The 71,834-nt window shown below is 48.5% G+C and overlaps 1 protein-coding gene across 2 annotated transcripts; it reads right to left on the reverse strand.

Annotated features, from left to right (window-relative positions):
* Nucleotides 1-17,220: 17,220 nt before the first annotated feature.
* WNT4 (Wnt family member 4) lies at nucleotides 17,221-45,714 on the reverse strand. Of its 2 annotated transcripts, XM_074975414.1 has the most exons (6): nucleotides 45,568-45,714; nucleotides 25,676-25,911; nucleotides 20,772-20,903; nucleotides 19,550-19,692; nucleotides 18,878-19,263; nucleotides 17,221-18,374 (listed from the first exon to the last, which is right to left on the reverse strand). In XM_074975414.1, the coding sequence occupies exons 1-6, from the start codon at nucleotides 45,642-45,644 to the stop codon at nucleotides 18,155-18,157; spliced, it is 1,194 nt and encodes a 397-aa protein (XP_074831515.1). In that variant the 5' UTR covers nucleotides 45,645-45,714; the 3' UTR covers nucleotides 17,221-18,154. The 2 variants fall into 2 exon arrangements, with proteins under 2 accessions (XP_074831515.1, XP_074831516.1); XM_074975415.1 differs by having other exon boundaries at nucleotides 18,237-19,263; nucleotides 45,568-45,713.
* Between the last annotated feature and the right edge of the window lie 26,120 nt (nucleotides 45,715-71,834).

Here is a 71,834-nt window from a genome sequence, read left to right on the forward strand (position 1 = left end):
GGGCAATTTTTGAGTGATTCATCCCCTCTTGTCCCCCTCATTATTTTTGTTGCCCTTCTCTGTAACATTTCCACTTCTAATATATCTTTTTTGAGATGGGGCTATCAGAACTGTATGCAGAATTCAATGTGTGGGTGTACCATGGATTGAACAGCATTATGATATTTTCTGTCTTATTATCTATCACTTTCCTAATGGTTCCTAACATTCGGTTAGCTTTTTTGACTGCTGCTGAACAATGAATGGATGTTTTCAGAGAACTATCCACAATGACTCCATTAGATCTCTTTCTTGAGTGGTAACAGCTAATTTAGACCCCATCATTTTGTATGTCTATGTAAGTAGAGTCTGAATGAGCTCTCCCCTGACATATAGTGATGAGCTGGGGGAGAAGACTTCAGGAACTGACCTTCTTTACATGGACTCCCCCCACGCTACCTAGGTTCGCAGCATGATGGAGCTGCTTTGCCCAATTGATCACTTTTGGCTGGTGTTGGATCACAAGTCACTTTGTTATTGGAAGCCAGGGATAATAAAGTGTTGTTACCCTTGTTGTGTGAATAAAGGACAGCAGAATTGTTCTTGGCATACCCTGATTGAGGGACTCACCCCCAACTTAACTGCACTCGCTAGGCAGAGGGCAGGGGTGCCAAAGCCCAGTGGGGATGAGAGAGGGTGGGGATAGATGTGTGTATCCAGTGGTGTGGGCTTTGCCTAAGCTTTCTAGATCTCTCCTTTTCCACTGTGTAATGATAGAGCTGCTTAAGACTAAATTGAGAGTCTTGTTGCAGATCAAGAGAGCTGAAGTCACTGATAATCATGCCTAAGCATTAAATCTGCTTTGGGGCAGTGTCTCTGATGCAAGAGATTACCTAGTCTGCACTAGCAACGAGGCTCCCCTGCTAACAGCTGAAATCACAGAGAGCTGTGTTAAGTGGTGGGACTTCAAGATAGCCCAGATACTGCAGTGGAGTGAGCAGCTCGTGGTGCGAGTGAGTAGCTGGTGGAATGAGCAAGGTGCCCTCCCCCCATGAGCAGGACCGGCTCTAGGCACCAGCAAACCAAGCACGTGCTTGGGGAAGCACAATTCCAGGGGAAGCATTCTGGGTTTTTTTTTTTTTTTTTTTTTTTTGCTTGCGGCGGCAAAAAAGCTAGAGCCGGCCCTGCCCATGCGTGGAAGGTGAACTCATGAGAATGCATCTCTGAACTCTGCATCTTTGCTGCCAAGGACAATTAATGTGAGTGGGGTATGGTGAAGGCAGAGGGGCACGTTAACGGAAGTTTTGCTTGTTGGATTTTCTCACTGCAAAGTGAGAACCTGAGGCAGAAGGACACTGCCCAACCTACTCTGGGGTGGGTGTTTTGCTCATGGTCTTATGCTTATGAATTTTGCTTGTGGTGTTTTCTCAAGTTAATTCTGGGTTACTTTCCCCTTTTTATTAAAAGTTTCTTGTCTACCCACAGACTCGGTGCTTGTGAGAGGGGAAGTATTATTGACTTTTAGAAGTATCCAGGTGTTACTGGGCAGGGGATCAAGCCCGTTCTGTGTTGTATTGTTATAAAGGAACCTCATGATATTGCACCAAACCCTTGTTGCTGCCAACTCCACCTGGCAGAAGGGTTACATATAATTGGGATTGTTTTCCAATATGCATTACTTTACATTTATCAGCACTGAATTTCATCTAAATTTTGTCACCCAGTCACCCAGTTTAGCGAGATCCCTTTGTAAGTGTCAGCTTTGAACTTAATTATCTTGAGTAATTTAGTATCATCTGCAAACTTTGTCACTTTACTCTTTATTCCCTTGTTCAGATCATTTATGAATATATCAAACAGCGCAGGCCCAAGTATAGATCCCTGTGGGACCTCACTATTTACCTTTTTCCCTTGTGAAAACTGATCATTTATTCCTACCCCTTGTTTTGGGTCTTTTAACTAGTTACTGATCCATGAGAGGAACTTCCCTCTTATCCCAAGATGGCTTTCTTTGCTTGAGACCCTTTGGTGTGGGAACTTGTCAAAGGCACTACATCAACTGTATCACCCTTGTCCACATGCTTTATTGTCACCCTCAAAGAATTCACATAGATTGGTGAGGCATGATTTCCCTTCACAAAAGCCATGCTGACTCTTCCCCCAACATATCGTGTTCATCTATGTGTCTGATAAGTCTGTTCTTTACAACAGTTTCAACCAAATTGCCTTGTACTGAAGTTAGGTTCACTGGCCTGTAATTGCCAGGATCGCCTCTGGAGCCTTTTTAAAAAATCAGTGTTACACAGCTATTCTCCAGTCATCTGGTGCAGATGGTGATTTAAGTGATAAGTTGCATATCACAGTTCTGCAATTTCACATTTGAGTTCCTTCAGCACTCTTGGGTGAATACCATCTGGTCCTGGTGACTTATTACTGTTTAATTTATCAATTTGTTCTAAACGTCTTCTAATGACACCTCAATCTGGGACAGTTCCTCAGATTTGTCACCTAAAAAGAATGGCTCAGGTGTGGGAATCTCCCTCACATCCTCTGCTGTGACGACCAATGCAAATAACTCATGTAGCCTCTCAACAATGGCCTTGTCTTCCTTGAGTGATCCTTTAGTACCTGGATTGTCCAGTGGCCCCACTGAGTATTTGTCAAGCTTCCTGCTTCTGATGTACTTTTTTTTTTTTTTTTTTTTGCTGTTAGTTGTTGTGACTTTTGCTAGTTACTCTTCAAATTTTTTTTGGCCTGCCCAATTATACTTTTACACTTGACTTGCCAGAGTTTATGCTCCTTTCTGTTTTTCTCAGTAGGATTTGACTTCCAGTTTTTAAAGGATGCCTTTTTGCCCCAACTGCTCTTTTCCCTCTGCTGTTTAGCCATGATGACATTTTTTTGTTTCTCTTCATGTATTTTTATATTTGGAGTATTCATTTACTTTGTGCCTCTATTACAGTGTTTTAAAATAGTTTTTGCAGCTTCCAGGCATTTCACATTTCTGAAACTTCCATTTTCTTCTACCATCCCCCCACTTAATGTTTAGATATCTCAGGTAGGCATGATGGCAGCCAACCCCTCTTTCCCTTCTGAAGTCTTTAGTAGTTCCCAGCTCCTCCCCATCTCCCAAGACACTGGATGGTTCCTCTGCCATTGCAGGATTGCTCCATCTTGTCAAGGGCCAATGTATTCTGTGATTCTATGGCTGCAGCACTGGCCAGGCAATCCACTCCTTGCCATAGGATTGTGTTTCAAAATCCAAGTGTTACTGCTTTAAAAAATAATGTTTCCATCCTTCTTGGCAACTAACAAACACTCAAGTCTTGTTTCTGAAGTTAACTGATGCTTGGCAGGCCTGAGTCTGCAGGCAGCCTGAACCAAGAGTCATCTCAGTGTGACTGTTTTACTGTTTCACTGCTGATCTTTCTAGTAGAAACAATCAACTAAGATGCTTATCCCACAATCTCCAACTGCCAAACCCTGCAGCTTCTCTCCTTTGACAAATTCTACCAAGCAGTTCTGCCCTATCAGTGCAAAAATCTACAGCATGTTCAAAACTGGAAATGTGGGACAGTGTGAAACTGTCACGGAGTCACCGGGTGATGCTCTGGAACTACTCCATATGAAGCCAGTCAGGACTCTGCGGTAGCCTCCTCTCTGCGAGCAGACTGTCTCCAAGGCAAGAAGCTTACACAACTTTGGCCTTCCTGGGGCTGACCTCAGAGCATTCAGCATCCCCTCTTTACACCGTGTGCTTCCCACAGCGAGTCCGCACCGGCGGGGTTCCTGGGGAAGCCAGAGGACCCCAGCTCCACAGTCAAACATGACTCTCAGCCAGCCAGTAAAACAGAAGGTTTATTAGATGACAGTAACATGGTCTAAAACAGAGCTTGTAGGTACAGAGAGCAGGACCCCTCAGTCAGGTCCGTCTTGCGGGGCAGTGAGCCCAGAGCCCTATCTGGGCCTCCCTCCATTTCCCCAGCCAGCTCCAAACTGAAAACTCTCCAGCCCCTCCACTTGCCTTTGTCTCTTTCCCAGGCCAGGAGGCCATCTGATCTCTTTATTCCCCAACACCTTCAGTTGGCACCTTTGCAGACGAGGGGCCCAGGCCATCAGTTGCCAGGAGACAGGGTGTTGGCCATTCTCTGTGCAGACACCATCACACTGGCCGTCTAGGGCTCTGCAACAATCACACTCCCTTATCCCACCACCTAGATACTTAAGAAATGCATAGGGGAAACTGAGGCACCCACCCAGTATTCAGAGAAAACATTAAGAACATGCCCACTTCGTCACAGGCACAAACTGAATTTAATATAAAAAAATAACCCAAGGTGGTGCTGGCTGATTGTAGTTTTCATTTTCATGTTTGGTTCAGACCCCGAAGTCCTGTCACCTCCCATTTTTAATGGAAATCAAACTGTGGAAGAATTTCCAGCCAGTCACAGAAAGCTTGAGGGCCTCCCTACAGAACTGAGTTGCATCATATTGTGGAGTCTTGGCTCCTGCACATTGTACGGAACGAACCAGGCTAGTATTAGATGTCCAGGCAATGTAGTTTCCACCACTTCCACTGTTCTACAGCCAAACACTTCACATTGTCAGGAAACTTTTCCTGATATTCAACCTAAATCTCACCTTTCATAATTGCATTCTATGCTTCCTATTATTATCCCCTTTCGTATGCTAAATAACAATCCCTCTTGGGGTTTTCAACCTTTCAATATTCAGAAGTGGTGGTCATTCTTTCTTCCAGCACTTACACAGTCATTTGGCCAAGCTAGACACACACATTGTAGGTCAAGGCCTTCGAGCCATTCATGTGCTCTTTTTTGAAATCCTCTGTTTGTCAGGATCTTTCTGGTACAAAGTTGCCCAGAGAAGAACACAATATTCTAGGTGTGATGGCCCCATAGAGTCATAGATTCCAAGGCCAGAAGGGACTATTGTATAGAGCTTCCCCCAAATAATTCCTAGAGCAGATCTTTTAGAAACACATCCAATCCTGGTTTGAAAATGGTCAGTGATGGAGAAGCCGCCACAAGCACCCAACCTATCCCTTAACATACTGTGTATGTAAAACGAATGCTTCTGTACAGTCCTTGCTCTTTATTAATCTTCATGGTGGTGGATTGCCTCCCTGCCCAGCCCATTTCATCTCATCAGCCACAAGCTCCAATAGACCACACCCAGGTCTCTCACGCTCTCTGCATTCCACTGAGCCCTCTAGATTTTGGGTCCTTTTCTTCCATCTGCTCTACTCTTCTGTTGGAGTCGAAAAACCTCAGCAGCAATGCAGAACTTTCCTTGGGCACAGAACACAGCCCCGTTGCTGTGCGGGCCCATTCTTTCCTATTTATTCCCCACTTGTCTACGTTACTGCAGAGCTATTCAGATGTGAAAACACAATGTTACTACTTGGAACAGAACTACATGTTCAGCAGCAAGATAAAGTGAGCCAGCTAGCATGTAAGCCCGGCTCATTGTTAATGAAGCAATGTTCCTAGCACATAAGATCACCTGTTTGTGACCTTCCATCAAAAGCATTGTGCTCTGAAAGGAAAATATAAGTAGAGCCTTCCGTCAAACCTTTTATACACCGTCTGGTTGAGCAGGAAGAGTGACTTCCATTGAAATATGATAACTATGTCATTCTCCCTTATCTGAACCAGTGATCCCTCCCCAGTCCGGGGGCGTGAGAGAAGCAGCTCCACCACGAGAAGCACAGAATCAGACACTGGAATGAAATGGCGGCTGCCTGTGGAGACCAGACCAGGATCCTGACCGACAAGCAGGTCACCCACTTCAGGTCCCAGACACTGCCTGCACATGGCGGGGGCCAACCACCTCAGACACCAGGTTTGGGAGGATGAGGCATTACCGAGCCAGAGCCTGATTGACATGCCTGGGTGACCCACTGCAAGGCCTGCATCTGGTTGGGACCTCCCCGGCATTTGTGCTGAGCTTGGCTGTGCTTGTGGAGAGAGCTGGCACCAGGGGTCTGGGTTCCAGCAGCTGGAGGGGAGGCAGCCCTGGAGATGGTCCCTGCAGCAGATGTGGTGGTGCCATTTTGTCTCTCTCAGACTGACCCGGAGCTCCCAGCTCCACAACAAAGAGCCTGAGCCCAAGGGCTCCACTGCACCTGTGAGGACTGACTGCTGGCTGGGCCCAGTAGGACCCCCCTGCACTGAAAGCCAGGGGCCAGCCCGGACTTGTGGATTCCCTGGACCCATTCCCTCACAAAGGGAGAACTGTCAGCTTCCCAGCAAGGGACTCCAGCCCTTCTCACTGAGCTCCACCTCCACCAGCCAGCTACACCTGTGGGCATCCTTGGGGGACGGGGCATTCCCATTCCGTTCACTTGCTGGGCCTTTGACGGTGGTTGTGTTTAATTGTTGCTGTGCAATTGGTTAGCCACTCATTTACATGTTACCATGACTCCCCGGTGTTTTCCTCTGGTCCCTGCTTCCTGACCTTCCCCCTCTATTTACCCCTAACTTTCCTCTTTGTCTGCAGATCCTTGCCTTCCCGTATTTATAAACTGTAATGTCCTGGAGGCCATAGGGACTGTTAGCTCACACACCCAGCCATTAGCTGGAGGAACTCAGCACAAAGAAGAGCCTTTTGGCCTGAATGTGGGTCACCAAGCCCCCGAGGCTGGGGGATTTAGGAGTTATGCCACCCTTCGGGATATGGGGTGCCCAAGACAGTATGGTAAGCAGGTATTATCCCTTTACATTCTTATTAACAAAATCAATGTACACCATGAGGAGACAGGACTGCTCTTCCTTTAGTTCTGTGCCACAGAGGTCTGCAGTCCCTCCATGCAATGAGTGAGTGAGATGCCCATAGCTCAAGCTGGAGCCCAAGGTATCCAAGAACCTTGGTAACAGGGAAAGGTTTCCTATCTCTCAGTTGCCACCTGGGATGTCTCAAGCCCTAGGGCTTTTGGGAGAGGTAATAGCAGAGCAGGTGGAGATCTTTCTGGTCCTGTTGAATGGTCGAACAAGAAGGCAGCCACCCCCCTGAAGAGCTAGAGTGAATAGGGGCAGCCAGTGTGCTCCAAGATGGGAGAAGCAGGTCAGCCGGCCTCTCTGAAGATGCTGGAAGGGGTCTAGGACTTTGCCAGGAGATATCTGAAGACAAATGTTGGGGTCCAGGGCCCACTGGGTAAAAGAAGAGTGTGACAGTCTGTCCCCTTATGACAGGTTTCAGAGTAGCAGCCGTGTTAGTCTGTATCCGCAAAAAGAAAAGGAGCACTTGTGGCTCCTTAGAGACTAACAAATTTATTTGAGCATAAACTTTCGCTTATGGTCACTCTTTTTACAAGACTGTGGTCAATTTTGTATACAGTGTGCCTTGTGAGGTATGATTTGAAAACTCATAATTTGCTGGTCATTATTGTCCTGGTAAAATATGTGTGGCAACACTGCAAGTAAAGTTATAATATTCTACTGTGTGACTTTATTGAGACATGCTCCAAGTGTAGAAAAGCAGCACAAACCAGTTCCTCAGAGATAAAAGGCAAACTGATGCCTCAGTGAGGTGTCAGCAAAATCAAATGGGCCATCACATGGTTAAGCAGCCATTCTTTGGCAGGAAGAAGCGTGTGAGCGAGAAAGTTATATCTTGGCAATGGAACAGCTGGAGGTTCCCAAGTAAACAGACTGGCTATTGCCTGAACCCTAGCTGGAGATAATTCTCAAAGAGGAGAAAAAGATATAAAAATAAGGACCAGAGGCCCCAAATCACCTCTCGCCCCTCATCTCTACTCATGGCATCAACAATGTTTGAAAGACAAAGAAAGCATCACTGAACTGGGGGAGGAGTCCTGGCAGAAAGGCACCCAGCCAGCCAGTAAGACTGCAAAAGAACATGTGGTGTGTATGAGTGAGAGAGAGAGAGACCCTTCTGAGTTGAATTCACTTAGCTTGATAAGTTAGGTATTAGTTTGTATTTTATCTTTTATTTCTTTGTAACCAATTCTGACTTTTATGTGCCATTACTTGTAATCACTTAAAATCTATCTTTTTGTAGTTAATAAACATGTTTTATTGTTTTATCTAAACCAGTGCATGTTTGGACTGAAGAGTTTGGGAAACTTCATTTGAGATAACAAGATGTGTGCCCATCATTTTCTATTAATGACATGATGGACTTTACATGAGCTTGTGTTGTCCAGGAGGGGCTCGGCAGTACAAGATGCACATTTCTGGGGGAAAGTCTGGGACTGGGAATTTGCTGGTGTCACCCTGCAGTGTAATTCAAGGGTGGCAGGCTGGCTGAATCACTCTTGCAGTACAGCTGGGGGTAATTTACATGCTGGCGGCTGTGCGGGAGCAGACCCGGAGTGGTTGCTCTCACAGTGAAGCAGTGTAAAAGGCCCCCCACGTTGGAGAACTAGGGGACCCAGCTGTTCAATAGGCCAGATTGTGACCTGGGAAATGTCACAGAGAGGATGGGGAAAGTCAGCAGTTTTGTATGGTGCTGGAAGTGGAGAGTTTGGTGTGAGCACACAGTGAGCACGTCACCCCACTGCTCCCCACAGCGGGGGAGAAGGGTTCAGTCCTCTCATTGCTTTTCTGGTGCTGAAGTTTTTCCCTTTTTTCATCATCTTCTTCTACTTATTATTCTACAGCACCTAAAAGTCTGCCCGGCCCCTTGCGGTCCAATTTAATCACACAAGGCTCCTGGGATAGTGGCTCTTGGGGGAAGACCAGCCAGTGGACACAGCCGCATGCTGACGTGGTTACTAGGAAGACCCCCACGATTGCAATTTTTGGGGGTGTTTTTAAAAATATATTAAATAAGTGTCATAAAATAAAAGCCCACTGCCTCAGCTGATGCAGTTCCCTTCTCTCCAATGGGCTGCCTGTGTGACTAGGGGCAAGTCACTTCAGCTCAGGTTCACAAAAGTACTTAGGTGCCTAAGTACGAGTTTTAAGCTCTACTTAGATGCACAAAACTCCCACTGAGCCTTGTAGGCCTAAACTCACTTGGCACCTACATTTTTGCAGTAAAATTTCCCTCAGCACGTATGTTTCTGCCTGCGGTCACGCACACGGCTGCCTGCCTCTAGGCGTCTAGATGCCTGCCTAAGCCCCAGAGCAATTTGTGAACCAGGGAAAATAGGTGTTCAGCTGCCTAAGTCACATGCAGGGCCAGATCCAGGCCATGCCCTCTGAGAACCTACCAGCTCAGGCCCCTCAGGCGAGTTCACACAAAACAGCCAGAAGGGGAGGGACCCTGCCACATAATTTTTAGCCCAGTACTCACCTGGGATGTGGGTGACCCCCAGTTCAACTCCCCTCTCTGCCCTAACCACTGAGCTATGGAATATTCTGAAGGCAACCTTCCTCAGTCTTTCCTATTGATTGCACACGGCATAAATAATTAAAGACTCATTGGAGCAGGGGGCCGGACCCTGGGTCCCCTTATCCTGGATGAGTACTCTGACCACCAGGCTATAGCATTACTATCCCATGTGTGCTCTTTCTCTGGCCCAAATGACTCTTTCATTATTTAACCAGTGTAACAGTTTCAACAGAAGAGACTGAGGGGGGCCCACAGCAGACAATCCCAGAGCCCAGTGGTTAGAGCACATTCCTAAGCCATAGGATACACCTGTTCAAATCCTGTCTCCCCCTCAGGTGAAGGGGGACTTTGAACAGGGGCAGGGGTCTCCCACAGCCTAGGTGAGTACCCTAACCACTAGGCTACAAGTTGGGAGGGAGCGCCCCTGCCTTCTCAGCAAAACCTGCCCAGGCGCCTAGCACCGGAGAGTTCCCAGCTGCGACTCACTAGCAGAGACAGATGCACAGACCTCTCAGAGGGGCAGGGCTTAGCAGACACCCCTCTCATCAGCCTCTCTGAGTGGCTAACTTCAATGGCGCCCTACCCACCAGGCTGCCTGGTGGATTGCAGTCCACAGCGCCTCTCTCCTCACTCGTGGGCTAGGGAGCCTGGGAGCCACACTCAGGCTGTGTGAATTGTAGGGATTTTTCAGGGGCCTGACTCTTTCTGTGCAGCCCGGCCTTCGCCTCTCTGGACCTTAGTTCTCCCTCTGTACAAGGAGAAGAGTAGCACTGCCTGGGGGGAGGAGAAATGTAGGGTACTCAGCTACTCTTGTGGCAGGGGTGGGCTTGGTGAACCAGCTCACCAGAGAGCATTATTAGTATTATGCAAATGCCCAATCTTAACACAGGGTGCTGAACGCTGGCCATTTTCTGAGTACGTTCCCAGCTCGTGCACCTCTTCCCCTCACCATGGACCGACAGGGTTAGAATCCAGCCTCCGCTAACACAGGGGGCTTGGTTTATTTTCCTACACTTAAAGCAGGAGTTTGGCAGGGCGTTTCCAGAGGCCTTTCTGAGGAGCTCAAGCTGAGCTCCCTGTTGCTGTCAAGAGACCTCATTACTCTCAGAGGCTCTGCTCCAACCAATAGCCCTGCTAAGGGCATTTCTGATGCCCTTGAAACTGCTGCCCTCCTGCGCGATGTGTTGGGACTCCTGGAGAAACTCTGGTGATGAAAAAAGTGCAAGGTGGGATCTTCAGGAATCAATAGTAACACTGAGTCAAATTCAGCTCTGGCGTAGGTCCATTGACTTCAACAGAGTTACAGAAGGGATGAATCTGGTCCATTATTGCCAAATCCGATAACACGGAAGGGCCAGAGAACAAGCTTTTACCAACCATCTTCTGTGTAGGGCCCTGAAGACCTAGGTCAGAGCCAATAAAACCAACACGGTGCCTCTGGAAAAGGTTCCTGGCCTGCACTGACTGCATGAATCCGCCCTTCTTCACACGCCTTCCTTAGCATCCCCACTGCCTGCTGGATCCAATTCCTGATTCCCCTACTACTGAGTGATAAATACGTATGTAGATGCCCCATTAAATTCCAGGTGGCTGAATGCCAATTTGTAGAACATTAATTACATAGGGGAGCAGAGTTCAGTCATTACTCTGTCAAAATGCTGGAGCACAGCACTCATTACCATTAGTCATCCTGTGCCTATAGCACCATGGGTGTACACGGTACTATACGCAGCAAGTAAGGACAGTCTGAGCCCCACAGGCCCTATGTAATTATGTGCTATTGTGGATCCCGCAATATTAGGCTTCTACTGCAATTTTGATTTTAATTAGCTTACTTTGCACAGTCCACAATTTTGCACATATTTTGAGGTTTGTAACACACTTTTCCCTCCACTAGTACAGTAGAACCCCATCTATCGGAGCTGACAGCGACTGCGGCTTGGGCTGTCAGCCCTATGCATTAATGACTGTAATATTGTTGCAGCAAAATGTCTGATTATCAAAAAAATTAGGAGACATAACATACTTGAGTGTTTATATTGGTCCAGCAAATTTTTCTTAAACAAATTGGTCTTCTTTGGCTTTTCCCAATTACTGCACTTAATAAAGGTCCATGGAAATTCCGTGATTTTCCATGTCTTGTCCGTAACTCAGCCACAATTATTTGACAATTATCCCGCGATTCACATAGGGCCTTACTTATAATCGAATTGGTTACAACAAGGGAGCAAGGAACATGCACAAGTCATGGAGCTGCTTATGTGGCACAATCAGAGCTTGCTCTTTCCAAGTACCTAAGGGGATTTGCTTTATTTTGTTTAGATTGGAAGACAGGATTTGAGTAGTAATTAAATGTATAATCAATAAAACAATCAAAAATACCATTTATTTAATTATTAGAAGCTTATTTAGTTTCTCCAAAAAAGGAGAATGGTGGCCAGCCGTGAGGAGAATTGTGCATGGCATTCACAAGGAGGGTGAGCCACTTGGAAGTCATGTGGAAGGGACGTGGCCAGGAAGAGTGAGGCTTGGCCATGACAAGAGCAGCCTCAGTGGGCGACCAATGGCCTGCAAAGCAAGAAGGAGGAGGAAGATGGAGTGTGGTGGTGGTTGCCTGGATCTCAAGAGACCTATTCTGCCACTGACTCTCTAGGGGACCTTGGGCAAGGCCCTAGGGCCAGATTTTTAAAGGTATTTTAAAGTGCCTTGGTGCCTAAGTGCTTTTGAAAATCCCTCTAGGTGCCTATCAGCATCTTCAGATGCCTCACCACCTTTAAAGATCCAGCCCATAGTCTCAATGGGGATAAGAACCTATCTCACGGGCGTGTTAGGAGGATAAATAAAATAAAGATGGGGAGGTGCTCAGGCATTCTGGTAATAGGGGCCATATAAGTGGCACAGCTAGATAGGAGTCAAGGGAAGATTTCAGGCAGTTGGCAGTGGCATGTTTGAAGGCTGATAGAAAGGAAGCAAATGAGGAAGAGAAAGTAGGAATGAGGAGAATCAGGGAAGGCACGCAGGAAGTGGGCAAGGACAGAGTCCAGTGGGACAGACTGAGGGGTTATAGGAGAAGAGAGAAGTCAGCCAGTCTCCAGGAGGAGAAATAACGCTGCATGGAACAATGTGAAGGAGGAGGGGACTCAGGCCATTTCCTGCAGAATCTGCATTTGTTAGATGTTCTATTTCTGCAACAATGGTCATGCTTAAAAAAACCAAACCACACACAGATGCCAGAATGCAAGAAGTAATAATTTTTATAGTGAATGCCACCAAAATGTGAGTCAAACTATGTGATGGAAACATTACAGCCAATTATATAGTATAAAAATAGGACACTAAAATTCAAAAATAATAGTCAGAGTACCACACAGTTTGGGATAGCAGCATCCAATATCCTACAGCAACCCAGCTTCCGCGCCAGATGGCAAGGGCATGGGGGAACACACACGGGAAGTGGTTTCTAGCTACATTTCCATGACACACAGAGACCTGGGGCAGCATGGGTTGACACCTTTCCAGGGTTATGTATGTATTTGACAGTGTCAATCAGAGATGCTGAGCATGGGGACAGCCAGAATCTGAGCCCTGACAGGCTGCTCCGCATGTGTGTGGAGATAACAGAGCTGGTTGTTCCCAGATGCCTGAGGCTCAAGAAATGCCATGGTTTTGGGAGGATTCATCTGTGCTGTTGCCCAGGCATTTGTATGAAAAGAAGTAGAACAAGAACATGGCTCCGAGGCTAGTTCTTTATGTGTCAGGATCCCACGTAATGATGGCTTCTGACTGCCCTAGGGCTCGGCCTCAGGGTTGGTTCCATGCCTTGGTAAATAGCCAAGGATTTCGTGCCAAATGTCTCCTGAACAGAGGCCCAAAGGTACTCATGCAAGGGAAGGAGTTAAGTGGCCTGGTGCCTGCAGGGAGCAGTAACTCCTTGGGCCGGTTCTCTGGTTTATGGGAACATGCCTCCTCAAATCCCCCTGAGCACAGGAATTGCCAAATCTCAGGATTTGGGGGAGCTGGGAAGATTGTTACCCTGGGAGATGTCAGACGCCAGGGGCCCACAGAAGGAAGGCATTTTCAAGCCCTCAGCACCCAATGCGCCTTTAAAAATCTGGACCCCATTGCAAGTACTGAGCCCTTTTGAAAATTCTGGCCTTAGTGCTCACTTCAAACCCAGGGGTTCCAACTCATGGCCCATGGGACAACTGTGCTAAAGAGATTATATGCATTTGATTCTGAACTGACAGTAAAGCCCTGAGCCACTTGGGAATCAGCCCTGTTGATGCAGGAAGAAACTGGGGGTGCCACCTACAGAACAACACCCCTGCAGCCCAGGAGTGCGCAGAACAGCTCCTGCCCCTTCCCTGCTACAACTGCTCAGCACTGCCCCCGACCACCATCTGCATCGCAGGGAGGGAGGAGCACAGCTCTGGCTGCTCCTTTCCTGCTTCACTGCCAGGCCCTAGGAGCTTCAGGGAGAGCCGGATCAGAGCTTGGCCAGCTCTGGTGAGTGTAGGGAAGCCACTAGCACAGGATGGCTTCCCTCCCCAACAGCCCTCCAGGGCACCCCAGGGGAAGAGAAAAGGAGAAGTCAAGAATGAGCAACTAGCTCTGGCCCCTGGATCTCTGCCCCGGCCCAAACAAGAGCAGCCAGAGACTGCATCAGGTGGAGACGGCTAGAGCACTGCACACTCCAGCCACCTCCACCCCACCTCCATACCCCAAGATGATGTCAGAGCTAAATACACTGTCTCTGTCCTCCCAGCTGGGGACTCTTCCACACCCAGGGAATCCCTTTTCTGGTTCCCTTGCCAGCCTGTGTAGCACAAAGGCTGGGGAGTAGGGCAGAGAATCTGCAAAGCATCAGCTCTGACCCCTGTCTGCAGGCTGAGGATGTTGGACTGTTTTAAACTGATCGTTATCCCCACACTCTTGACAACATGACGGTGCAGAGTTACCCAGATTTAAGCTACGTACCCCTCTTGAGCAGGCAGCCTGTCTAGTGGTTAACACAGGAGATTAACAGTCAGGATAACTGGGTTCTGTTCCCATGTGCAGCAGTGACTCTCTGGGTAAGTCACTGTCTCCCTGTGCCTCAGTTTCTCCCCCTGTAAAGCAGGGATAATACCCACCTGCCTTTGTAAAGCACTTGTGTGTGGGGGTGCCTCTGGCAACAGGAAGGATGTGAATGCACTTGGGATCGCAGTAACCAAGTTAGCACTGATGAGAGACCCAGACCGAACATTTGCGATGAGAGTACCAAGAGGAGACCGCCATTGCCTGAAAATCAGGATCCTCCCAGACCTCCAGAATATGAATGTGGTAAGACGCAGGTACGGCCTCCCAGGTGATGCTCATCAAGTGACAGCTGAAGGCCCCTCCTCCCACACATTTCAAGGAGATAGGCACCGAGACCTCACTCACACCAGTTCTTCCCCTTCTAAATGCAGGAGTCCTAGCATATCAGAACAGCAAGGAAGGGCTGTTTGCAGAGAGCACTGGTTTTCCATTACTAGGGGGGAAAACACCCTATGCTAATTTAGCACAAAATCATAATTTAATAGACAAAGTAAATCAGAAAAATCAGAAAAAGGGAACTTTGCTGTGCTGGTGATGAAACGTACAATTGTGAGAAGCGCCAGAGAGCTGCGGAGCCAGGGGACATCGGGGGTGACATTTCCAGGGATCAGCTTTCATCGCAGTTTGAAAAAAACCCTGTGCAGAGAGATTATCTCCACACTGATCTGGATTGACTCGTTCAGCTTTGGCCCTCGGCCTAGCTGGACAACGAGCAGAAAACTTGGCCAACGTCCTGAGGTCAGCGGCCCCCACTGCATTAGCTGGGAAATAGTATAAAGAATCTTCAAGGCACTTGAGAGCTCACAGTCTTAACACACTGGAGCCCAGAGAATTGAGGCAGCAGCTTGACATGGGAGTTAAAACCCAGATACCTGCAAAGGGTGATTTAATATCATAACATATGTAAACCAAAGTGGTGCAGAACAGAAATCACTCCCACAGTGCAGGACAGAGCAGGTTTGCTCCTGTTTAGATCAGAGTGAATGAACTGGTGCAAGAGGTGTGCATTCCAGGTTAGAAGGGGCTTGAGTCCACCAGGTGAAGTTTCCTCTTTGCCTTTAGGAGGCCTGCACTTACTGGAGAGGGGGTGGCAGTGGAGCTGCAGTCTGCTGCTTAGCCCTTCCGCACAGCACTGAAGCAATTTGCTATTACAAGACATACCAAGAGGTTACAGTGGAGTTGGCTGAAGGGAGAAGTGATCTTCTGCTCCACTGCGCGGCTTCACTCCACAGGATCCTTTCTTGTCCCATTCTGCACAGAAAGCGGAAGTGTAGCGTGCAGAGTGAGCAGGGGCCCATTCTGGGCACACAGTTCAGCCTCTGGAGGAGCATCTGCTGCTGCGCTGAGTCAGTTGTCAGAAAAGTTCCAGCCGGACCGTGTCTGGAGTCCTTCCAACGACCACAGCCGCTCCCCCATCCCATCACTGCCATAGCACAGACGGGATTTCATGTATGTCTGCGTGTCCCTCTAACCTTTCCCCTCTTCTCTTGTTTAAGGCGAAGAAGAGGGGGAAATATAGGCCTAAGGTCTGCATGGATTCAGCTCTTAACCCTCTGTCTCTGTCTTAAAGAGACTGGATCAAGGGCAAGCAGAAGAGTCTGGGCTTTTCTGGATCGGGAACGGCAGTCTGTCTGGCCACACTCCATTGAGATGGAGGGTTGGCACCATCAGCACACAGAGTTTTCCATTCAGCTAGCAGGAGAGGAACTGTTAGCAAGTGTCAGAGTCCTGCTTTGGTCTCTACCAACAGCAGATTTCTCTCTCACCTGGAGGCTGATTTTGGGGATTAATCTGCGTTTTCCAGTCTCCCTCTCACCTAGTGATATGCAGAAGGAAATTGTTTCATGTGCCACCTCCCCTCAGTGCCCCACAGCTTATTAATTCTCCAAATATTTCACACTGTCGAGCAGCAGCAAGGGCTCTGTACTACCCTAGTCTTGGGCGGAAGGAGAGATCACGTAGCTGAACAGTGCATTAGCCAGCGTGGCTGCAAGGTGAAGGCTGGGGGGAGGAGCAGCATTTAGGTCTCTGCCTTAAGAAAAACTGAGCCTCCTGGTGTGTTCAGAGTGTTCATTTCATTGTGTTTATAAAGCAAATGGTTGCCAGTAAGGATAGCCCAGTGCCCCTCATCCCCTCTGCAGAGCCTGTGTTTAGGGCCGGACAACAGCAGTAGGCAAAGGCCCATATACATGTAGTACTCCAGAAATGTTTCCCCCTCCTTGGAACTCACTCCACCCTCCTACGAGCCAAAGGCTGAGAATGGATATGGTTCTGGCCACATTCAGATTCCTCTTTCCACAGAGTCCTCATCAGAGAGGCCAGGGAGAATGGGCCCCTCGGGGAGCAGAGACATGGAAAGTGAAGGAGGAGGGAGGTCTCTGGGACCCTGCACACTGGGACCGGGGCTGATTCAGATGCAGCAACTGGAAAAACTGAAGAAATCAAGTGACTTCCTGTTAAAAGGCTGGGGCAGATTCTGACCCCTATAAGACTCCATTATGCTGCTCTGATGTTGGAAAGGGATAGAAACAGCCCCCAGAGAATAGCCCCAGCATAGCTGGGCCATATCCTTCCCCCAGCATGGCCCTCAGTGTATACTGAGGGTATGAGAGTGTAGCAGCAGCAGCCTGCCTCCAGCTAGGCTGGCAGCAAAGCAGCCCCTGGAGCTGCTCCAGCCTAGCTGGGTCCTGGCTGCTCCTGCAGCACCCAGAACCTGGGAGGCACCAAGGTCGCTTTGCAGACAATTAGTCCGGGCTGCAGTTTCTGTGCTGCAGTGCCTAGTGACCCCAGGAGATACACATGGGCTTCAGGATCAGATGTCGGGGGGGGGGGGGAATCTCAGGGGTGTGGGGGAAACTGTCCTGGAAGGAACAGCAGAGGGGAGGCCAACACTGCTGGGGTCAGGCCAGGGCCCCGTGGCAAAGGTTGGGGGGAGGGGCCAGACCTGATCTCTGTGGGGTAATGGATGGGGGTCGTGCTAGGAGCCCTCTGTGGTTTCAAGGCTGTGGAGGAGGAGCAGAGCCCTGTGTGAAGCAGAGGGCGTGGGGAGGGGTGGATGTGGCTGGGCTCAGGACTGAGCTTTGCTGGGAAGGGGTGTGGAGAGAGGAGCCCAGGGTGGTTAGCAGGCTGGGCAGGAGCCCACAGTGAGGCAGAGGCTGTAAGATGAAAGGGACCATTACTCTAGGCAGCCCCAGGTACATGTGGGGTGGAGGCCGTGGGTTGGCCTGGCAGCCAGAGAAGCTCTTACATCTGAGGTCAGGAGCCCAGGAGGCACCATGGTTGCAGTGGACTGGGTGGGGGAGCGGTGGCAGGAAACATGCAAGGCCTGGACTGAAGCTTGCAATAGTGTTGGAGAGGTCGGGCTCAGGGCTTTGCTGTGGGTGAAGGCTATGGAGAGGGTGGGGGGCCTGGGAAGCACTCATGGACTTACTCATCAGCACGATTATTTTTTCTTTTATTTCTAAGTAAGAGGCTGCTACCACAGCAGGCATCAGCTGGGAATGGGAAGAGAGGACAGGCCGTCAGACTCCCAGGGCGGCTGGAGCTGAACAGCAAGAGTGGATATTGGCACCAGGGGGGCTGTTGGTGAAGCAGATTCCACCGTAGATGAAGTAGTTTCTGTGCAGTTGGGTCTCTGTTCTCCGGACTCCTGCTTCTGTGGTGGACAGCACCCCTCACCCCTTCCAGTGGCTTAGACCCAAAGGCAGAACCCTACCGCAGAACAACAGGAAGAAATACCAACAGGAACCATACCACTAGTTTTGTCCTTCCCCACATTTTAACTTCTGCACAAAGATCTCTGATCTGCAGAATCCGCTGGTCCCAGCAGCTCAGCAGCAGAGTTCCTGGTAATAGCACAACACCCAGGGCAGCTTGGGATGCTCCGCCGGCTCTGTCCTCTCTCTTCTACTGGCATGTGGTCCAGAACAAGCCAATATGAGAACAAAGACTCCAGGAGCCTCAGGCCAGGCCTGCGGTTTGTTTTTAGGCTGAAGTAGCTGTAATATAAAAGACCAATATAAAAGTGCCTAACGCTAAGTTTCGTTTCAGTTTAAAATCTACGCGGACCGAAACGCTCCTTTGGTCAGTCAGTGGGAGTTCGTCTGACGGAGGCAGGTACTTGGGGTCAAGCACCACAAAGGCCCCTTGCCTGGCCCCAGCCCAGCAGCAGCATCGAGCGCATGTGCGACCCTTCCAGCACATGCAGTTCAGGAGGGTTCTGGCTTCGGCAATAAATAAAGCAAGCGAAAATACAACAATCACTTTTGGAACTTTAAATATCTTTCTCTTGCACTCAGTGTCTCTTTACACAACCCTCTCCTTGAGGTGTCTGGATCCCCTCCTCCAGCCCTGGTGCAACCAGCAGGGGAGAGGAAGGGGCAGCTATAGCGGGGACTGATGGGAGCGCCCATCCCGGCATCACCGGCACGTATGCATTTCTACCACTCGGTGGCACTGTTTACATTTGACAAAGCAGCACCAGTGGAACTTGCAACTGCACCTTTCCACCACCTCCACTTCGTCTGTGTGAAATCCCCTCCCGCAGCACATAAGCTCACAGCCATCGATAGCTTTGGAAGTCTTGTTGCATTGCCGGCCACTGGTCCCCAGGACCCCATTCTTTAGGTCATGGTCACAGAAGTCAGGGCTGGAGTCCAGGTAGACCAGGTCCTCATCTGTGTGTGGTTTGAACTGGGAGTTTTTTGGCACCAGGACTTTGGTGGAGCCGATCTTCCTCTGCTCAACTTCTGTGGCCCCATCAAATTTCTCCTTTAACATGTTGCCCACTTTGCGGAAGGGAGGCATTGCTTTCCAACAGGTCTTCACCTCGCATGAGCCTGACACACCATGGCATTTGCACTCTACCCGCATGTTGTTCAGGATAGCCTGAAAGAGCACACAAAGAAGAAAGAGCTATCAGCTGCCTGCAGGAGGCACACTCACCGAGACCCATTAGTACACCCCATGCAGTATGGCAGTAAGACCAGGAAGTGTGATGTAAACGTGACCTAGCGCAACAGTGAATGGAGGTGCCTGCTTGAGGTGAAGAGACATGACAGTGAGCAGTGAAGTGCTGGAGCCATTAGTACTATCAGATGAAGGGGAATGGAGTTTGGGCAGTGGCCACCGGCTCAAGTCTGGCAGCTGCCCTGGTGTTCTGAAGAGCTATTACCTTCCTTCCAGCGTCATTATTATGGAGATTCATGAGCGCCCTGCTGGAGGAGGCGCCTTTGCTTCTCTCCCGGACATCAACGAAAGACTGTGAGAAGGCCACTCCGTAGGCGATGTTATCAGAACAGCCAGACCACTGGAAGCCTAAAGCACAGCAGGGATTGGAAAGAGTGATTTGCAGCAGCAATGAGGGCGAGGCAGAGCTGGAGGACAGGACAATCAGTCGGCTCTTTGGCCTGTCCTCTCCCTCTCCAGTCCCCACAGTCTAGCTACAGAGGAGCTGGCCACTTCCTGTTTCTCCCTCCAAAGGTCTGTTTCCTTTGAGTTCACACTGGACAGCTGCCTCCAGTGTCTAGTGAAAGGACTTCATGTGCCAGAGCTGCTACGGCAAAGAGCAGCTCCAGAACTAGGACTCTGCCACCCAGGACCTTCTAGAGAAGGGAAATAAGCAACACACACCCCAAAATTGCTGGAGCTCTTTGGAAACAAAGGAAAAATATTGCTCAGAGGCGAATTGTGAAGCCGTAACCTGCGGCATGAAGCTAATATCGGATTTTTATCTCCTGTGCAGCTGGCCTGCCATGCTGCCTGCTGGGCTGTACCTTCCCCTAAGTCCCACTGGTCCCTGGACTCTGATGGCTGTGCGGTGAGCACTCCGTCTAGACTCACACAGAACACTAGCACAGCGGTGAGCATTGTACTGTGATTGCCCTGCAGGGCAGAGGAGTCACTCAGACTGAAGGCGCCTGCAGGGCTTGGGAGTGTGTTCAGCAGCACGTAGGGATTCTCCCAGGGGGCACCATGCTGTACCCAGACAGAGCAAACAACTGGCAATGTGGTAGGCACACACTCAGGCAATGCAGCAGGAGTGCTTTACCCAGGCACACCTGGAGCACTGGACCGTGGGGCGGCGACCCTCTCAAGAGAAAACCATCCAAGGTCATTTCAAAATGTGGAAGCTGCCTAGGAGCCTTTGTGTGCCCGAACAGCCAGACAAATGGGTGACCTGCCCACCCGTCCCCTCCGAAGGGGACATGCAGGGAGTGATTGGGGCAGGGATCCTTTTTGTTCCTTTGTCCTTATTCTTCCTCTCTCTTCTCTAGCTGGCGGGCAAGGGCCCAGTGGATCTTGTGCAATCCTGTGCTTAGCCTAGAGAAGGCCTCTAGCGACCGTCTGGCACCTCCACTCTTACTCGCCCATATCGTACTCCTGTAAGGACTTACCCTGAGGACTGACACCATGCACAGTCCGATCACAGCCACACTTCTCCAGCTCTCCACTGCTGCAGGCTCGCGTCACTGCGAAGGCCACCCCCGCAGAGGAGATGGCATACACAAAAGCTGCTTCCCTTGTCCCTGGAATGACAAAAGTTGCCGTGGGGAATCGTTTGCAAATTCACACGCACAGTAGAGGGCAGCTCCCCTTCCAATCAGAGGTGTCCATGCCCACACACTCATGCATGTCTCTGTCAGACTGATGCCACTGCCTGATCCAGACCCTCCCCTGCCACATGCAGTTGTGTGGCACAGAGGAGCCCTGCATGCTACCTACCGGACAGAGATCCTGGCAATCAGCTCCTCCCAATCCAAAAGCCTGGCACTCAGAACCATCTATCATCACATGCCCCATCCAGAATACTTGTACCTAGAACCTACCTACAGATCCCCAGTCACACAAGGCCATATATGTTGCATGCCTATACCCTGAACCTATGGGCAGAAATCTCTGCACATACCCAATACATACACCATGCAGAACCGAGCACTGAGAGCCATGGATCCTGAGTCCCCCCCCCCCCAGCCCCATGCAGAACATGGCATAGGGAGTCTCACACCTCACCCCCTCCCAAGCACAACACCCCACAGCCTGAGACCCAGCACAGAAACCTCTTCCAAGAACGCTTTCTAGAAACTTGCAGAAAGACTTTTCTGGACAAAACCACAAATGCAGACGTTGTATGTAGACCTCTCCCCAAGTCTAGGGCAGAGAACCCCCCCAAAGCCCCTCACACAGCAACCCAGCACAGATCATTCCTGCTCACAGATGCCTGCAGCCCAAGCCCTGCACAGAAAACCCTATAGCTGGAGACCCTGATGCAGTCCCAATAAATTCAACTTCATACTACAACTAATTTTTATTACTAATAATTTGGAACCTGTTTGGGGCCCAGGCAGTTGAAGCAAACAATTAAACCAGCTTAAGTTGACTGTGAGAATCAAAGCGAAGGGGAATACCATTAAAATGGTGAAAGCTCTCCCCAGCCCTTTGTACCCAGTCTCCCAGAACAACCCCACCAACCTGTCCCCAACAGCCCTTCGAGAGCAGCCCCAAGCAGACTCACACCCTAAACAGTCTCACAGAACCTCCAGGGCCCAGTTCTCCACTGAACTAAGGAGCAGTGCAAAAGGGGCCTTCATACAGCGTCTAGCACAAGGAGTCTTGGTCCATGATTGAGACACTTAGCTGCTATGACAGTACAAATAAATAATAATCAGGCAGTAGATCTCTTCCCCTATAGAATGAAAAAGTGCCATAGCGGGGCTCCTTGCCAGAATAGCTCTGGTAAAATCCCCTTCCAGCCCATGCTGTAAAGGAAGTTCTGGGAGTTGAGTTGAATCATAGAAGATTAGGGTTGGAAGAGATCTCAGGAGGTCATCTAGTCCAAACCCCTGCTCAAAGCAGGACCAACACCAACTAAATCATCCCAGCCAAGGGCTTTTTGAAGCACTGCTATGGTCCAGCTAACATGACATATGCAAGCCCATGGGCAAGTCAGATCAACCCTGAGGATGCTCTAGCTTTGCAAGGTCTAGCCAAGCCCCCAGACAGGCCTAGAACATCAGGCCCACCACTGCCTACCCTCCACCCACCCCTGCAATGACTGCATCTCAACCAGAATCCAACCTCCATCCTCACCTAGAGCCCTCACACCCAAACCATTTCCTTCCAGACTGAATCCCACATCCAGGAAACCCCACATGGAGCTGCCCCTGGAGCCTAAAAAGCTTCCCTCTGCCTTAACAGCTCTAAGTAGAATAGCCTGCACACCCCATCCCCACAACCCACCTACAAAATCCTTCTCACATTGCTCTGCTCTAGAACCCTGCCCCACTCTCAGAACCCTATCCCTCCGTCAGCTGGAGACAGAGCCCCTTTCATGCTGCTTTTTACGGTTACCAGAGTGGTTACTTCACATTGAGGAAGCAGTTGTTTGAGAACTTCAAACCTCTACGAGGGAGAGAGCAAACATGCAGGACACATGGCCAGGTTTCGGCTGGCCAGCTGGCTGTGCCAGCAAAGACTGGCCTGTGTGAAAGCAGAGCTACAGCAAAGCTGCAAAAGAAGAGGGAGCTTTGCAAAGGTGCATATAAGGGGTGTGCCCAGGTCTGTGTCTCTCTCTCTCTCACGGATAGCGTCTCTCTGCATGTGTGTGAGGATTGTGGGTTTAGTGGTCATCAATTAAATCATGCAACACCCAATTCCCTGGCTCCTGCCATGCTCTGAAGCCAAGGCAGCTGGGACATAACAGGCCCTTCTGTCTCAGAACACGTGCTGTAGACTGAAGGGATCAGCATTTAAAGTCCAGGCTGTGCTACTTGGAAGCTCAGGGCAAAAGGCCCCAGGGTCACTTCAATGGCAGCTGGAGCATACCATTGTGAACAGAGATCTGCCCTTCACCTCTCGGGCCCTTGCTCACAACTGACTTGTCAGACAAAGGGGAGCAACTTTGGTGGTCGCAGCTCAGACTCTGGTGGCCAAGGCTGTAATCTGGCCTGGGCGGCAGTGGCTGGTAAGGACCCAGCCAGCGTGGGACTGAATCACCTCCAAGTTAATCGAGGTTAATAGTAGGATCATGTTGGTCGGTTTGTGCTGTGGCTGCCTAAAAAGAGACGACTTCAGTTTCTGGTATTTCTGGTATTTCCAGTCCTGAACCTTCACAAGCACAAATCTTCACCCCCATGCTGAGGGAAGGAAAGTTAAATAAGGAGCTGAGGCTGGACTGGGGGAGGCTGGGGCCTGCAGGTCCTGGTATGTCAGAGCAGAGAGTGTCCAGAGCTTCAGAGAAGAGGGAACAGCAGGAGTCGGGACACCCAGGAGCTAATCTAACCCACAGAGCAATTAGACAGAGGAAAGGGGGTCAGAGTGGAGATGCCTCTGGTCACTAGTTTGCCAGGAGAGAGGGAGATCTGAACAAGGGGGAAGTCACTGCAGCTCCCTCTGCCATAGAAACTAGTGCTGCCTTCAGGAAAGAACAACTCGGCTCTGGAAACAGGCCTCATGCAGCCAGCCACAGAGAAAACTCACCACTCCTCCCGAGCTCTGCCAAAGCGCATCTGCTCTGCCCTGTACCCTCCTGCTGTTCTAGTCCCGGTCAGAGGTGCCGACCCTGTGGGTGTCTGGGGCTTGAGCACCCATGGAAAAAAATATGAATGGGTGCTCAACACCCATCAGCCACAGATAATTGGGAGTGCTGCCAAACAACTGTTTGGCAGCTTGGGGAGGGGCTTGGGGGAGGGCGGAGAGAAGCGAGCAGGCAGGGGCCTCAGGGAGGGGACGGGAAGAGGTGGAGCGAAGGTGGGGTCTTGGAGGAGGGGGCGGATCAAAGGCAGGGTGCCTGGTGAGGGGATGGAGCAAGGATTGGAAAGAGGTGGAGTGAAAGCGGGACCTTGGGGGGAAGGGGCAGAGTGGGGCCGGAACGGGGGTGGAGCACCTGCAGGGGAAATAAAAGTCTGTGCTTATGGTCCTGGCCATCCCCAGCTCTGCCAATGCATCTCAATACTGACGCGCCTCCACACTATTCTAGTGCTCCTCAGCTCTACAAATACATCGGAGTCCTGACACCGAGCTCTGCCCCACTTGCCCCCAGCTATTACATCCTGCCCCCCTCCTTGCTTTACAACATGAACAGGGCTTGCTCTGTTTGGTCACAGCATTGTCATGAAGTTAGCACAATGCTTGCAGATGGTTAGCATGTAGGAGGCTGGGGTAGTCCACGCCAGAGATCACTTCATGAAGATGAATGGTGCTGGAGTCTCTATAAGAACAGGAGACACTGTAGCTGGAAGGAGGAGAACCAGAGCTGGCATAGCAGTATGCTACGCTGAAGAGAGCGAGGAGTGTTTTACTGATTTTGGGCAGCAGAGGGCATCATCCCAAGGTCTCACCCACAGTCTGCTTCACTCAGGAGTAACAAAAACGGTCCAGCCCTAGCTTACGGCTTGTTCACTGACCAGAGAAGAGACCAAATAAATAAAGCATCCTGCTGCTGCTGCTGAACCCTTGCAAGGGGAAGCTTCTTGGTGAGGCAAATGAAGCTGCAGAGCTACTCAAGTAGCTTTACGGGGCTAGTTCCAACTCAAACACCCTGCAACACAGAGTTCAGGCCGAGAGCCCATGCCCAGCCTACGCCACTGTGCCCAGGTACATACAAAGCAGGGCTCTGCAGCATGAGCAAGGAAATTGAGTCCACCACGGAAATGCAGACAGCAGCTAAGGAACTGGGCAAGCTTAAAAGCAGCCCCAACGAACCCTCCTGTACAGCATATATGGGAGTCCCAGGACCAGGAGGTACCACGTGCATTACTGCCACTCTCTCTACATCCTTGCCAACTTCCCGTGGCTCTCCACAGCCAGCTGAGCCAGTCCCGGAGCCGCAAACAGTGACTGTGCCAGAATCCCATGGCTGCACGCCTTGGTAGTCCCCAGTGATGGCTACTTGCCGTATCCAACCCCCAACTGCTCGCCGCCAACACCCAGCAAAACGAAGCTGTTCTCACTCGTGTGCCTGTCTTTGGGAGAGTAACACACTGCTATTCTATAAAACAGGTGCGTGGCAGGGAAAGGTAGCATTTATGGCTGAAGCGAAAGGACAGCATCAGGCCATCTCCTGCCCTCCACCACATGGTAGCTCTGATGCTGCCAAATAAACCAGACTCCACACTGAGTGCTAGTGTGCACACGCTGCATGGGTCTACAAGATGCAGCCATTTCCCCAAAGCTCTGCCTCTGTCTACATCACTGCTACAGCCCCAGCTCGATGCTCGTTATCTCCCACCTGGAAGCTCATGCCTCAGTTAAGTTCACTCCCTTTCCCAGATGAGCACATGCCTCTGGACAGTTCGCTCACCTTGTGTCACTACCTTGCCAAAGACCGGCAGGGTGTCCAGTGTGGAGCAGTTCCAGCGACGGTTACGGAATTGGTACTGGCACTCCTCGATGGCCAGCTGGGCTCCCCGGCGCACTGAGTCCATCACCTCCAAGTTCCTCTTGCACATCTGCACTTGGCGCTGGATTAACCCTTTCAGCTTCTCACAGGTCTCTTCCTCGGAAATACTCCCCACTGAGGACAACTTTGCCAGGTACCTGTCAGCACACCCAGCAACATCTGTTAGAAAGGTTTGTTGAGCAGGAGAAAGAACTGTCCCAGCCTCTCCCTGGGAAATGCTGCCTTTTCATATCCATACAGCTGCCTGGGAGGGGAAATCAGGGACAGCCTTGGGCACGGACACCTGCAGTCCTGAGGCTGGGAAGACCCCTTGCCATTGCACTGACAACCTCCAGGGCTGGTGAGATCTCCACCCGCGTGGCCCCTTCCAGTAGCCTGGATAAAGACACCGTCTGCTCTCCTCTCCTTCTTTCCTGACTGGAGCTGGAGGCTAGTGCCTGACTGGGTCCCTCTGCATCGTCAGGCTGGCTCTGACAGTTCTGCAGAATGGCCTTTCTGCCTCGAAGCAGAGCAAGGGTCCCGACAGCAACACTGGGGGAGAGTACGGCCCTCTTGCCCAGCTACAGCATGGACTACATTCACTCCATCTCTCAGCAGGGAGGCTGCTCAACAGCTCTGCTCTGTCCGCCTAGCACGGAGGGGGATATTCTCGGCATGTTCTGAATATGCCCTGTCAAGTCTCCCGAGTACCAGCATATCCAAGTGCTACTAGGAAAAGCCAGAGGTCTCTCAAGTCAGCCAAAGCAAGCAGTGCAGCAGCTCGGCTGCCAGCTACAGCTGCCACACTGCTCCCTCAGCGCTGGCTGTGTTCTACTCACGACAAACATCTCCCTCAAACCACTTCCCTTCTTAGTCCTGCTTTTAGCTTCCCCAGCCACCTTCGCGTGGGGATCCAGCCCTGGTGAGTGGCGGGGGGAGACTGCTGGGTCTTTCACCACTCGGAATTCTGTGGGGCTTGAAGGGGGGAAGCTGGAGACAGGAGCTTGTCGTGGGCAAAACCACTTGTGACCGGCACCTTCCAGGTCCCCACTTGCAAACATGGCCTCAAGGACTCACCAACCTGAAAAACGCTGCCTTTGCTTCCCTGTGCACCCCAGGCTGCGCTCTCCTGCCGCCTTGCACATTGCTCTCCGGGACTGAGGACATGCGGAGGCTGCTGCGCCAGCCTGGGTCTGGCTTAGTGACAGTGTTCTGGGGAAGAGGTGCACGTGGGGGTGTAACCCCCCCCCCCCACTACCTGGACTTCCAGCGATTTATCCCCTTGCCACTCTCCAGGCCCACTCCACTTCCTGGGTTCCTGGCAGTTACTGGAATCACTCCCCCACAAGACTACATGGGCTTCCAGAGGGTTACCCCACTGCCACTTCCTGGGCTCCCTCACGCACAGGAGAGAAGTGTGAGCACCTGCTCTTGAAGGGAGGGGCTGGCGATCCCACCCCAGCTCAGTCCAGAGAGGGGAGGTTCATTAGGTCTCTTGGAGAGCCATTGTTTTACCTTCTTCCCAAAGCCCCACCTCTTGCCTGGGCATTTTGATCCCCCCAATCACTATTTCTGAATAGCTCGGGACATTGGTACGTTATTCCTACCGGATCCTGGATAATCGCAGACCCTCTGCACCCATGTGCCTGCCAGAGCAGACTCAGCCAGGGACCCCCGGCAAACGCTGCCCTCACACAGCTCAAGGCTAATGTCAGCACTCTCCTCTCTGCAGCCGCTGACGTGCTGGCGAGGGCACCGTGCTGCCTTTAGGAGTAGGGAGCTCCTACAGCTTAGGGCAGAGTTCCAGACAAGTTACTCACTGAGCCTGGAGTTAGGACTAAATATGTATCAATAGACCCAGGGGGAATCCTTACCACCATTCAGTGCTTGGACAGACAGCCAGAAAATCACCCCTGAAATAGCTGACAGCCAGAAAAATTCAAAGTTACATTTAGCTACACTATGAAGCAGCAAGGGCAGTTAAGATTGTTTGAAGCACCTCAGGTCAATTTGTTTTTGAAAGTCGAATCTTGTTTTTGAATTTCCTGATTTTCAGGAATTTGCGTCTTACAACATTCTGTTAAGGATCCTTCCCTTACAAAGTGAAGCTCTGTTCTGAGAGGGGACTACACAGGAGTGATTCCTTATTGCACAGTTTGCTGCCCTTGGGTTTCAAGTGTCAAATCTGCTGACTTCAGCAGTACATACGTTTTCAGTGTGTTAGCTCTGTGGAGCCAGCTCAGCAGGAGGGAGCTGGATTCTGTTCTCTCCTGTGCATCAAGAGAATTGTTCACTACATTCCAATCGGTTATACTTGTACAAAATCACCTCTGGTGTCTGGGCTGCACAGGTGTCACTGAAGGCAGAATCTGGCCTGTGGAATCCCTATTACTAATTATGTGCAAGACAGAGAACCCAGCTTGACTCTCAGGTCTCAGGGGAGTGCTGGCAGTCAGAAAAAGCATGCAATTTTCACTTGTAAATTGAGCACATTTGATAGGGAGCTAATGAGACACAGACAAACATGGAGTGTCTTGCTGCCATATTTTCAGAATGAAACTCTTTTACAACCTTAACCCCAGTTAAATCTATTTGTCCAAGAATTTACATTCTTTTAAGACAATTACTTGCTTATGTAAAAGCAGCTCAGTGACTCCTTAATGTACATTATTGGCTTAAAGAAAAGGAGGACTTGTGGCACCTTAGAGACTAACTTTGACATCTTTCTCTCAGAGCCTCACCTCCTTCCATCAAGCCAGGGTCCTCAGATATCTGTGGCAGGCTAGGATACTGGGAAGGATGTCTGCTGTTCCCATGCAGTGCTGCTCTCCACTCCTCCAAGATGCCAGGGGCAGATAATACATCACTACTTTGCTTCTGAAGAGACATTAACCTACCTTGAAACCCCCACCTTCCCCTGAATTCAGTAACTATTATCCCTGTTTTACAGATACGGACGTAAAGGCACAGAAGAGTTAAGAGACTTGCACAATGACCTTGCAGATTGGTGGATTAGTCATGGAAGTAGGAGTTAGGAAAATTGGGTTCTAACTGCAGCACCAACTCCATGCAGTATGTCTGTGCCTTGGCTTTCTCCTCTCTGAAAGAGTATTTGCTATCTCCTTGGGAGAGTGCCATAAAAAGTGAAGACCAGGGCCACAGAGTGAGGTACAGAACTCCTGGCTCCTAACCCACTCCGGAGAATGTTCTCCTTTTCCCTGTTCTTGGACCATGCCCACAAATGCAGTATTTGGGGCACCTCCTAGTGCTCAGAGAAACCCCCTAATTAACACTTCCCACAGCTGTGCAGCCAGCATCACTGATGATTCCGCAACTGGTCTGAACACAAACAAGCTGGCAAGAGGAAGTGATGCCACAGGTGAAGCAGCTGCTGGAGGCAGCCATGTTAGTGTCAGCTCTGTTCAGAATATGGGAAAACTCTATTTGGCAAATGGGAGAGGAGAAAATTACTTCAGAGACCCAATGTTCTTTCTAGCTCAGCAGAATTCTCCAGGCGATGGGGAGTCAGAAATTCAAAGCAGCGTAGGAAGAGAAGCGTGACAGGGCCCTTTCAAACCTTTCCAAGCAGATGCTCCAGATAAGACGCTTCCCAAACAAATACTTATTACTGTTTAAGAAGATAAAACGAAGACAAAAGATGTTGTTTCAGAGAACTGCATCCATCACTGAGAGAGGAGCTGTTAACTTGATACACAAGACACACAGGCTGGGTGAAGCTATCCAGAACGCTCACCCATGGGGGCTAGCCACATGCCTCCATTGCCACTCACCATGTCTATGCACCCACCCCTCAATGCTGTTCAGCACTGCTCCATGCACAGCACATAGACACAAGCATGCACCCCTGCTGCTGGCGACAGCACAGACTGCCAATGTAACATGGGCCTGATCTATTAAGGGTGGCCTCACCTACTGTTACACAGAACCTGGTTTCCAAACGCATCTCCTCCTGTAGCTCTTTCAGGAGACCTCGCTATAGCACCAGATCTGTTGCTGAAGGAGTCCAGCCAGGTCACTGATGCAACAAAAAATCCTTGCCAAAGCGCAAGACAGTCCCCAAGAAACCAGACAGAGAAACTGAAGAGATAAACATGACAAAAACATCTTGCTCTCTTTGGAAGGAGGGGAGTCGTGAAGTGTGGTGCTTTGAGCTACTACCACAGACAGTCCACTAGGGGGCCTCTTGGAAGCCAAGGAGAAGGTCTGCCGACAGGAGACAACAGAGCACTTCTTTCTATAACTTCAAACCGGTGTCCTGAATCACACCGCACAACCCCAGCAGCCACAAGTTACGTGGGCCTATGGCAAGTAACCATGGCTTCAGCTGTGGATGTGTACAGCCCAGTCACTTTTCCAGATAGCTTAGGGGCCTCTTCCCAGGGGAAACAGCCTCCCCTCTTGAGAACTAAACCAAACACATACATTTCAGTAAGAAGTTTCTGGAATCACTTGTTTCCTGTCAGGGCTGGGCTCTGGGGGGTCATGACAGAGCAATGTTCTGGGGCGCCAGGAAAGTCTCCATCGCATCACAGCTACGAGATGGGGTGGGTTATGCGAGCTAAGTTGGTTGAACTGGGGATGCCTTTGCCTACTCAGCTCATGTCCATCTCTGCAGGCCGCTCTGATCTTTCTAGCCTCCCCTGCTTTGACTCCAGCCTGACAAGCTCTCCAGCCTCCCTCTCCAACATAAATTCAGGGATACCCTCCAGCTCTTACTCCCCTTCTGCCTCTGTGCTCAGGGACCGGAGAGCAGCCCTACTCTGCCTTTTAGCATCCGGGGGTGGTCTCCTTGTATTCCATCCCACTCCACTCCTGTCCTGTCTTTTGCATACAAAGCATTCTGGGTATTGCCATTACAGAAAAAGCCAGGCTTCAGCTGCGTGGCCAGCCACGGATGGGGGAGCGGCGAGACGAGACTTGGGAGCAGGCTGAGTGCTGCTTTCTGGAGCCCGGCAGCGAGGCCAAAGGGCCATTTTGCATCACCCTACTAGAGAGGAACTGCAGAGACCGGTGACTGCTGATGGGTGATTACCACAGTCAGTGGGAGGAGAAGTTACATGGCCAGCAAAGCATGGCATGCGTCAGGCACGGGTGCAGTCAGCACCCACAAGCATCGGGAAACTTCTATGGCTCCATATAGACAAAGCTGAATGAGAGATGTTGGCCCTGGCACAGGCTCCTCTCTCCCCTGAGGTGGAAGAAGAAAAATAGGTGCATCTCACATTGCTCTCCTCCTGATCCTTGGCAGGCACAGGTTAGGAGGGGAAGCAGGTAAATATCCCCTCTTCCTCCCTGTCTCTAGGAGAAGAGGGCAGTCCCCCATCCGCCATCTCTGGGGCTGTTCCCACCACACATTCCCATGGTCACAGAGCTCCAGGTTTCATGCCTACATTTTGTGGCGCATCAGCCCTCGTCCCAGTGGAGGCTACAGAGCATTTCTAAACCATTTTGAGGTGGGGACCAAGCTGCCTTAGGCCCTGGGCTGAGGCATACTCATCTTGCCAGCTTCCCCTCACTGTGACCATGGAAACTTTGGGCTCCACCATTCCATCTGGCCCTTAAAAGGGACACTGTTGTAGCATTTTTTATTTTGGCATTAGACAGTCGTTTCCCTTTTGACATGCACAAGCTAAGGCTGCAGGAGCAAATCACTCCAATGCCTGCATTCTGTAGGACCACTTTCCACCCCTCATTCCCACCAGTACCATACCTAACATGCTCTGCTGCAGTGCTCATGACTAGACAGCCTGCCTTGCAGTCTGTTCCACCACACAATTGCTTTTACTGCCAATAGCTGTCTGCAAAACACCACAGAATTTCCCTTCTTTTGCTGTAGACCATTGTACCTTCTCCTACTGTCTTCCAGCTCAACTCCAGTTGCACTGGCCTGCCAATTCTCAAGTCTATAGGGTTAGTTTCAAGACCCTGGGCTCCTAAACCTGGCATGCAATTGTACTGGAGACTGCTGGGCCAGGAACGAGAAGCATACTTTCAGAGGGCAAGAGCCAGCACGCTGACCAATGGCTGCCTCATCCCTTCAACATGTGACAAATTGAGGCAAACTACTTAAGTCTTCAGAGAACCCCTCTACGTACAAGGCCAGTCCCACTGGGCAATGCCAGACAGCAAACCCACAACTAAAACTCAGTCGAGATGGAAGGACCTGGGTAGTTATAGGCCTGTCGGCCTGACATTGGTCCCAGACAAGAGAGTGGAGTGGCTGATATGGGACTTAACTAACAAAGAATTAAAGGAGGGTAATGTAATTAATAGAACCTGCCAAACTAGCAATCTCTTTTTTTGATGAGATTACAAGTTTGATTGATAAAGGTGATGTAATATACTTACACTTCACGACATTTTGATTAAAAAAATAGAATATGAAATTAAGATATCACACATTAAATGGAATAAAAACTGGATAACTGACAGGTCTCAGTATATAATTGTATATGTGGAATTGTCACTGAGTGGGTGTGTTTCCAGTGGGGTCCCACAGGGATCAGTTCTTGGCCCTATGCTATTTCATATTTGTATCAATGTCTTAAGAAAACATAAAACTGTCAATGATAAAGTTTGCAGATGACACAAAAACTGGGGAACTGGTAAATAATGAAGATGCCAGGTCACTGATTCAGAATGATCTGGGCCATTTGGTAAAGTCGGTGCAAGCGAACAATATGCATTTTAATACACAAAATGTAAATGTATACATCTAGGAATAAAGAATGTAGGCCATACTTACAGGATGGGGGACTCTATCCTGACAGGCGATGACTCGGATAAAGATTTGGGGGTCATGGCGGATAGTTAGCTGAACCTGAGCTCCCAGTGCGACGCTGCAGCCAGTGGGATTCAGGGATGCATAAACAGGGGAATCTTGAGTAGTTAGAGATTATTTTACCTCTGGATTTGGTACTGGTGAGACTGCTGCTGGAATAATGTGTCCGGTTCTTGTGCCCCCAATTCAAGAAGGATGTTTATAAATTGGAGGGGGTTCAGAGAAGAGCCATGAGAATGATTAAATGATTAGAAAACCTGCATTACAGTGATAGACTCAAAGAACTCCATCTACTGAGTTTAACAAAGAGAAGATTAAGGCATGACTTTATTACAGTCTGTAAGTACCCAATATGGGGAACAAATATTTCATAATTGTTCTTCAGTCTAACAGACAAATATGTAATACAATCCAATGGCTGGAAGTTGAAGCTAGACAAATTCAGACTAGAAATAAGGTGTAAATTTTTAACTGTGAGAATAATTAACCATTGTCACAATTTATTAAGGTTTGTCATAGATTCTCCATTACCTACAATTTTGAAATCAAGATTGGATCTCATTCTAAAAGACCTGCTCTAGGAATTATTTTGGGGCAGTTCTCTGGCTTGTGTTATACAGAGGCCAAGCTAGATGATCATAATTGTCCCTTCTGGCCTTGGAATCTATGAATTTCCTTTCCAGTAAGATGTGTCTAGGGATCCAATTAGCAAATAGATCCTATGAAGATCAGAAAGTCAAATTCCCCTGGGTAAACTGACCCACCGGAGTACAGGTGCTGGGCTTTTGTGGACCATGAAGAAGAAAATGCATAACCCAAGCATCATTTGATTCCCAAAGTAAGGGACTCTTTAAGTCACTTCTGCTTCAAACTATTTCCCCAAGTAACCACCTGGAAGCCCTTCCAGGGCTAGAAGATGGCCCAGAATCAGAACCAGAGTCTCTCAAACTTTCCTTAAAGTTCTCCCCACCTACATATTGACTGTTTCCATTGGAACTATTCCTCTACAAAGTCCCTCAGCACAATAAGCAAACAGCAAGGCCCCACAGAGAAGGCATTACATCCTACTTTAGATAGGTATTTTCCTTCCTTTCTCATATTGGGTCTAGAACATAGCAAAGGAGCCAATTAGTCCCATGGTTCATTTGTAGTGGACTGGCTTTCTTTTAGTGACACTGTCACTTGCAGTGTATACCTGTTACTCTTCTTTCCTTTAGCCTTTATGTCTCAGGAATTTGTCCACAACTGTAGTTCCCTGTTTAAAAACCAAAAAGGTCTCTTCTACACAAAAGTTGCATTGGTTTAACTAAGGCAGTATAAAGACACACCTTAGGTATATCGGTACAACTTTGTGTTTAGACTAGGCCAAATCTCACAATTTAAAAACGTCTGCAACTCATCTCCTCTGCAATTGTTTTGTCTGCAATGCTGCAAGATCCCTCCTAACCTTAGGGCTCTTTTAAAAATTAATCTTGTTTTTATTTAAAATATTCCCAAGGATAATAGCAACTTCAGGGGAGAGTTTCCAGGAGCAAGAACAAGACAGAGAAAGCCATACAGGTTGGCAGATAAAACAGAAATTAGGGGAGATAAACCTCTGCATTTCCCACTACTGAGAATCTGAGCAATTGAGATGTTCAATAAAGGCAGAGATCAGGGAAGACATATCAAGTGTCTTGCAGAGAAGAAGCCATTTGGATTTTTAAACATATCTATTCTGGGTGTGTTGGTGCCTCTGATGTTCTTGTTCTGTGACTACTGTAGTGAATGAGCACGGGGCCATCTCTGTGATTCTAGCGCCACCAGACCTTATTTCCAGAAACATACCAACACACTGGAGGGCGCTCCAAAGAGTCACGGAAATTAGCAGAAGGGTGGATGGATCGAGGAACGATTAAGAGTTAAATAAAGAATGTATAATTTGGTTTAGAATTAAACAGAAACCTCAGTCTGAAAGACCCCCGACAGTGAGCTTCGTTAGACTGTGGAACAGTTCGCCTAGGGCAGGGGAAGCAGACCAGGCGGCCAGAACTTTTTAAAAGACTGGGCAAAACACTAGTAAGTGTACAATGGAAAGCATTGGCTGGGATTAGATGGGGCCTAGGATTGGTTTTGGTTGAATTGTTCTGCTCTCCTTGACTCAGACACCTTCTTTAGTCACTGCCCTATTTCCATCCACCCCACTCTGCAAAATGCTGGAGAAAGGTGCCTTTTCTAATCTCCCATGTGACCTTGCACACAACAACCTGCACCAGGCTGGTTTTCACTCTGGCCATAGCACAAAAGCTGCCCTCTGTTTAGACAATGGCCTGTGTTACACTGACTATGGCCCCTTCTGCCTAACTATCGCATCCACGCAACCACTCTCATCCTCCTGGACTACAGCACATGATGAGACACAGTCACACTGCTATAAAAGGTTGAGGCCCTCTGAAAGTGACCGTTTCAAGCAGTCTCTCTTACATTGATTTGTGTGAGTTTAAAAAGGGCAAGTCACAACTTTGAAGGCGTAAGGAGCCATTAAGATCATCTAATCTGGCCTCCTGTATAGCGCACACCAGAGAATTTCTCACTTAGCAATTCCTGCATCAAGCCCAGAACTTCTGCTCTAGCTCAATTTGATATTTGAGACAGTGATGTCCCATCTTGACTTAAAGCGATGGAGACTCTACCACATTGCCGGCAAAGCTGTTCCAATGGTTAATTACCCTCCCAGTTAAAGATCTGCCCCTATCGCCAGTCTGAACGCATCTAGCTTCAGCTTCCAGCCACTGGTTCTTGTTCTGCCTTTGTTTGCTAGATTCAAGAGGCTTTTGCCATCAGAAATCTTCTCCCAATGTACCTACAGCTTGCTCAGGTCACCTCTGACCCTTCTCTTGGCTAAACTCGATAGATGGAGCTTCTTTAAGCTCTTGCTGTAACTGAGACGAGTCGGACAGGACGCTGGAGCCTGAGGGCTAGGTAGCAGATGGTCGCTGTGGGGAGAAGCAGCAGCAGCACTGGGGAGCAGGGAGGTGTTTATGCCTCAGGGATGATGCCTCATGGAATGCAGGGGAGAGACCGAGACTTTGGCCTCTAGAATCAAAGAAGCGTGACTGGAGCAGCCCCAGAGGCTGTCGGAGCTGGCGAGGGGGGGAAGTTAACCTTAGCCCCCACCCCAGCATCTGCACAGAGCAGAAGGAGCTCTCTCCTCCACAGAGAGAGATATCTCCCCACCTTGGCATCCGGTTCTTCTAGGACACAGGGGGTTTACCCCTCTTCCCCAGGACCTGCCACAAGCAGAGCGGTTTCCTGGGAGAAAGGGGAGGCTCCCCAGGAAGGGGAAAGGACCTCACAGCATTGCTGCCAGAAGGAGAGAAAGGTCCTGACTGGATGCACCTGGAAGGAAGAGGGGCAATTTGACGATTCTCTCATTCCCACCCAGGGAGAAGGGGCTGGAGCAATCCCCCACCCCCCATGACTCTTTCAGGAGTGAATTACAGGACATGGAGAAGGGAATCCACTTCCTGTGGTTTCCTGATTGCCCTCTCTCCACTGTCAGCTCAAGGCCTGAGGAGAATGTCCTTGTGAACAGCTGAAGAGCTCACATTTGTATTCTGCACACTCCTTAGGTACATTCATGTACTTCTGCACTGCCACACACTGCACTACTGTCACTGCCCAGCCAGTGATGCCGCACACCTCCAGCGTCTGTCAGCCCACTCACGAACTCTGCAGTGGTGTAGCAGTAAATGCATTGCACAATATGGGGCATGTTGCAATACCTCTATGCTACTGCACAGACATACCATGTCATGCACTAACACAATTCAGCAATCCTTGATTAGCACAATCAGCTCGTGTGCTGCCAGAGCAGGGAGTACAAAACCCAGGGATCTGTCGGAGGTGGATACAATACATCAAGCATCTGCCTAAGTCTGGGAGCTTTCACCCATGGCCATTTGTCATTCATGGCTCTGTGGCAACATCTCACTATGCATCCTACCTAGAGAGGCCCTTTGCCATCTCCCGCTAGTCAGACACTGTTTTCTGTAACTGTTTTTTAATGAAAAAAGAAAAGGAGGACTTGTGGCACCTTAGAGACTAACCAATTTATTTGAGCATGAGCTTTCGTGAGCTACAGCTCACTTCATCGGATGCAATGGAAAGCGTTGTCCCTGAATTGATTCTTTGAATAATTCTGTTTCGGGCATTAGACTAGGATGTCTCTATATCTTGATCTTCCTGTCACATCAGCCACACATTTGTTCTTCTCTTGGCTTTGCTTTTCAGCTCCCAATTTCCACCTCTAGTTAAAAGTGACCAAGTCAGTCTCTCAGTGTGACACTTCCACACGATTACAAGCTTCTGCCACACTAGGCTTCACACTCGTCACCTGCCCTCGCATGCCAGTCACAGCACCACTCCTCAAATTTGGCCTAGCTAACTGTCCCACTCCCCATCACAACAGGGGATCAGCCAGACCAAACCTGTCACAACGCCGGAGCAGGGAGCCAGCCCCATGGGATAGGAGCCACTGCTGCAGGGTGAGTGCAGGACAAACTCACTCTCGTGCAGGCCCACGACCCACCTAGAACCTTCCCCAGACCCACTGGGGGAGGCACAACTCTGGGAAACACTGCTCTGTACTATGGCACTGCTGCACACCTTGCAAACCTATTGCTGCCTGCTGGCACACAGACGTTTCCTGCCACACATACTGCTCTGTGCCAAGGTTTCTTTGCCACAACAGTCACAGAGTCTGAGAAATGCTGTCACTGCTGACTCTCTATGTGCTGCTGACACTGTCACAAGCCTGTCATGCAGTGCTGAATATGGTCCAATTGCTATTATTCTAAAGGAGAAAAGTGCCATTGGCACTGACTCGATCTTGTTGCTCAACCTTCAAATCAGGAAACATTGCAAGAGAGTCCAACTTTACAATGCCATTACCCCAATGTGCACACTGGCAGGCCGACAAGACCCCAGGGGCGGCACTAACTTGCACAGAACTTACAGGAGTTCATGAACTGGTTTAACTGAATATAAATGCAAAAACTCACAATATTAACTCTTCACTGTATCTTCCTCAACACGTGAAGAGGAACTGCTCCTCTGTTGGCTGTAGCATCCAAGTGCTGGCCGTTCTGAAGTCTGCAGCAACTCTAAGAAGTTGCTGTGTCTGCTAAAAGTTGCAGTTGCCACCACAAAACCACTGCCCACAATTTTCTTACAGCCGTAAATATTGCCAACCCGAGCGTCTAAAAATCCTGAGTCAGGGTCCCCTGGGTCATCAGATTTTTATAAAAACTAGCATATTTGGGGGGGTTTATTTGCCTTCTGGATTGAGCCTTTAGGGACCACTTGAGTCATGTTTTCAAGCTTCTCTCTGAAACGAAGAGGACTAGAAACTTTTTAAGTGAAAGCTGAGATTCTCTTGTATTCACATGATTCCAGGATCCAAGGCTTAAAAATATCCACAAAATACCATGGAAGTCAGTGAACCTGCCTTGGTGAAAACATACGAAAACATGCCAGAAACAGATTCTTGAGTTTGTCTGGCACTTTTATCACTTAAGGAAGTCAATAGACTGCTTCCACGTATGCCATCCAAGACAAGTTAGTGAAGGGGATGACAATGAACCAGAGATGCAGGAATGGGGGGGGGGGGGAGAGGGAGGGGCCCTGCAGCACCCCCTGTCTTGAATCCTTCATATACAGGGTTTACAGTTTGGTTCAATGGCTTCCAGCACCCGCACTATAAAAATTGTCCAGCACACGTGACACTCCTATAGCTGAATGACACAAAGAGCAGCAACTGTAACAGTCCATCACAGGCTCAGATAACTGCAGGGTCCATTATAGGCTCAGAAACCAGCATCACAGGCAGTTCCAGGAACGAGGCAGACAGAAGTCCATTTTCCTTACCATTGTTTTGGCCTTGGAGCTCACAGGAACCTTCCCCTTCTCAGCCTGGGAGGCAGCACTTTCTATTCCAGTTTCATTTCTCAGATACCCTCCTTCACACCCAGATTCAGGGTGGTTCCGGCATGCCACTAGCCACCAGGGACCACCTGCTCAAAAAGCCCCAAATAAGGACGCTCACCATCACTAGCTATCTGAATATTACTGATCAATTTACCTCCTGTGTCCTGACAAACTTAGTCCTGGAGATTCCCGGCCAGCTAGGACCCGATTATTTATGGCATTACTAGCTTTTAAAAGGAGCCCGAGATCAGGGCCTTGCCCATCCCAGCTAATTCCAAAGTCTGGGAGATTTCAAAATGTTTTTTCTGCCACCAAGATACAAACCTTTAAGCCACTCGCTTGTTGTTTGGTTTTTTTTTTGGGGGGGGGGGGCGAGGGGGGAACTAAAGCTGGCTGGGCTTGTCGTAAACTGTTGCAATATTTTTTAATCTATTTTGAAATACAAATGTCCTACAGAATAAGTTGTAGCTTTTAGCTCTTCCTCCTCTTGCCCTCCATGGAAGGATGTCCCCACCTGCATAAGACTCTGGGGAGAGCTTGCTGCAATGCCTCCCTCAGGATTAGAGAGCAAAATATGAAGTGACAAAGCATTGATGGTGGGTCTCCAAAGGAACCCTGGGGCAGCGCAAGGGAGCTCCCCACCCCACTCACCAAATTTGTTCCCAAATCTGGGTCCTCAAATCTCTCCTCTCCCGGAATACTCCTAGTCAGCCATTCATTCTGCCTCCAGGACAGCGCTCACAACAAGATGTTCAGTATGCAAAGAGACTGTGGGTCTACCTTGCAGTGTTGGTCTGTCTGTTTTGTGCTGCCATAGGCTGGCTACCTGGGAGTGTCCACTATGTAAGGTCTGGAACAGGGAGAGTGGCCAGGGGAAAGGGGACATGGCAAGAATGCCTCTATGTTTCAGCCATTCCCACTTGCGCAGATCAGCCAGCACCTTGGGGCTCTCGGCAGCCAGACATCAGTTAGTACACCTTAGGGCTGCTCTATACCAGGGACTGGACCAGGCCACAGCTGGGCTGAAAAATCTAGAGCCACAAGGATGATGTAAAGGTAAAATCCATGAGTGGATTTTAGCCAGACCTGAGAATCAGGGCCTCTTGCTGCTATGAAGAAAGCTGGGAAATTGCTAGCTGAAGAGTACTCGGTCATCCACATCAAGGTAGTTGTAAAAGCAGAGCCAACCAGACAGAGAATTATCAACACAGGGCCCAGTTCCCCATCGCCCTGCACCATGGATAGCCATTTGCACCAGCACCATCAGAGTAAGCGCTACCAAATTAGAATTCTGCACTCACAACACCAACTTTGCAAAGGTGTCCATGAGATGAGGAGCCAGGCACAGGAGAATCAGGTCCTGTGTTTGCAAAGCACTGGGAGATCTCCGGATGAAAGGGGCTGTAGAAATGCAAAGCATTATTCCTTCCTCTCTGGCCCTATAACGCAAACAGAATGAGACCACAGAGACCAGCTTTCCAGCCAGCCTCACTTTGTAAGTCACAGATTTTTAGGTATTCATTGAACAGTCAAATCCACTTTCTTAAAGTTTAAACACCTCCCCACTTCCTCCCCCTCAAAACAAACAAAAAACCCCAACAACTGTGCTCCTGGCACTTTAAGCCAAATCTCAGCCCAGAGGGAAATGTTACTGCCACATCTCTACCCCCTATTTACAGGGGCTAAAGAGCTGCTGGCGGCACACCCTGCTATACAGCAGCTTAACCGCATCTCAGAATATTTACCTCACATGGAGAGCCTCCTGCAAAGCTCCCAGAGACCAACACAGTTTTAGCCGGATAACGGCATGAAAATGAAGGCAGTCGCTAATGGTTTCACGATGAGTGGGTGCCCAGGATTCTCCACACACAAGGGATCTTTTTTCTAGAGCTTCAAGAAAGTCGCCCTAATAATCCAAACAACCAGTCACATCTTAAAAGCCAATAGCGTCAAATACCGAGTTAGGAGAAACCAGGCTTTGTAGTGCCTGTTAGTTTACTGGCTATGGTTACCCAGTTAGATTGGAACTTGCCAACAAAGTTGTTCTGTGATGATTTCATTCACGCACCTAGAGTCAGAACTCTGACCATCCTCTCCCACTTCGGAGAGGTGCTCAGCTAGTACACTGCTGAGTGCTTGGGTCAGCGCCCCTTTGGAAAAATGCCACATGCATCCCATTTGCACCACCTAGAAAATGCCCTGGCACGTACAAGCCATGTTTTGGAGTGCATGCACAGGGTGCAGGGTTTGGAATATTTTAGCGCAAAACCACAATGAATCAAAAATTTAATTCAATCCTATAAGCCAGTCACAGTAACACTTGCAATGCAATGTGTTGGAAAGTAACACAAGTCATGGACTATCCAGGAGTGAAACGCCTATGCATGCAGCAAGCTTCTGTGCTCCTCTGGAGATCAGGGCTTAATTTGTAATGAAAGAGGTGCCAGGGCTCAAACAACCTTTTTTACTTTCATAACTGATGCAGGAAGCCTAGAGGTGCCAGGGCTATGAACTGCCAAGCCGTGAGGTGCCAGGGCTCATCCCTTGCACAAATTAAGCACTGCTGGAGATAATGTTTGGCCAACTGTGAGAGGCACGCAGAGGCCAAAAGGAGATGTTTTCTTCCCCTGGCACATACCCACACTCTGGGGCTCAGATCTACTGGGAACTGACCTTTCACTTCAGTATAGTGGTTTAGTATGAGGCTTCCACTGAGCCTGGAATTGTCGAGGAAAAGCAAGGCTACAGGTGTTATCAAAAAGGAGAAAGTTTCTAGTTCCAAATCTGGAAATGGCTTAAGGACAGAGATTTCCAGGACATGCAGCAAACCCAGCAGCAACTCCCAAAATCCAGAGACTGACAAAATATGCCTGAGGTTTACTTTCTAGCCAGATATCTTGGTTTGTTCAATGATCAGATTTTTCAAGCTCCCTTCAAACTCTGAAAGCCTCTGTAGCAGAATGATCCCTCTGAGGGACTGCAGGTCAGTCATTCCAGAAGATCCCAAGATGCTTCTCCTTTACAGATTATAAAACGCATAAACACTGGCACACAAACCAATCTAAACAGCCTTTCCGCAGCTACCTCCTTAGAGCTCTTCCATGCAAAGCAAGGAGTTTGTGAAAATGTCCAATTCAACTGTTACAAGCTGCCTGTCTCTGAAGCGTTTGGGGAATGCGAGTTCCAACAGGTTAAAAGAAGCTTTAGAAAAAAACTCTTGTCTTGTGAAATGCTCGCTGAGCTTAATCACTAATCCAGCAGGTTTCTGGAAAAATCAAACTCTCTACAGAGCTGTGCCACTGAACATACACACAAGCCTAAAGAAACATGCACACAAACACTACACATCTGTGCATAAAGGTAACACACATACCCAAAAGAGCCACACACTGCCTGCCCAGGCTGAATGCAATGGACATGGGCCATGTGTGCTGTACATACACATATATGTAGTATACACAGGCCTAAAGCAAGACACAACCCTACAATAAAGCAGAGCACTACAGAGCTCTGCACAGAATACACACGGTATGTAGGAAACATGCAGGGTATACTCATTCTCAGACTATCTGATAGCTCCCAGGTCCTTCTTTCCCTGTTTACTGCCTGAGGGCAGCCCTTTCTTTTTGATGTCAGGAGTGGGACTTGCCTGAGTCCAATAGGCAAAGAATAAAAACACCAAGTTGTAGATTGTCTTTTTATTGGACTAGCTACATTTGTTATGCCAGACTCCATTCTTTTCTTCCAAAAGCAGTGAAATGAATCTCTTGCTTTCCCTCCACACTGTTGGCTGGAATTGGTGCCTGGAAGTAAGTGCTTGGAATGAGCCCTCCACTCCCACAGAGCTTCATCCCCACATGTCCATCCTCTTAGAAAGATCCACTATAACCTAGAAAGTACAAGCTGTTGCACACAAGCCCCCAGTCGCTGGCAGCTAAAGCCGCCTATGCTCGGTTTTCTCAAACATGAACCAAGTGGGCTGCAATGCTGCAACACGCTCAGCTCCAGTCACGCAGTGTATAGAGGCCTAGGTACCAGGACTACATATCATAATAAGGCATTTCTCAGCCTTGCTGTAATACAAATACACAAGTTAATGCATAATCCCACCCAGCCAGTAGAAATCCCTCTCAGTACAGCCAACCCTTATGGGGGGGGGGGGGGAGTCTTACTCCCCTGGGTGGTTTCGCTGGAGGCCATTTTCATTGGTTACAACACAACTTCTCCTGCCCGCTATTCCTGTGAGCCAAACCCTCTTTGTCCAGAAGAAAGCTTTGGGGAAAGCAGCCTCCACTCCCACCACTGCATCTCCACGCTGCCGTCCTCTTACACACATCTACTTTTACAACACAACGACAACCTTCCTGTTACACAGAAATCCCACCCACTGGCAGATAAACAGCCACACATTCCCTGGCCCCTTCAATTTTTGGTAACCTTGTGTGTATGGGCTAAATGGCTGGGTGGGTGTGGGAAACCTAGCTCAGCAGTTTCTGTTGGTACTGCATCAAAACAGAGTGCAGGGAGAAGCCTGGAAGTGCTGGAGAGCTCAGAGTCCCTGTAAAAATCCCCAAATATTAAGATGATTCCATCTACAGAATTTTCCCCTTTTCCCAAAAGCCAGCACAGATGCTTGCCAGGCTAACACCTCTGCAAAGTTCCTGGTAGGGCCACTATCCTCAGCCAGTACTTCCCCTTTCAGTCCTGTCCACTGCAGAAACCACCACCAGAGATCCATGACATGTCTTCACCAAATGTGAGGCAGTGCCGCCTTGTGGTCTGCTCTAATCCACCCAGCATTTGCAAGAGGCCCATGCCACAAAACTCTTTCCATCTGACAAGGGAAAATAGGGGGAGCCCAGTAATAGAGCATGGGACAATTTATCCCATGTGACCCAAACAGGCTCCTTTATAGCACCCTTCTCATCCATCCATTTGAAGGATGACAGTGGCCACTCCAGGCACAGACTGGTCAGCACCTTGGTCTCCTTGGGCTGAGTAGCATCCTCTAAAAACCACTCAGCCACCACTGGCTTAAACAAGGGATAAAGCATTGGCACCTGTGGACTACAGAGTGGAATGGGGGGCATAGACGTGCTGTGGCTGACTGGGTATTCACTGTGGTAGCTGAAATTTAATGTCTCTGGAGATTAATCTCCTTTCCTGAAACACTCATCACTCCTGTTCCTGCCCATGGGAGATTCAGGTGCAGAGGAAAAGGCAAACTGGCCCTTCATCTTTATTGTTATGCTACGAGTGGTAAATGTAGCCATGGTGGCTTGTGCCTCTGCGGTGACCCAAGCCATCGACAGTGCAACAGTCACTCTGCTGCAGAGACTAGATTTGTTAAACCCTTGAACTGGGCTCTAATTAGAATTCAATCACAGCCTCCGAGGCTGATAAAAGCTGGGAGCCGCAGCCTCCCCACCCACCAGAAGAAATCAATTAGTCAAACTGATAGTTAATGCAAAGTTTGGAGAAAGATGCTGCCCCTCCCCCACCCCACCCCCAGCAGAGCCCCCCCAAAGGGCCCGTTTCAGGGAGCACTTCCCTCAGCCTTGGCAAAGCTCTGGTGGAATTTTCTAGAACATGTGGCAGTTTCCCTCCTTGTTTACCTTACAAGTTATCTCAGTGTTTGTTCCAGGTCTTCCTAATCTAACTGGGCTCCTCCACATCCTACCGTCAGGATTTGCATTTCTAGAGCTCCTCATCCCAGAGAGCCCCACAGCACCACTGATCTCCAGAGCTTTGGGGCAGCATGTGCCAGCCAGGTGGCGAACGCAAGGAGGAGGGGAAGCAAACCCCTACTCTTCTAACTAGGGCCAGGAGAGATCCAGTGTCTATCAGCGCAGACAGGCCCTGAGGGTGGGGAAGAGAAAAGACTTCTGCTAAATTGGGCTGTAGATTTGTAACTTTGCCATTTTCTCTCTCCCCACTTCACCAAATCCTGTCCCCGGCCATTCCCTCGCTTATCAGAACCGCAGCAAAACCCAGGCTGCGTTTTGACCTGAGCTCTGACCTCAGGGCCTTGGTGCTACACAGATTAGTAACTTAAGAACAAATGCAGATGTAGCTTCTGCTTCCATAAAGTTATACTATAACTAGCCTAAATAATAAATAATAATTCTTCAGGGGAAGAGCTCTGCCTCACCTCTGTGGGCACACAAGTGCTGGAGTTCAGCCCAGTTAGTCACACCGCAACCCAGGAAGCAGGCCATGACCTCAGAGCAACAGCAGGGAGGACATGTAGGGCAACTTCACTGGGGGCATTTGTTCTTTCCTCCCCACAAGGAGAAACCCTCCCGCACCCCCTGCTCTCCATGGAAACCCAGGCTACACCAGTACTGCTCTTTAACTGGTTAGGACACCAGCACACCCAGAGGGGAAGGGGGGTCCCAGGAGGGCTGCGAGTAGTGCTGCCTGAGGCGGCCGCAGGAGACGAGGGTCATGCTGGGACTGGGACAGATAAGCAAGCAAAGGGGCTGAGTGCGGCGGGCGGCCAATGTCAGCGCCTGCAGCTGCTGATCAGGTAGAGCCCCGCTGCCGAGCTAGCGCCTCGCTGCCGAGCCTGGAGCAAGAGAAAGGAAGCACCGTGCGCAGCCACTGGGGGTCACTTCTCGAGCCCGGCCAGCCCCGCTCCCGGCGGGTTAGTCGGTTGCCCCCTCGGATTTTCTCCGTGGGGAAGACGAGGGGCGGCCGGCTTGGCGCAGGGGAGATCCCAGCCCTAGGGAGGGAACAAAAGGGCTAGAGGGACTCCCCGCCCCCCAAGCGTGGGGCCAGGCAGGCTCCGGCGCCGCACCTTGAAGGCAGCGAGCTCCCAGGCGGACTCGGCTCCGCAGGGCTCGGAGCAAGTGCCGCCCGCACTGACACCCCCTGCCCCGCAGCGGCCGGCTCGGCTCCCGGGGCGGGCAGGGTCCCGGCTCGGAGCCTCTCGGCGCCCCCGCAGAGCCCAGCGCGGGGGCGCCGGGCAGGGAGCCGCCGGCCCCGGAGGCACCTGCTCCGCGGCGGGTCCGCCCCCAGCCCCGCTCCCCGGCCCCGCACTTACAGCCAGTTGCTGGCGTTGGCCGAGAAGGCGGCGAGGATGACGAGCAGCAGGGAGCGCAGGGAGTACTGCGGGCTCATCCTGGAGGGCAGCCGGGCAGGGAGCCGGCGGGGCAGCTGCCCTGCCCGAGCCAGGAGCCCTGGCGGCGGCGGCGGGACGACCCCCTGCTCCGGGCTGCAGGGCGCCCCGCCGGGCAGCCGATCCTCGGCGCCCAGGAGCTGGCAGGGCAGGTGCGGCGCAAAGCTGGGGCGCTGCCCGGCTGATGCGCCCGCGGCTACCGCTGAGCCAGACTGTCAGCTCGGCCGGCCGATCGCAGGATGGAGCCGCGGGGAGAGCGAGCGGGGGGCGGGCCGGGGGCGGGAGGAGGAGCGGGGGCGGCCCCAGGATGCGGCTACCTGGGCGGGTCCGCAGGCCGGGGACACCCCCAGGGCGGGACAGGGACGGCTCCGGAGAAGTGCTGCGGGCGGCGCAGCCAGCCGGACGGGGCGACCTGGGCCGGCGCGTCGGCTGTGCCTCGTCCCAGCCCTGCTCCTCGGCGGGTCTCTCCACAGCTCGCCGCTGTGGCCAGCCCCCCTCTTGGGGTTCGGGCCAGAGCCCCGGTCCTCATCCTGCGGGGAGTGAGAGAGCCAGAGCCCTGCCAGCGGGAAGGCTGGGAGGAGGGTTAGCGCCCCTTGGTTCTTGGCGGGGTTCGGACTGGGCCAGTGTGCCCTGGTCCCTTGTCCCGGGACCTTTCCTAAGCTGGCTTCTTGCTCTCGAATCTCAGCTGCCTTCAAAGTCGCTGGCTAGCTGCAAATGTTGAAAATGTGAGCTGAGTGCAGCTGAAAGGAAGATGTCTGCCTGAGTTTGCAGAGAGCCTGAAACAGCAGCTCTGAGTTGCCCAGTTCATTTCAGTAGGTGCTGACTGACACACCAGTGAGGATCCTTCACATGCCACCCTTGCACTGCTCTGTCACTGCTCAAAGCAGGTGAGAAAATGGACAATCACACCATGAGGAGCTTATGCAGTATCATTTACATTCCAGTAGCACCTATTGGCAATAAGTGCAATCAGGACGGTTTTGTGCTGGGCGCTGCATGCACCCAATCAGGGACAGACCCTGCCCCAAGGAGACAACAAGCTCAATAGACAAGACAGACAGAGGATGGGAGGAAACTGGAGCACAGAGATGAAGGGATTTGCCTAAGGTCACCCAGCAGGTCAGTGGCAGAGACAAAATTACAACCCAGGTCTTCTCACTCCCAGGACTGTGGGGAAAATTTACCAGCATAATTATACAGCTATACCAGTATAACCCCCTGTATGCACACTCTTATTCTGGAATAAGTGTGCCCACAGGGGGAGTTTACACAGAAATAATGCCAGTAAATTTCCTTGTGTAGACAATCCCTCAATCCAGTTTCTTAACCACTAGACCCCGTTGCTTCCAGAGCTACATGTTCTATGGTGGCAGTTCACTTTGGCACCCTGAGTGGGTGAACTTGGGAGATATGGCCCTTTATTTTTCTCTTTCTGACCCTCTTGCCCCCTGCCTGTCAAGGAGCTCAGCCGTGGTATATTCAAACTTGAGTGAGGAAGAACTAAAATCAAGGAGTCCAGAGATCCCATATCATCACTTTTGAACACCCGCACAAGCCACTAACAGGGGTGTCTCATTTTCATGTCAAGTGGGCAGATATGTTGTGGGTGGACCCTGGAAAGTACCGTTACCTTCTCTCCCCCCCACCCCACCCTTCAACCCCCAGATCATAACCGCTTTGTTCTGCTGTTCTGATGATTTCTGGTGTCAAGGGGTTTAGGATCTCTGTTTACCCCTGAAAGTGAAGAAGATGTGGGAATATTCTCGCTTTGGGGGGCTCTCAGACCCTCTATGAAAATCAGTGGGAGATTTTCCACTGTCTTGAATGGCCTTTGGTCAGATCTTGAATGTAGGCAGAATAAGTGCAGAGAATTCTTAAGGGAAGGAAGACATAGAATAGCCCTATTTCAGGATGTAAAAATAATTCTTATTTATCTGTGAAAAACTGTAATGCTTGGTTTTTAGTTTTAATAATGCTCTTTTTGTTTCCAAGGACTGTTATGAAGAGGCCTTAAAGCAGTTTAACCCCACTGTTTTCAGAAATTTCCAAAACTACATCTAGAACTCCCAACTTGTGTTTTTTACCTTTGTAGGGTTTGCAAATTGCCAAATTCCATTAGCTAAAGATTGTTAGCAATACAGTTGACAGTTGTTCAAGGATAAGACTCTCCTCTTTTTGACAGTTTTATAGCTAGATTCTAAGCTTCCAATAACAGGGGTTTATGGTGCATCCAGGGACTAAATCTTAAGCGTAGCATGACAACAAGACTGCCTCTCAACTAATGTTAAAGGCAGATCCTGGAAGAAAGTGGGGGGAGAGTAGTGTAAGATTATGGGAACAGGAAGGTAGAACTTGTGCTTAGAATATCTGAGTATAGAAAGTTTTAATTCTCATTAAAGCAAAGGGGATAAATTAATGGCAGCCTTTGGGACATTTGCGGGCAAATCACATCTAGTTACAGCCGCCAATCAAATGTCTGGTTTTCATCTTCAGTATTTTAATAGGCTTAGAAATTCACAACCAAATGGAGTTGGGAAAAATTAGCTAACTCTCTGGTGTTTTTATCAGCAGGGAAGAACTATACAAGCTGGGTGTTTGCACAGTACCACCAATGACCCGGGTGTTTCCGTAGAATTATCACTGTGTCCAACAACCGGTTAAAATTCTTGTGTTAGAATGCTCTGTTAGGTTTTGAGTTGTCTCTCATTTGTACAGGGAGTGCTGCTCCCAGGGAGATTAGGAAGATGACTGTCAACCAGGTATCAAGAATTAAATCTGAGTCTGAACTTGTCTGGGGAAGTGAATGGTTCAAAATCCAGCCAGGAATCCCCAACAACCTGGTTTGACTGGGTCTCACCTGCAGGAGCCCCCTGCCCATTCATAATGTCCTCCCACATCACTTACATACAACACAGATAAGTGGCCTATTATTGAAAATGGTGGCAGGGATGATAGAGCGCCACAAAGTAAGGTGTCTGCTTGACATGAAATCCAAGATCCAGAGCAGCCAATATCATCTGGCATGACAAGAGCATTCAAAGAGAACACATTACTTAGGTCCATTACTGAAACCTCTTTTTACCATCGAGAAAACCTTGCCAAGCTGCTGTGGAGCTATTGGAGGGAAAAACACCCTCTTTTGTCTTTCCAACTTGATTTGCAGGAGCACCTGCTTGCAGTAGAGCAATAGGATGCACTTATTCAAAATACAGCAACTCACATCCTTCTAGGCACATGTTTGTCAGAGCATATTACTCCTATTTTAAAGTCTTTGAATTAATTCCCTGTCAAATCAAGTATCTGAGTTCAAAATTCGTTGATTTTCAGAGAGGTTCAAAATTCTCCTGAGGTCTCTTCTAACCCTAATCTTCAATGATTCGATGATTTATATTCAAGATCCTGAATGACTGTACCTGACTCTGCCCAGCCACTTTCTATCTTTATATTCCTGCTGATTATAAGGATCTGAACTAGCAGCTTATCTGGTTTTCTCTGCTAATAAATGTGAGTCAATGGGAAGCAGGACATTTTGTAACCATGTGCCCCAGCTATATAGTTCCCTGCCTGGTGCAATCAGAGATGTTTAATCCGTCTCTTCATTCAAGACAAAACTAAAGAAATATAGGGTTACTACAGCTTGTGACTGCTTTTCAGCTTTGAGTAGCGTCATTGTGAAGGGAAGACCTATTTTAAAGGCTAAAGGGAAGGAAGAGGTTGGAGCTACACGAATGGCTGTGGGATTCATGAGGTCCACCAAACCAAATCAAAAGCACAGTCCCTATAGTAAGGGAAAACCGAATGGCTCTACAGGAGGTGCAGGGCTGGGTACACACCACTGGGAGCTGGCCTAGCAGTCCCAGCTGTTTTCCTTCTTCCTTAGCTGCCCACTGTGCTTCATGGATGCCAGCTGGGCCCTGGGAGAGGGAATGGCTGATCTCCTCTCACACCCAAGGGTGTTGCATAGGAAGACCAGTGGGTTCCCTGAGCATGTTGCACAGTGCCATCTTGTGGCCACTGCCTGCATTTGTCAGGAAGTGCAAAGGCCGGAGGAAGTAGAGGGGAGAGACTTGGAGTGGAAACCTCCAGAGTTTAGGGATTCTCAGAATAGAACTCTGAATCTGGTTTTATCCATCACAGTGCTGATGTGATAGTTAGAGGCATTGTGCTGAGTCCTGAGACTCCCTGCATCATCACTGATACTGCAGTTTGGCAACGAGCAGTGGTTTGAGAAAGAAGTTTGAGAAAGACAGCAAGTCCCCCTGTATCACTGCTCTGCCTTCCAGCTTAAATACAACCAACCTCTATGCAGAATAGAAGGGGCAGCTGGACTCCTCCAGGGAGGCTGCCAATGGCTTGCCTGAAACAAGCAATGGGATGCTGACCCTCTCTCCCCATCTCATCCTTCCTTACAACCACTTCCTGCCTCCCCTTCCCTTTGTCTTCCTCCTGCAGCATTTCATTCTGCCCCTACTCCCTTTACCTTAGCCTGGGAGGCCTGCTGGCTTGAGTGAGGCAGGTTGGCCCTGGTTTCTCCCCCCTTCCTGGGTACGGCTGCTGCTCCCAAGCAGAGCAAGGTGAAACAGACCTGGAAACTACAATGCAGCATCTTTCTCCCCTGAGCAGCAGGAGAGGAAATCTGGGATCTTCACCCTTCACTCTCCCAGGTCATGGGTGAAAGTCAGTACCAAATCTTCACCCTCCTCATCTTCCTCAATTGGTGAGGGGTGAGGAGCAGTAATGCTATCAGATCCGAGGTGCTCCCCTGCTGGTTTTAAGATCAAATGGCCAAACTCTTCAGTTGTGCTGCTGCTTCGTATGATTTACAGTGAAGCAGCCTCACCTGCTGAGTCTATAACCTCCACCTGCTTCAGTCAGTGGCACTTTGTGATGGGGCGAAGCCCTTATAGAACTAGGAGTGAGGGACAGAGAGCAGGTTGGCTAGACAAACTGTCAATCATCCAGAGAGTCGAGGCAGGGCTTCTCTTCTCAGTAAAGGGCTCTGGGCAAGGAATCTGATGATGTTTTAAATAAAGTTTTGTTAATCCCTCCCCTCCCCCGCCCAACTGGGTCCTGCTGACTTGTGTGACCAGCCTTGCTACTGCAATCCACACTCCTCCGCCTGCTCCTAGGCCTTTGTCCAACTGGAGGTAGGTGGTAGGAGCTCCTCCTGTTTCACATGTTGAAGGACTGGGTCTGTCCACTAACATATGTCCCCAGGAGAAGGGAGTGGGGAAGGGCAGCCATTCTAATAGTGAAATCACAGGTTGAATTTCCCCCGTAGACCCATAGAAGGGTTGGAAAACCCACAATCTATGGGGACAATTCATAGAGCTGGCTCATCTGTGACCATGTGGCTTAGCAGGGCCGAATCTAGCTTCCTCTGTGCTGTGCCTGTAGCCATGAGCATTTACAGAGTGCAGTCTCACTGTTTCACTACCAATTGTTTCCATCAAAAAGATGTTTCAGCATATGCGCAGCATATGGATTTTACTACGATAAATGATCACAGCATTTGTTGGTGTTGTGGACCGTCTGCATAGCCACAAGATAAATGTGGGGCTAGTAATGCCAACTGTCTGTGCTAGAAGAAAGCAGGGCTGCTGGGGCACTAAACTAGAGATTGCCGAAAGAAAGTGAATCGCGAAAAGCTTGGGCACAGAAGTTCTGAATGAAAGCCGTCCCCGAAGGAAATAGGAGAGCGTGAACTGTCCGAGAAGATAACAACACTGACTCAGAGGTAGAGAAGTTTGTTTATTTTACAAACTCAGAAGTATGAGAAACTATAACTGTTAACAGACAAAAGCTGGAAATGGTCATTGATCTGGGGAGTGAATCTTTCATAGCTTTGTCTCTTTAAAGAACCCAGTTTGTACATTGGTACATTATTATCCAGTAAGAAACAATGTTTTGTCTATAGTTGGACAATACCAGTTCATTGTATGGGATATTTCAAAGTGCAGATCAGTTGGAAACCACATAGGCTCTGATTCAGCAAAGCATTTCAGCTTGTGCTTAATTTTATGAATATTATTTAGACTGTAAATGCTTTGGGACATGGACTGTGCGGCACAAAGCCCATTCTGTGCTGGCCTGTATAATAAATGATAATACTAAGGCCTTTCACAGTGCTTTGTATCCACAGATCTTAAAGCACGTCACAAAGGATGTCATTATTGTTATTCCCATTTCACCAATGGGGAAACTGAGGCACAGGGCAGTGATATGATTTCCCTCAGTCATCCAGCAGCAGAGCTGGGACTAGAACATAGGTTTTTGGAGTGCTAGTCCACTGCTCAGGCCACTAGACCATGCTACTGACCTAGGTGTTAATGTAATAAACATCATTAATAATAACCGTACCCACACCAGTCGCTCCATTGACATAAAGCTTTACTGAATCAGTGTGAGAGATGACATGCATGTTACTGAAGGGAAAATCAAAGCCCTTTTAGGTCAGAAAACCAGATTTGATGTATAAATTCTCCAGCAGGGAGTGGGAGAATGAAACGGTAAATCCCAGAGAACAGTTTGATAAGCCTGTCCAGGTATAGGATTTGTTATTGAAAGACTTTGCCATCTCCTGTGTCATTATCCTTGAATTTCTACAAAGTTGCACTAGTAGCTCAATGATTGATGTGTTCCACACTCCAGGACAGAAGCTGTGAATCAGCAAGTGGATAACATGCTAGGTGACAGAATTACTGAAGAGCAAGAGAGGATAGAATGAATATAAAATAGATGGCACACACACAAAAAGGTGACTAAGAGAAGTAGATAAAGCTGTAGTTAGAGAACATCATCTTCTAGCTACAAGTGATAATATTCTCCACACTTCACAATGCTCAAAAGTTTTCAATGAACTTGATGCTAAGAAAAAGTTTCTGACAGGCAGTATGATTGCTTGATTCCTGGAATCTGATGACATTTATTACTTGCTGTAGCTCTTACAGGTACTCTAATGTTTCTTGTGGACTTCCCAGTGCTCCTGAGGCTTATCAGATGGCTATGGATTCAATGCTCTGTAGTTTACCTGGAGTTGTTTATTATATGGATGATGGTGTCATCTTTGTGACAGTGAGTAACAGCTGGAGGGAAGGTTGAGATCTTTTTGATAAATTTCAAGGAAGGGGATTGAATTGAAGCTCAGTAGAAATAAATGTTGTTTTAACCTGAATGAAACACAAACATTAGAAGGTTTCATCACAGCAGATGGTATTAAGTCAGTCCCAAAGAAAGGGGAAGCTGTTCTTAAAGCCGTGAGGCCAGGACAATTGCACTCTTTTATAGAAACCTGTGGTTTTCTTATGAAATTTATTTCAAACTATCCAAACATTTTAGAGCCACTCTGATGACCAGTCAGCAAAGGTGCTGTATGACAGTGGAATTCACATACAGAAACAGCTTTGCAAGGATTCAAAATGCTTTAACAAATAAACTGTGTCCGGTACATTATAAACCAAATGAAATCAATATTTGCTGTAAGTGACGTTAGCCCAATTGACATATGTGTGTTCCAAGTGCAAAATGATGATTCCAGGAAAGCTGTGGCCTACTCCAGTGATTTACTATAAATGTGAAGAGGCTATTTTACAGACTGAACAGGAAGCCCCCTGGCTTTGTGTAGGTCATAGGACACTTTAATGTGTGTATTTGGGGATGTACATTTGTTTATATGACTCATCATAAACCCTTAATTCAAAGGTTAAATCCTAGCTAATCTATCATGCTACCACCTATCACCTACAATCCAACACCTAAGATGGAAAATTCACCCATGTGAGTTTACTAGGAACCACATCAAAAGAAAAAGTAATGTTGCTGATGCTTTGAGACCTCTTCTTTTTCCAGATACTGCCTCTGACCCGATAGCAGGTGGCTTAGCATGAAAGAATTTCAGTGTGTACCACAGATTTGCAAGCATTAACTGTGGAGGAACTAAAGATCCCTTCTCAGCAATCAGAGCTCTTATGTGAACTTTGTACAAAGGAGGAGAAAATGGCCAAATTGCATATTGGACAAACTTATTCCAATTCATAGAAATGAAAATGAATTGTCTATTCTGAATGGTACTGTATTAAGATGAGACTTCTATGATTCTGACTGAATCATGGTTCTAACCTCCAAGATGGGGTATCATAGTGGGCTTATGAGACTCATCAAGGTACTGTCCGAACTAAATAAACGTGTAGTAAGTCTTTGAGCTAACGTACTCAGATGTTGAACAACTGGTCATAAATTGTAACGAAACATCTATATGAGGACCAACCCCTCTCACTTTAAATTTATCACACAGCCCATGGGTATAGCAAGATATCCATCTGGCTGGGTCCACAATAGAACACATTTATGATGACTGACTATTCTCCAGGCTCATGGCCTCAGATATGTCAGTCACCCCCCATTACAGAGAGGGGAGGAGGTCTTTGCACATTGTGAATGTCACCCAGGATCAGGCCCGTTTTTTTTTCTGTTCAAACAATTTAATCTTTTGTCTGTTTTCAGCATGTACTTGGTCGCCATGGGCCCAATCCTGCAGGAAACTGAGTGACCCCTGAGCTGTGATCAGCACCTTCGACTGCCATTGACTGCACTCAGCACCTTGCAGGTTCAGACCCTTTAGGCTTGATACTACACCTGCAGTCAATGCGAGTTCTGCCCTGATGGCACTGAGCACAGGATGGAGCCCTGTCTCAGGAGAAAGGGCTCATTGACTCAGGACATTTTGAATCACGAGAAGCACAATAAATATAGCCCCTGCAAGAAGAAACCCTGTGACCTGTTTGTCCCAGGATGTCAACCCCCAGGACTGGGGGGGGGGAAGGTGAAAGTCTTAAGAAAACTGTGGAATTGACTAACAGCTGTAAAGGAAATATTGTAAACTAAGCCAGCAAGAACCACGGATAACTCATGCTGAAAGTCTTCTCCAGGGCACTGAGGCCAAGTGCCTAGCTTCCGCCAGGATTGGCAGCATGGGGCCATAGATGAGGCATTGCTCTCAGAGTCATGAATCCCAAGCTCTAATCCTGAGCAGCTCTGTGACATTACACAAATCACTTCCCATGTGTGTCTGTTTCCAATGTTTAAAAGGGGAGGATGATCCTGACCTTCCTTTGCAAAGTGTTCTGAGATCTATGAAGGCAAAAACTGCTGTATGAGAGCTAGGTGTTGCTATTCTTCAGGTGATATACGCAACTCTCCTAAGTGTCTGAGTCATTCCTTTGAATGTACATGGCCTCTTGGAGTGACATTGAGGAAGACTAGATAACTGGCTCCTTGGAACAAAGTGCTAGCTGTCTTCTCTTCAGCCTTTTCATAGAATCATAGAATATCAGGGTTGGAAGGGACCTCAGGAGGTCATCTAGTCCAACCCCCTGCTCAAAGCAGGACCAATCCCCAACTAAATCATCCCGGCCAGGGCTTTTTCAAGCCTGACCTTAAAAACTTCTAAGGGAGGAGATTCCACCACCTCCCTAGGTAACGCATTCCAGTGTTTCACCACCCTCCAAGTGAAAAAGTTTTTCCTAATATCCAACCTAAACCTCCCCCACTGCAACTTGAGACCATTACTCCTTGTTCTGTCATCTGCTACCACTGAGAACAGTCTAGATCCATCCGTTTTGGAACTCCCTTTCAGGTAGTTGAAAGCAGCTATCAAATCCCCTCTCATTCTTCTCTTCCGCAGACTAAACAATCCCAGTTCCCTCAGCCTCTCCTCATAGGTCATGTGTTCCAGCCCCCTAATCATTTTTGTTGCCCTTCGCTGGACTCTTTCCAATTTTTCCACATCCTTCTTGTAGTATGGGGCCCAAAACTGGACACAGTACTCCAGATGAGGCCTCACCAATGTCGAATAGAGGGGAACGATCACATCCCTCGATCTGCTGGCAATGCCCCTACTTATACATCCCAAAATGCCATTGGCCTTCTTGGCAACAAGGGCACACTGTTGACTCATATCCAGCTTCTCGTCCACTGTAACCCCTAGGTCCTTTTCTGCAGAACTGCTGCCGAACCATTCGGTCCCTAGTCTGTAGTGGTGCATGGGATTTTCCATCCTAAGTGCAGGACTCTGCACTTGTCCTTGTTGAACCTCATCAGATGGTGCAATCCACACCATCCTCCAGATCATTTATGAAGATATTGAACAAAACCGGCCCGAAGACTGACCCTTGGGGCACTCCACTTGATATCGGCTGCCAACTAGACATGGAGCCATTGATCACTACCCGTTGAGCCCGACAATCTAGCCAACTTTCTATGCACCTTATAGTCCATTCGTCCAGCCCATACTTCTTTAACTTGCTGGCAAGAATACTGTGGGAGACCGTGTCAAAAGCTTTGCTAAAGTCAAGGAACAACATGTCCACTGCTTTCCCCTCATCCACAGAGCCAGTTATCTCGTCATAGAAGGCAATTAGATTAGTCAGGCATGACTTGCCCTTGGTGAATCCATGCTGACTGTTCCCTATCACTTTCCTCTCCTCTAAGTGCTTCAGAATTGATTCCTTGAGGACCTGCTCCATGATTTTTCCAGGGACTGAGGTGAGGCTGACTGGCCTGTAGTTCCCAGGATCCTCCTTCTTCCCTTTTTTAAAGATGGGCACTACATTAGCCTTTTTCCAGTCGTCCGGGACTTTCCCTGATCGCCAAGAGTTTTCAAAGATAATGGCCAATGGCTCTGCAATCACATCCACCAACTCCTTTAGCACTCTCGGATGCAGTGCATCCAGCCCCATGGACTTGTGCTCGTCCAGCTTTTCTAAATAGTCCCGAACCACTTCTTTCTCCACAGAGGGCTGGTCACCTCCTCCCCATGCTGTGCTGCCCAGTGCAGCAGTCTGGGAGCTGACCTTGTTTGTGAAGACAGAGGCAAAAAAAACATTGAGTACATTAGCTTTTTCCACATCCTCGGTCACTAGGTTGCCTCCCTCATTCAGTCAGGGGCCCACACTTTCCTTGACTTTCTTCTTGTTGCTAACATACCTGAAGAAACCCTTCTTGTTACTCTTAACATCTCTTGCTAGCTGCAACTCCAGGTGTGATTTGGCCTTCCTGATTTCACTCCTGCATACCCGAGCAATATTTTTATACTCTTCCCTGGTCATTTGTCCAATCTTTCACTTCTTGTAAGCTTCTTTTTTGTGTTTAAGTTCAGCAAGGATTTCACTGCTAAGCCAAGCTGGTCGCCTGCCATATTTACTATTCTTTCGACAGATCGGGATGATTTGTCCCCGTAACCTCAATAAGGATTCTTTAAAATACAGCTAGCTCTCCTGGACTCCTTTCCCCCTCCTGTTATTCTCCCAGGGGATCCTGCCCATCAGTTCCCTGAGGGAGTCAAAGTCTGCTTTTCTGAAGTCCAGGGTCCGTATTCTGCTGCTGTCCTTTCTTCCCTGTGTCAGGATCCTGAACTCGACCATCTCATGGTCACTGCCTCCCAGGGTCCCATCCACTTTTGATTCCCCTACTAATTCTTCCCGGTTTGTGAGCAGCAGGTCAAGCTGAGCTCTGCCCCTAGTTGGTTCCTCCAGCACTTGCACCAGGAAATTGTCCCCTGCACTTTCCAAAAACTTCCTGGATTGTCTGTGCACTGCTCTATTGCTCTCCCAGCAGATATCAGGGTGATTGAAGTCCCCCATGAAAACCAGGGCCTGCCATCTAGTAACTTCCATTAGTTGCCTCGTCCACCTCATCCCCCTGCTTCGGTGGTCTATAGCAGACTCCCATCATGACATCACCCTTGTTGCTCACACTTCTAAACTTAATCCAGAGACTCTCAGGTTTTTCTGCAGTTTCATACTTGAGCTCTGAGCAGTCATACTGCTCCCTTACATACAATGCAACTCCCCCACTTTTTCTGCCCTGCCTGTCCTTCCTGAACAGTTTATATCCATCTATGACAGTACTCCAATCATGTGAGTTATCCCACCAAGTCTCTGTTATTCCAATCACATCATAATTCCTTGACTGTGCCAGGACTTCCAGTTCTCCCTGCTTGTTTCCCAGGCTTCTTGTATTTTTGTATAGGCACTTGAGATAACCCGCTGATCGCCCCTCTTTCTCAGTATGAGGCAGGAGCCCTGCCCTCTTGCGCGCTCCTGCTCCTGCTTCCTCCCAGTATCCCACTTCCCCACTTACCTCAGGGCTTTGGTCTCCTTCCCCTGGTGAACCTAGTTTAAAGCCCTCCTCACTAGGTGAGCCAGCCTGCTTGCGAAGATGCTCTTCCCTCTCTTCGTTAGGTGGAGCCCGTCTCTGCCTAGCACTCCTCCTTCTTGGAACAAAGGCCTTGCAATGCTGTCTGAGTGGGACGTCTAACTCCAGCTGGGGGGAAGCGTGCAGGTATGAGTTTTGGAAGGTGACAGGGAGACATGCTCTTTCCTTGTAGAAAGGACTCTGGTCTCATAATTGTGCCAAACAAAAAATACAACGAATACTGGTACAGTCAATAAAAATAGTTCTGGCTCACAACTGGCTGAAAACGTTCATCTAACGCATCAGACAGTTCCTACCATTTACCTACCTATTAGAAATCAGCAAAATGGAGATATGTTAACCAGTCTGATCCCAGATGCAAACTGTTGCTTCCTCATAAACACACGGACAATGAATGTCACAGTAGAGATTTTTTTACCTCTAACTTTATTTTCACATTAGAACATGAATCTTTTTTTTCATAGCAGATTTTGAGTGTTGAAAGTCTGCATTTAATTTTTAGAAATGACCACTTGAAACAACAGAACCGGAAACCAGACAAGAGATGATAGAAATCAAGTGTGGAGACCATTTGTACATAAACATGGTGGTCAAAAGAGAACTGAAAGATTCAGAGGCAAAGACAAATAGGAGATCTAGTGACATAGCAGGAGAACAACATATATTTTTATAACACAGTGAAGCCATTGCATTTTTCTCTAGTGTCTTGGAGGATTTGGGGGAATTATTCTCTGAGAGGAAGAGAAGCCATACAGAAATCAGTAAGCTCTAGACTTTTATTAAAATATTTGTACAAATCAGGGTTTTCAGGAAAATGAAATAATAGATTCAAGCAAAAATGAAAGGACCTTGTGATGTACTTAGGGTTTAGTACCTGGCTAAATAAATACACTTGATAGGGAAGCTTGAGAAACCCGCTGCAGAAAGAAATCATTGTCAAAGGAGAGATCTATGCATCTGTCTAATGAAGATTTCTGAAGCCTCTGGGAGATGAAGCAACCAAATGTAAATGGAAAAATACAATCAGTCTTTTCCTGTCTGCGAAGGCCACTTTGTGGCCAGAGATAGTAGCAAATTCCCCATGCCTACGTAAGCTGCCCCATGCCCCCATTGCAAGGGCAGGGAAGGGGCACGTATGGGGTATTGTGGGTGTGGGAGAGAGAGAGGAGCTGCACTATATCTGATCCTCCACTGCTATGTTAGAGTAGCCTACCTATGCTCTAACTTCCACCAGGGCCAGGTGGCCAAGGACCTGATTTCAACCAGGCATACATGAAAACATGATGCTCTTGGGATAACAGAAATGCACTAACACCAGAAGCACCTGAATCATCTGACAGGCATGCACCAAAGCCCAGAGACACACATGACAAGACAGGCACTTCACAGGAATCATAGGCTGCTGACCCATCAAACACACATGTATTTGAGCTGCCTGGCAGACATGATAAAGTAGAAGGGTCTTAAGCTAACAAAGATATTAATTCACTTACCCGCTTCTCCCCCCCCCCCAAAAAAAGACCCCCACTTTATTCAGGTGGCTCCCAGGTGACAAGGCCTTCTGCTTCTTGATCCTCTTTTAAAAAACAGGAGTACTTGTGGCACCTTAGGGACTAACACATTTATTTGAGCATAAGCTTTCGTGGGCTACAGCCCACTTCATCGGTTACATGCAGTGGAAAATACAGTAGGACGATTTTATATATACAGAGAACATGAAACAATGGGCGTTATCATACACACTATAACGAGAGTGATCAGTTAAGATGAGCTATTACCAGCAGGAGAGAAAAAATACTTTTTGTAGTGATAATCAAGATGGGCCATTTCCAGCAGTTGACAAGAATATGTGAGGAACAGTAGGGGGGAAAAATAAACATGGGGAAATAGTTTTACTTTGTGTAATGACACATCCACTTCCAGTCTTTATTCAAGCCTAATTTAATGGTGTCTAGTTTGCAAATTAATTCCAATTCAGCAGTCTCTCGTTGGAGTCTGTTTTTGAAGTTTTTTTGTTGTAATATTGTGACTTTTAGGTCTTTAATCGAGTGACCAGAGAGATTGAAGTGTTCTCCGACTGGTTTTTGAATGTTATAATTCCTGACGTCTGATTTGTATCCATTTATTCTTTTACGTAGAGACTGTCCAGTTTGGCCAATGTACATGGCAGAGGGGCATTGCTGGCACATGATGGCATATATCACATTGGTAGATGTGCAAAAAGGCTGACAAAGGAGATGCTGTCATCATCATGAATAGGTCGGAATATGAACAAGAGGATGCTAGGCAGCTCTCCAACACCACATTCTATAAGCCATTACCCTCTGATCCCACTGAGGGTTACCAAAAGAAACTACACATTCTGCTCAAGAAACTCCCTGAAAAAGCACAAGAGCAAATCCGCACAGACACACCCCTAGAACCCCGACCAGGGGTATTCTATCTGCTACCTAAGATCCATAAACCTGGAAATCCTGGATGCCCCATCATCTCAGGCATTGGCACCCTGACAGCAGGATTGTCTGGCTATGTAGACTCCCTCCTCAGGCCCTACGCTACCAGCACTCCCAGCTATCTTCGAGACACCACTGACTTCCTGAGGAAACTACAATCTATCGGTGATCTTCCTGATAACACCATCCTGGCCACTATGGATGTAGAAGCCCTCTGCACCAACATTCCACACAAAGATGGATGACAAGCCATCAGGAACAGCATCCCTGATAATGTCACGGCAAACCTGGTGGCTGAACTTTGTGACTTTGTCCTCACCCATAACTATTTCACATTTGGGGACAATGTATACCTTCAAATCAGCGGCACTGCTATGGGTACCCGCAGGGCCCTACAGTATGGCAACATTTTTATGGCTGACTTAGAACAACGCTTCCTCAGCTCTCGTCCCCTAATGCCCCTACTCTACTTGCGCTACATTGATGACATCTTCATCATCTGGACCCATGGAAAAGAAGCCCTTGAGGAATTCCACCATGATTTCAACAATTTCCATCCCACCATCAACCTCAGCCTGGACTAGTCCACACAAGAGGTCCACTTCCTGGACACTACAGTACTAATAAGCGATGGTCACATAAACACCACCCTATACCGGAAACCTACTGACCGCTATACTTACCTACATGCCTCCAGCTTTCATCCAGACCACACCACAGGATCCATTGTCTACAGCCAAGCTCTACAATACAACCGCATTTGCTCCAACCCCTCAGACAGAGACAAACACCTACAAGATCTCTATCAAGTGTTCTTACAACTACAATGCCCACCTGCTGAAGTGAAGAAACAGATTGACAGAGCCAGAAGAGTACCCAGAAGTCACCTACTACAGGACAGGCCCAACAAAGAAAGTAACAGAACGCCACTAGCCATCACCTTCAGCCCCCAACTAAAACCTCTCCAGTGCATCATCAAGGATCTACAACCTATCCTGAAGGACGACCCATCACTCTCACAGATCCTGGGAGACAGGCCAGTCCTTGCTTACAGACAGCCCCCCAACCTGAAGCAAATACTCACCAGCAACCACAAACCACACAACAAAAACACTAACCCAGGAACCTATCCTTGCAACAAAGCCCGTTGCCAACTGCGTTCACATATCTATTCAGGGGACACCATCATAGGGCCTAATCACATCAGTCACACTATCAGAGGCTCGTTCACCTGCACATCTACCAATGTGATATATGCCATCATGTGCCAGCAATGCCCCTCTGCCATGTACATTGGCCAAACCGGATCGTCTCTACGTAAAAGAATAAATGGACACAAATCAGACGACAAGAATTATAACATTCAAAAACCAGTCGGAGAACACTTCAATCTCTCTGGTCACTCGATTACAGACCTAAAAGTCACAATATTACAACAAAAAGACTTCAAAAACAGACTCCAATGAGAGACTGCAGAATTGGAATTAATTTGGAAAACTGGACACCATTAAATTAGGCTTGAATAAAGACTGGGAGTGGATGTGTCATTACACAAAGTAAAACTATTTCCCCATGTTTATTTTTCCCCCCTACTGTTCCTCACATATTCTTGTCAACTGCTGGAAATGGCCCATCTTGATTATCACTACAAAAGGTTTTTTTTCTCTCCTGCTGGTAATAGCTCACCTTAACTGATCACTCTTGTTAGCTCACGAAAGCTTATGCTCAAATAAATTTGTTAGTTTTTAAGGTGTCACAAATACTCCTTTTCTTTTTGCGGATAGAGACTAACACGGCTGCTACTCTGAAACCTGACCCTCTTTTGAAACATATGATTTCAAAACCCCAATCTCAAATATTCAGAAACCAGGAAATGATCACATAAGGTCTCCCCACCTGAATCCCAAAAAGAGTGCTCATGTGATAATCCAAAACAAACCAGATTGCAAAGGCCCTTATATAATAGAATCATAGAATCATAGAATATCAGGGTTGGAAGGGACCCCAGAAGGTCATCTAGTCCAACCCCCTGCTCGAAGCAGGACCAATTCCCAGTTAAATCATCCCAGCCAGGGCTTTGTCAAGCCTGACCTTAAAAACCTCTAAGGAAGGAGATTCTACCACCTCCCTAGGTAACGCATTCCAGTGTTTCACCACCCTCTTAGTGAAAAAGTTTTTCCTAATATCCAATCTAAACCTCCCCCATTGCAACTTGAGACCATTACTCCTCGTTCTGTCATCTGCTACCATTGAGAACAGTCTAGAGCCATCCTCTTTGGAACCCCCTTTCAGGTAGTTGAAAGCAGCTATCAAATCCCCCCTCATTCTTCTCTTCTGCAGACTAAACAATCCCAGCTCCTACAGCCTCTCCTCATAAGTCATGTGCTCTAGACCCCTAATCATTTTTGTTGCCCTTCGCTGGACTCTCTCCAATTTATCCACATCCTTCTTGTAGTGTGGGGCCCAAAACTGGACACAGTACTCCAGATGAGGCCTCACCAGTGTCGAATAGAGGGGAACGATCACATCCCTCGATCTGCTGGCTATGCCCCTACTTATACATCCCAAAATGCCATTGGCCTTCTTGGCAACAAGGGCACACTGTTGACTCATATCCAGCTTCTCGTCCACTGTCACCCCTAGGTCCTTTTCCGCAGAACTGCTGCCTAGCCATTCGGTCCCTAGTCTGTAGCGGTGCATTGGATTCTTCCATCCTAAGTGCAGGACCCTGCACTTATCCTTATTGAACCTCATCAGATTTCTTTTGGCCCAATACTCCAATTGGTCTAGGTCCTTCTGTATCCTATCCCTCCCCTCCAGCGTATCTACCACTCCTCCCAGTTTAGTATCATCTGCAAATTTGCTGAGAGTGCAATCCACACCATCCTCCAGATCATTTATGAAGATATTGAACAAAACCGGCCCCAGGACCGACCCCTGGGGCACTCCACTTGACACCGGCTGCCAACTAGACATGGAGCCATTTATCACTACCCGTTGAGCCCGACAATCTAGCCAGCTTTCTACCCACCTTATAGTGCATTCATCCAGCATTCATCTTTAACTTGCTGACAAGAATACTGTGGGAGACCGTGTCAAAAGCTTTGCTAAAGTCAAGAAACAATACATCCACTGCTTTCCCTTCATCCACAGAACCAGTAATCTCATCATAAAAGGCGATTAGATTAGTCAGGCATGACCTTCCCTTGGTGAATCCATGCTGACTGTTCCTGATCACTTTCCTCTCATGTAAGTGCTTCAGGATTGATTCTTTGAGGACCTGCTCCATGATTTTTCCAGGGACTGAGGTGAGGCTGACCGGCCTGTAGTTCCCAGGATCCTCCTTCTTCCCTTTTTTAAAGATTGGCACTACATTAGCCTTTTTCCAGTCATCCGGGACTTCCCCCGTTCGCCACGAGTTTTCAAAGATAATGGCCAAGGGCTCTGCAATCACAGCCGCCAATTCCTTCAGCACTCTCGGATGTAACTCGTCCGGCCCCATGGACTTGTGCACGTCCAGCTTTTCTAAATAGTCCCTAACCACCTCTATCTCCACAGAGGGCTGGCCATCTCTTCCCCATTCTGTGATGCCCAGCGCAGCAGTCTGGGAGCTGACCTTGTTAGTGAAAACAGAGGCAAAAAAAGCATTGAGTACATTAGCTTTTTCCACATCCTCTGTCACTAGGTTGCCTCCCTCATTCAGTAAGGGGCCCACACTTTCCTTGGCTTTCTTCTTGTTGCCAACATACCTGAAGAAACCCTTCTTGTTACTCTTGACATCTCTTGCTAGCTGCAGCTCCAGGTGCGAATTGGCCCTCCTTATATCTTTCCTACATGCCCGAGCAATATTTTTATACTCTTCCCTGGTCATATGTCCAACCTTCCACTTCTTGTAAGCTTCTTTTTTATGTTTAAGATCCGCTAGGATTTCACCATTAAGCCAAGCTGGTCGCTTGCCATGTTTACTATTCTTTCGACTCATCGGGATGGTTTGTCCCTGTAACCTCAACAGGGATTCCTTGAAATACAGCCAGCTCTCCTGGACTCCCTTCCCCTTCATGATAGTCCCCCAGGGGATCCTACCCATCCGTTCCCTGAGGGAGTCGAAGTCTGCTTTCCTGAAGTCCAGGGTCCGTATCCTGCTGCTTACCTTTCTTCCCTGCGTCAGGATCCTGAACTCAACCAACTCATGGTCACTGCCTCCCAGATTCCCATCCACTTTTGCTTCCCCCACTAATTCTACCCGGTTTGTGAGCAGCAGGTCAAGAAAAGCGCCCCCCCTAGTTGGCTCCCCTAGCACTTGCGCCAGAAAATTGTCCCCTACGCTTTCCAAAAACTTCCTGGATTGTCTATGCACCGCTGTATTGCTCTCCCAGCAGATATCAGGAAAATTAAAGTCACCCATGAGAATCAGGGCATGCGATCTAGTAGCTTCCGTGAGTTGCCGGAAGAAAGCCTCATCCACCTCATCCCCCTGGTCCGGTGGTCTATAGCAGACTCCCACCACTACATCACTCTTGTTGCACACACTTCTAAACTTAATCCAGAGACACTCAGGTTTTTCCACAGTTTCGTACCGGAGCTCTGAGCAGATTTGAATCAATGGACAGGCCAAGCAACAGAATTTACTTTCTCCCTGGAGTGGGGCAGAGCTAAGCAGGAGCAGCAGCTGGAGAAGTGGAAAGGAAGGAGAATGGAAAAGTTGTATTGGTTAATGTTAGGAGGGTTGAACTGTGACAAGTGGATTTTTAGCAGGGCTGAACTCTGGTCAGTTTTGATTCTCTTGCCCAGAGACATTTCTTGTTCCCAAATCCAGCCCAGCCTGCTGAGCATGAACGGTAAGCGCCTACATTCTACACTTGTAAAATCTGAGACCAAGATTTTCAGAAATGACTCGTGATTTTCAGTGCCCAACTTGATAAACCACAGAGGGTCCTGATTTCCAGGCATCGCTGAGCATCCATCCTCCGAAAATCATGGTGTCTCAAGTTGGACACCCAAAGTCAGTGGTCACTTGGGAAAATCCTGGCCTAAATGTTTACTCTGATGACCAAACAGGTCAATGATGTGGGCTGTATTATGGGGTGAAGAGATGGGGGAGAGAAAGGTTTGTACCAGAATTTGCCTGCACCAACGTGACTCCAAGCTGTGCTTAAAACCATCAGCTGCTTTGATATCAGATGCATTAAAAATAAATCAAACAGGTAGGGCGGACAATGCTTTCTGAATTTTAATCAAAGATGAAAACCCAAACTATCTCCCGTGGGAGATTTTGTTAGAAGTAAAGCGTGCCACCTTGCAAGTTTCCATTTCAGAAAGGAGCAATTTGCATCACCCCTAACTCCTAACACAATTAACAGATTTACTTGTCATTTATCAGAAAGCTGAATCTCTGCCCTTAGTGGTGTAAATTTGCTGAGGATACTCATTACTTTTCATACCTACCAAGGGGATCAACTCCTTGTTTTATGTAAGCGGGGGAATGGTCCCGCTGTTGTGGGGAACTTTCCTGGCTTATACACCTAGTGGAATTGAATAGTAAAAAGATCTTAGTCCTCACTCCCACGCCCTTTACCCAGAGGCCTGCCTGACCTTGAGGACTCCGCTTCCACTCTCCTGGGTGGCAGAGTCCTTGTAACCCCGACAAGGGTTGGCCCGGGATTTCTGAGAGACTCGACCCCCAATCTTGTCGTGGTCACTTAACACAGGGCTAGGGTGTCACCGCTCCGGGATGCTGTCTCCACTCTGGACACTTCTCTGACCCCTGATAATTGCATACAGTTCAAAGCAAATAAAATTTATTAAACACCAACCAATTAAAAAAAATAAAGAAAAATGGGAAAAGTCAAAGGAAAACATATCACCCCGCTCTGTGGCACGGGGACATCACAAACAGCCATCTCTGGAATGTAAGGGAAGTTCAGTCTGTTCCTCACATGTCCCAGGCCCTTGCCCAGGCCCTGGCTGTGCTGCAGGGATGCTGTGGGTGGGACACTTGCTCTGGCGGTGGCCACACGCCCTCAGGCTCTAGCTGGCAGGACCCTTCTTCCTAGCATTGCCCCCGCCCCGTTGGGGTTACGATCCCCCTCCCAGTCTGGCCTGCAGGGAGTCTTGGCTGGGGGTGTCTCCCTGCACTGGGCCCACTGCCCAGGGTCCCTCCTCACTCTCCCCAGCTGCTCCCCGCACCTGGCTCCGGACGGCTCCGGCTCCAGCTCCAGCTCCAGCTCCAGCCCTTCCCCAGCCCCAGCTCCAGCCCTGCCCCAGCCCCAGCTCTGCTCTGTCTCAGCACGGCTGCTGCTCTGCCTCCAGCTCCCTGGGCTGCTTCTCTGGCCCCTCTGGCTGGCACGTCCCTGCTCCCCAGCTCAGCTCGGGCCCCTGCTCTCGCGTTAGCTCAGCCCCACTCTGGCCCAGGCAGCTCCAGCTCACATGGAGGAAGGAACCCCCGCAGCCTCATGGCTCCCTCATTGGCCTGCCTGCCCTGTTATCAGGCTGACCTGTAGCATTGGCCTCTTCCCATTGGCTCTGGGGACGATCAGTCTCAGGGTCTTGATTTCTCATTGGCCCTTCCCCTTTCTTTTGGTACTGGGGGAGGGCCAACCAAACCTCACTCAGTTTCAGTAAGGGGCCAACAGTCCCCTTACATTTTTCATACCTGCCAAGGGGATCGGCTCCTTGCTCTGTCTAGATTTGCGAGCTGGGGTCTGGGTGGGTGGCAGGGAAAGCTCTCAGTGTGCCTGGCTGAAGCACTTTTGAGGGGCTGGAGGAGTGTGGAATGGAGGGGGGCTGTGTGGGGAGAGCATATGACCCAGGGAACGGCACTCGTATCATCAATAGTGGCAGAACGATTTTAAGGAAACCCTTGTTAAAACTACTTCTCAGTTCCTCCCCCCGCCTCTCCCACCCAATTCCCCTCCCAGACAACTGATTCTCAGCCCCCAATTAACTTGCAAAGAACCCCTGGGGGAGGGGTCGTTAGTACTGGCAGCGCCACCATGCCCCTCTCCCATGCTGTCATGGGTGCCTATGTTGGGGAAGGAGCCATCCCGTGCTATGAACTCTCCCCAGGGATTGGGCAAGGCCAGGAAAGCACCTATTCTGCTCACTCTGGGGCTTTCAGAGCTGGGGAGCAGCCAGAGCTCCTATTTCCCCCTCTGTTCCCCACTGTCCAGGCAGCAGGGGGCCAGCAGGGGGCAGCTGAGCAACTGCAGCAGGACAGACAGACAGAGCGGCACTTTTACTCCCATGGCTGCTGAGTGCTGGGGGCTGCAGGGCAGGTGTGAGGCAGTGACACTTTCTATTGCCTCCCCTTGGTGATGGGCATGATTCTACAGCCGCTTTCAGCTCTCTGCATCTGTACACTCCCACAGAAGGGAAACGTCCTTCTTCGAGTGTCAGGGCCCTCCTGGAAGAAACCAGCCCAGAGGCCATACCACAGACCACCTGAGCCTCTCAAGGAAAAGCCACATTTCTCCCCAAAGAGGATTTCTTCAGTATCCTCTAGCTCAGTGGTACAGGTAGCTCCTGGTGCATGTGGAGACAAGCAGCAAGTCTGGGGTCCAGTGAAGAGCCCCAGATAAAACCTTCCTGATCTGTACTCTGTTTTACTCCCATCTGGCAGCTTATGTTTCCTAGCACATAGTGGAATCACTTGAGAGCAATGGACCCAGGAACATTTAGATGAGGCTGTACAGCCAGTTCCAAGCCGTGCCTCATACCTCGCACTAGAAATTACTGAGGGAAGATGTAGCATCCTTCCTCTAGCTGGGAACCATAGAAGTACCTTGAGAATGGAGGCAGTAGGGGTTCCACTTGTGGTATTTCCTGACTCTTCAGAGGAAAGGGGCCTTCATCCCACTGTGGATGTCCAAGCAAGTTCAGCAGACAGATGAAATTCCAGCCGGTGGTCCTGGCCATACCATCCCCACCCTTGACCTTCACGAGTGCTTCATTGTTCTTGGGTTCCAGGATGTGTATGCCCACATAGCCATGCTGTACACAAGGAGATCCTCTGCTTGGTGGTAGGAACTTATCACTGTCAATATGGGCTCCTGCCATTTGGCTTGTCTGCATCCCTGTGGGTGCTTGCTGCCAAGTGCCTGGAGCTGGGGACAGCCCATCTCAAGAGAATGGAAATACATCTGCACATAAATGGACAACTGGCTGATTTAAGGCCAGTCCCCTCAGGATGTCTCATCAGCGCTGGCACACTAGCACTGAAAATCAACCTACCAGATCCACACAGATATTAGAAGTCATAGTTGTGGTCCCAGATGCCAACTAGCCAAACCTTACCTAGCTCAATAGAGGTTCCAATCCATTTTGGATCTTATCTCCACCACTCTGCTCCACCTGCTACCAGTGTCAGTGGGAACTGGATTTTGCAAAAGAAGGGAGGCCAGAGTAGCAGAATTGACGTCTAGTACATGCCTGCTCCCAATTCCTTATGGGGAAGGCAAGTTCTTCAGGCTGCTTTCAGTTCTAAACAGTCCACTGATTTGGTGACTGCCCTGGCATTGGCTGGGCCTGCAAAAGAACCAGGCAAATAAAATAGGTGAATAAACAAAGAAGAATCTATGTACTAGTGTGGTAAGTTGCAATTGCCATACACAGCAAACGAGTCTAGACTGGATAGACGAATCCTGCATGAGGTAGTGAGAAGAGATGTTTTTATGGATCTGAGATGAATCCATGAAGTACAGTAGCTGTCTCATTCTGGAGTGTGATCCCCTTCCTGCTCATTGTCTCATTCTGGTGCCACTGATCCCAAGTTAATTTTAATCACAACACAGTTCATGTTTTATTGCCTGTGCATTCTGAGCATTGTAGATTAATGCACATCCAGCACTGTGTTTAGAGATTTAGAAAGAGGCTGTTACATCCAGGTCCCAAAGCAAGGGCAGGGCCATTAAATCAACTTTCATCAGGATTTTTCTCTATGAAACGGAAGAAGGCTCTGGAGTGGTAAGGAACATTGTGAAGGAAATGGGAATAGCAACACAAGTGAGAAACCCTGTTAAATTACTGATGAGATATAAACAATTGTAACATAACTTTCATGCCCCAAATGTGACTGCTAAAATGACTCATTGTTATTAATGCTAACAATAATACACTGAGATAGAATCCAAAACATGTTACAAAGCGATATACTTCATCTGCCACTTCTGGGATGATACATAGCCCAACCCATACCTGACCTGGCATTTATTCCTGTTCAGTGGAAGGTTGTTTTCTTTGTTATGCTGCGGAATCAAATGCAGACTCTCATTGTTTTGTTGACCATTTTTGCCTTAAATTAGCAGATCACCAACTGTTACTTCTGTCCCATCCCCATTCTGAAAGATCCAGGATGTGATGCCTTGGTGCATGTCAGGTGCAGAGACAATGACAAAGGGAAGTTGCTAGTAAAGGAGGGGATGTAGGTGCAGAGTGTTGCTCTTCCTGTATTGAATCAGACCAGCCAAAACTAGAGCTGTTCAAAAATTTTCACTCAATTTTTTTATTAAAAAAAAGTCAATATGGATATTTTTGTGGAAATGTCCATTTTTTATTCAGTTTTTGGTTACCAAAAACAGATTTTTTAAATTTTTTTTTGGTTTGGGAGTTTCCAGTTTTTTGATGAAAACTTGAAAATGTTTGGAGAAAAATTTTAATAAAACCAAAATCTTTTTCATTTCTGTCAAAATTTTCCACAGGAACAAAAAACATTTCCCAACCTCAGCTTGCATCCAAATTTGAAAATACTCTTGAAGTTTGAAGGGCCAGATGCAACCTCCTCAACTGTTCTCGGGCTGGCGCTTGCCTTATTCAGATCTTTTGGATATCAGCAAATCTTTAACTTGCGTAGTTTTATTATCGTGTCCATATTGTTGACTCAGTCAACTACTGTCTTAATTAGCTAAATAACAGCTAATTTTATCATCTGATCAAGTTCTGCTCATATTTTATCTCTCAGGGCTAATGGGACTTTACATAGTGCACACATTTTGGGTACCACACTATGATATATATCAGTGTGATGTTTAATATCCTTAATCCATCCCAGTCTGTTCAACACCTCATCAGATTCTTTAAGAATGTCTCTTGCACCCTGTTGTACACCTGTTTTCTGCATTTGCTCATTAACCCAAACCCACATGGAACTTCTTATTCTGCTATTTCAGAATCTGAATGGTGGATGTCCTTATACTGTCATGTCAGGGTGACTGTGCCACACTGATTCATAATGTGTCTGCTGTATGAAACAAAGTTTTGGTATTAAGATTGGATGGTTGCTAATCTTTTGAATATTCTTGCTGTGATTAAATCGCACTCTGCTCCAATATATATTCATGCACAAAAACACTGCACTGGGTAACAGTTAAGGTTGCTCAAGATAAACAACCAGCATAACAAACATTAAATATCTAGGAAATTAACAGGTAAGCCCCATTGAGCACACACAAAGCAAGCAACCCACAGCAACTTATAGAGCACACACTCTTTAGCCAAATCATACAACTCATATGAGATAAACATAATATTTAAACCAAAATGCAACACACAAACAACCTTAACTTTGCCCTATACATACGATACGAAAAGGAGAAAATATATAACAACCAAGCCTTCATTTAAAAAGTATAAATTAATAGTGATACAAAATACTAGGTTGCTTTAACGTCTTGCACTGAACACACAGGCAGTGTATGTACATGTGGAGAAAAAGCATCATGTCATACCCAACAGCACTGTACTGGACTAAAGGCAGGCACCACGGACCCACTACTCCACCAGCAACCAGGTGCCAGCTCACCCTCCCATCCCACCTTCCTAATACATTTCCCTCATGCTGGCCACTGGAGATTTTACAACCATTTCAACCCATTATTATCCCACCTTAGTCACCTTAAGCCCCATATATCTAGGTACCCTCTGTTGGCGTAGCCTCTTTATGAGTAAATCACGGTGAGTGTGGATTCAGATGTGAATATCTGCAGATGAAATGGCAAGGTATCTGGGGCTCACCATGTCAACTAGCTGTGATGTTTGAGAAATGGAGAGCACACATGGAGGTGTGGAGCGAGAGATATTTAAAGGTCATTTCTCAAGTTATTAATAAATATTTACAATTATAACTCTCTGTTAACTAAGTTTTGTCCAACTGGCAGCTGTTATAAGATAGCATGGGCAGTAGTGACTGTTTTACTTAAAATGGCAAAACAGTTTCCATTTTGAGTTTAACCCTCTGTTTTTCAGGTTCATAATTTTCTGGGAAAAAGGTCACCTTTTGCCTTTTGGGCTGATATTTCTCAAACTCAGGCATGGCCACATGGTGACCTTCTGGAAAATCCCTTCATCCATTTCTGAGTTATGGGAAAGTGGGGAAAAATGCACTTTTGGCCTTTTGGAAAAAACATTCCAGCCCCATACTTCTTACACAGACGCAGCAACAAAGGATTAACTCAGAATGGCCATAATCCACTTTGAGGGCCAGTGCCTTTGCTAGCCAGGGGATCCTGCCTCTGTTGAAGTTAGGAGATAGCA

This window comes from Natator depressus, chromosome 18, assembly GCF_965152275.1.
Source record: "Natator depressus isolate rNatDep1 chromosome 18, rNatDep2.hap1, whole genome shotgun sequence".
NCBI classification, from domain to species: domain Eukaryota; kingdom Metazoa; phylum Chordata; order Testudines; family Cheloniidae; genus Natator; species Natator depressus.

Bases quoted from the DNA above. Each gene is read 5' to 3' on its own strand.
- WNT4 (XM_074975414.1), bottom strand. From the start codon at position 45,644: ATGAGCCCGCAGTACTCCCTGCGCTCCCTGCTGCTCGTCATCCTCGCC. The intron at 20,904-25,675 runs GTGAGCGAACTG...TTGTCATTCCAG, and splicing joins TGGCAAGGTAGTGACACAAG to GGACAAGGGAAGCAGCTTTT. The intron at 18,375-18,877 runs GTGCAGTTGCAA...TTTATATTACAG, and splicing joins GAAGTGGAGGTGGTGGAAAG to CTACTTCAGCCTAAAAACAA.